General features: G+C 36.8%; 3 protein-coding genes across 3 annotated transcripts; all 3 read left to right on the top strand.

Moving 5' to 3' along the window:
• The first annotated feature begins 19,961 nt into the window (after nucleotides 1–19,961).
• Nucleotides 19,962–21,267, top strand: LOC143542108 (uncharacterized). Its single transcript, XM_077034768.1, has 2 exons — nucleotides 19,962–20,143; nucleotides 20,280–21,267. Exons 1-2 carry the CDS (start codon nucleotides 19,962–19,964, stop codon nucleotides 21,265–21,267), a joined length of 1,170 nt encoding a protein of 389 aa, XP_076890883.1.
• A 137-nt stretch (nucleotides 21,268–21,404) lies between these two features.
• Nucleotides 21,405–40,927, top strand: LOC143542109 (uncharacterized). The gene is made up of 7 exons (XM_077034770.1): nucleotides 21,405–21,503; nucleotides 22,168–22,567; nucleotides 22,660–23,354; nucleotides 23,626–24,138; nucleotides 40,501–40,632; nucleotides 40,728–40,880; nucleotides 40,922–40,927. Exons 1-7 carry the CDS (start codon nucleotides 21,405–21,407, stop codon nucleotides 40,925–40,927), a joined length of 1,998 nt encoding a protein of 665 aa, XP_076890885.1.
• A 20,020-nt stretch (nucleotides 40,928–60,947) lies between these two features.
• Nucleotides 60,948–64,785, top strand: LOC143542101 (uncharacterized). Its single transcript, XM_077034765.1, has 5 exons — nucleotides 60,948–61,258; nucleotides 61,377–61,481; nucleotides 61,553–61,826; nucleotides 64,234–64,344; nucleotides 64,428–64,785. Exons 1-5 carry the CDS (start codon nucleotides 60,971–60,973, stop codon nucleotides 64,508–64,510), a joined length of 861 nt encoding a protein of 286 aa, XP_076890880.1. The 5' UTR covers nucleotides 60,948–60,970; the 3' UTR covers nucleotides 64,511–64,785.
• The last annotated feature ends 7,304 nt before the right edge of the window (nucleotides 64,786–72,089 follow it).

Genomic DNA, 72,089 nt, shown 5'->3' on the forward strand with positions numbered 1-72,089 from the left:
CTTACGAACACGAGTTGGTCTTGTTGCTTTGGTTCGTCACGACGATCTAGCACCAACTAACGTTTACTCTCTCTCGGATCCTGCTCGTTTATGGTGTGTGTGTTTTTGAATGTGTAGAGATTTGAATGGAAAGAGATGAGGTTTAGGGTTTTATGGTGGTTTAGGGGATATTTATATCCCTTAAAGCCCATGGACCTAAGGCCCATTCCCATCTCAATTAATCTAACACTAGCCCGACTCATACCAACTCCTACTCTATTATTTATTCCCCGAACCCGAGTCAACTTTCCCTCTATTATTAAGTAATATAATTAATATCATTTTGGAAAATTCGGGATGTTACTCCAAGATCCCTTGTATAACCCGTATACATCACTTGATCATGCAAGAATCGGTTTTTATCTTTGAAACCTCATTTTCTTGCAAATAAACTCAAGAAACGAAGATGGAAACGTGATTAACTCGATTCTTTACCTTGTTTTCTTGCTACAAAAGCTCGGTTTTGGATCATGATCTTGTGAAGAGGAAAGGGAGAACATGGAATTGCTTGTAAAAAAGAAAAATATAATGAAATGGGGTGAGGGGGTTGCGACCGGAAGTAGTGAGGGGGTGGGGTGGGACCCACCTCTTCATTCTTGGCCACTCATTTGGATATCGGATATCCGGATAATGTTTTGGATAATCTGGTTCAGTTCGTTTTTCGGTTAAATGTTAAATTTGGCTTAAAACGAGGTTAAAACGGTCGTTTTTCGGCTTAAAAACGAAATATATATAAAACCGATTTAAAAACTTAAACCATGACATTTGTTAACTTAAAACATCATAGTATTAATAATTGTGCATCTTTTTCGGCTTGATCGATCGTCTCTTGCTCGGTTTGGTAATAAAGGTTTCGTTTAACGTACCGACGTACCATTAAATCGAAATCCTTATTCTATGCTTTAATTCACTTATCCCGAAGCTTTAATACTTTGTAAACATCGCTAAATATTATATATTTCGTCTATAATTGAACCCTCGATTCATTCGGGTTTCAATAACTATCGATCGATTGATCGCATATTCAATACAGTGAATTATGTATTCACGTACAATCAATACAATGAACCATGTATTCGCGTACAATTACCATGGTAACTCATGTACCCGACATTACATATGACGTAACTAACGTCTACCGGTTAGGGTATACCTGGTTTAGTCGGAATCGTTACAAAACCCCAGGCAACGGCGGTGGAGTCACTTGCAGCTTGGTAATCACTCTTTTGTATCTGTAGTTTGCCTATTTATATTCATCATTTGCTATTTCAAATGTTTGAGATTTTGATAACTGTCACATTGTGTAATAATTTTCAGCTGATAATCTATTGATTATGGTGAATTTTTATAAAAGTTTAAAATTGATTATGCAGATGAGAGGTGGTGTAGAATTGTCACTGGAACTCTCTGAAGCGTTAAGACAATGTTCTTGGGTTGGTGTGTAATTTAACAAAAGAACATAATCCTTAAACAAAATAAACTGACATTTTGTTTAATTCCGCAACATTTGAATTGTAACGAACTAACTGCTTGCTAAGAATGCTCATGATAACTCCATTAACAAATCCAATGCTAATGCAGGACCGCTTTTTGAGGCTTCTGATTGGTACAGTATAGGTAGTTTACCAATTCTACGCCTTAAGCCGAAATGGTAACCATAAAAATGGGCTGCACTTTTTGTGCTGGTCTGTTGTGACTTTTTACAAATTGAACTACAATCTATGCTATGCTGATATGTTGCAACTTTGAAAGAATTTGATGGGCTGTCTTGGGTTGGCAACTGATATTGCTTGGTTGTCGATATGAAAGAAACACTTCCTCATTACAAATATATTGGTGTTCGGTTATAGTTGTGATGATGTATCGCTCATAGGCGTGGCAACTTATGTTGCAGCCATGGCGCGGAGCTGAACCTGTTGTGATTCTGCCTCTTTAGATCCGGTTATGGCTATGATGGTCTTTGGTGTAGCAATGTATGTTGCCTTCGTGATACCAACCTGAGCCTCGAGTTGGCTTAATATTTACTTTTTAATAGCGAACTACCGCTTTTAATATTGATGATACCATGGCAAGGTAAATGGTAGTTGCTCTACATGTTTCTACAAAGAGAAGTGCGTGCTAAATAGTTTCAACTAAAATTTTATGACATGTTACTACTGAAACTATGAAAAATACACACATCTGCAAATGGGTTTTGTGGCATATTTGTTTGTGGTTTATTCATCTTTATCCGGAAGTTTTAGAATTTCAATCAATTATCGGAACCTTCGATTTGTTAATCTATTTTCCAAAGGCCTACATTTATCTAATGGCGAGCCCGGTCAGCAATGATTTCACAGCCATGCCCCTAACATGTCTTTAAAAGATAAACGAAAGTATAATCTAAAAAACAAATTCAAAGCGGTTCAAGCCCTTCTCCATATCGGTGAAGCCATCGCCCATGAGGTTAGTTTTTCATACTTCATTTTTATAATAGTTCGTTTGGAGTAAATAACCTTTTGCTCATAAATATAAATACATTAAACGAAAGCTCGGATGACGAATAACCATACTAATGATGCCCATAATCGTTAGTAATTTTTGGCGATTAAACTGAGCATTTTCGGTACACGTACCTCACCTATTTTTGGTTGGCTGGAAGTATTGGTGTACATTATTTTTGGCGCATTTTTCATGCCTTCTTTTGAAAATGTTTTAGACTTATTATTCTTAGTTAAGGATTAGCAGTTTTCGCTTACCCATTTTTGATAATGTTTATGCTAACTGCCCCTCTGCTAACTCTGTTTCTTGAAATAATTACTTACGTGTTTCATTATTGCTTCTGACTAATATTTAAGTGATTAGCTTTAATAGAGTGTTTATTTTTCTATTTAATTGATATCATATTGTTTTTTGATTCCTAAAGTGCTTTCACTATCAAATTGTGCACCCAATTGTTTTTGTTTGATCTATTTTGAGTTTATTTCGTATTGCTTTAGCCTGATTGGTTTTAGTTATGTGTCGGGGACTCGGGTAAAAACGGGTTCGGTCAGACTTGGTTTAGTCAAACGGGTTCGAGTGAAAATGAGTTCAGGTCAAAATGGGCCACTTTTAAAATATTAATTTAGATAATGTCAGGACATGCCACTTCAATTTTTTTAAATAAGTGTTTCTACACTTTGTTTCTAGCTTCATACACACACACTTACTTCACGGTCCGTAGCTCGAAAACGTTACCAATTAAAATCTTTTAGCATTTTTGGGCTGATAAAGGCGATGGCGATGAACAAAATTGGCTTAATCTGAGCCTCTAAAGCTGTCTCGATATGTGGTTTTTACATGTATACGTTTTGAGGTTTATTGGTGTTCATTGAATTTTTAATTTTTTTGAAATCCATATCTGGATTATCATATAGTTTACCCTTTTGGTTTGATGTTAACAGTTCGTGTAAGATACTACTCTTTGGAGGTAATTGCTGCGGCTTCATTTGCCAAGGTAAATTCTGATTCTTTTCATATTATGTTCTAATACAGAGCTTTTTCTAAGTGAATGATCGTCCTTAAAATTTTACCCATTCAGATTTTCTTATCTTACTTTTCTTGGTTATATGTCCAATATATATTAATCAGGAAGATGCAATCCATCTGACAAACTATTGGAACTTCGTCCTATGACAATTATATGGATCAATTCAAGGTTTGTGTTCAAAATGTGGAGTCACATGATCTCCCACAGCAACGTTCAGTTCTAAATAAAAACCCAGGGAAGCAAAATGGCACTCTTAAAAAGGCTAGATAAAATTGTGGGTAACCATCATAGTTTTCCCTGAAGTGATATTTCTTTTGTTTACTTATGTTGGTTGAATGGATGGAATGTTAACTAACTTTAAGCTTTTTATTAAGTTGCTACTACCGAAATTATATTCCATTTTATTGACCTTTTAGCCTTCTTTTTTTCAGAAAATAAAGAATATGGCTCAAAAGCCAGTCCTTGAAGACTTACAAAAGATCAAAACATTCGTTTCTTTACTTTTCCCATGTTTTTTTTTCATTTTTTGAGTGATCAGTAAAGCAAAATTTGGAAGTCGAGCATGTGGATAACGGGCCAAACGTGTTAAGTGTCATTTTACTACTTATAAAACTGATAGTAACCGGATTCGAGATCGGCGGTCTCTCAAGATATGACCCTTTGAGCGGGTTAGACTCCAAAGAAATAAGATAAAGAATTAGACATTTGTCTTCATAATTTTCTACTTGCTTTCATTAATAATCAAGGCCTTTTTATAGGCAACAAATAAACGAATTAAAGAAACTAACTAGAGGTTATCACCACTAAGCCACTACCTAAAAGAACATGCCTAAAACAAAGTAAATAATGCCATAAAGATTGATGCATTAGCTAGCCCACAACTCCATATTGTGCACGCATGGTGGACGAAGTGGTTGGGCACGTATCAAAAACTGTCTCGGGTTGACTTTCAAATAGTTATGTTTCGGATAGTTATTTCTATGACCCGGCGACCTGTTTTATTTTGAGCTCCTTTACTTTTATTTTTTACACATCTGTGGGTTGTGAAGTAATTGATAGCAAACTCAATTCCAATTTTGACTAACTAATGTCAACTACAATTCTTAGAAAAGTGCATTGCTTGACATATAGAGAGAGTCTTTTTTTTAAATATAGCTTAGATATTTGACCATTTACTTTTGTGTTTTGGTGCAGAGTAGAATCAAGTTACCAACTAACTCTCATGCAATCAGTTCTAGAGGCCGGTTCGTCATTGTCGGGGTGTATTTGCGCCATTCTTATGTTCTTTGTGAGCTGTTTTTATTTTTAACCATTCAGTTTATTATTTTGAACATATTATTCGTGATTAAAAACTTATTATCATTTTGGCTTTGTGTCTATACGAATGTACGATGTGTTAAGAGTGAGACAAGTAGATGTCCGGTTTAACATTCATGTTGTTACGCACAGGTCTTAAGTACCATTTCGTATTTAAATCTGGCCTCAACGGTTTTATGGCGCCTCCCCACCCCCGCAACGCGGAGGGTCGTAATACTAGTTTTTAGTTAAAATTGACACCCATTAATGTTTGGGCTAAACGTGTAACTCACTCATACATTTTTAAACTAAGTTTATAAATTTTAAGTTCCCAAAGGCCGAACATACAATATAATCAAGCCATACGTTAGCTCTCAGCTTAAATATACCACATCTATTTCAATATACTGCATGTAGTGCGATACAATGAGCTTGAAAATCAAGGGGTGCAGATAGAGGTGCACAAAAAACCCGAACCCGAAATAAATACCCGGAACCGGTTTTTCTAATACCCGGGTTTTTAATACCCGAACCCGAACTCGACCTACCCGTAGGGTACGGATAGGGTATGCATTTTGGCACTAAAACCCGAACCCGAACCGGACCCGATTTGTACCCGGTAATCCCCGAAAATCCGATTTGTACCCGGTAATACCTGAACCCGGAACCGAGGTTTTCCAATACCCAAAACCGGGTATTTCAAATATCCGATGTATACCCGAAAAATACCTTAAAAATACCCGAATAATACCCCTAAAAAGGTAAACTTTTAAAAAATCCAATCTATATAAAAAAATACCGGAAAAAAACCCGAAAAACCCGTAAATAGAGTTTTTTCAATACCCGATAATAAGGTATTCAAATACCCGGTTTTAGAATACCCGGTTCTATACCCGACCCGAACCCGATGCATGGGGTATGATTTTTAGAGACAATACCCGACCTGAACCCTACCCGATTATTACCAATACCCGGTCATACCCGTACCCGATCATACCCGAACCCGGTTCTATACCTGAACCTGGGTATTTAGAAAACCCGATTTGTGCACCTCTAGTTGTAGATGAGACCCTAATTTATACAGTGGTTTTGAAAACATGGGCTTATAATTGTTGGGCCATGAGATAGCAATTGGTCCACCTATAAAGGCTATAAATGCATGAAATGAATGAGCGGTTTAATTTAGGAGTGAAAAGTGAAACACATAATTGAGCTCTTGAAGAATAAAACCACTTGTCTTGAGAGTGGAATAGAATAGGTTAATTGACAAAACTAAAGTACAACCCGAAATGAGATGAGCTTGGTATAGTAACCGTATCTGTATCCGATTGTACTCGTATCAAAAATTTATAAAAACGTGTATCAATACCGTACCAAATTTTTCGGTATGGTACGGGTATAGGTATTGGTATGGATCTTTCGGTACACTACCCAGTTTATACCATTTTGCTTTTTTATTTCAAAATTTTTGACGATCTTGAAACCGATACCGGTACTAATAACAAACAACATGAATTAGTCTAGTACCGGTAAGAGTACAAGTACGTGAAAAGTACCAAATTAGTAAAAGTACTAAATTGGTCGCCAATTTAATGATTAGATAGTATTGAAGAATCTTAATCTGGTAGCCGACGTTAAGTTATATGTTTGTTTATTCAACTCTTGTATGTTATATCATTTAATACTGAAGAAACTATGATACTTGTTCAATAATAATATAGTTGGAGAATTTATTTTATATATTAAATATGAAAAATCCCAATTAAACATCTACATATTCCAAGAATGTACGAAATACCAAACGTACATGTACTGTACCTGTGAAAAAATGAGTACCGATACCTGTACCGAATAGACTAAATTGGTATGGGTACGTGCATTTGGGACAAAATGCTCACCCCAAAGACAATTTATTCACGGTGTAAATGAACCAAACCATAATAAAGGAGCTCAATTCAGAGCCTGAAAACAAATTTGTTTGATACTCAAGCCCGAACTGTATTTTTCAAGCTTGAGCCTAAACAAAAGTGCTGTTTATTTACATTATTGTATTAATATATAAAATATATACGTATATACACCTTAATAATAACAATGGTTATATATAAAATTATGATAAAATTAGTTAATTATGTATATTATGTCATATATAAAAATTATGATTATAAATATATTTAAAAACAATTATAAATATGAATACTAAAATTAATAAACAACAAATGAGAAGAGCTTCAAGCTGGAAAAAGTACATATGAGTCGTGTTTGAGCTTTATACACAGATCCCAAAATACACTCCCGCACTTGTAAGTAAAATGATCCAAGCATAAGTAAATCACGCATTCATGATGATTTCTTAGCTTTTCTTTTAGTTAAATTTAATCATAACTGAAGAGTATGCATCTTTAGAGAAGGCGGGGCACCCAACTTGTATGGAGCGAGCTTGACGGGTTGCCCTAACAGACTCCCCGTTGTACCTCTTCAAAATAGTATTTCTAGAGTTCGTAACCTACCGGTGGTTGCTCACTTATCTTTATTAATTTAATTGGTTTATAATTAACTGAAAAATAATTATATTTGTAATTAAATGTTCATTTTAATTTTAGAGTTAAGTGCATTTGCACCCATGTGGTCAACACCCAAATACAATTTGAGAGCCTTTAATGGAATTTTTGCACGGTATTGTTTTATAATTAACTGATTAATAATTGTATTTGTTATTTGTAATTAAATGTTCATTCTAATTTTAGAGTTAAGTGCAATTTGCACCCTTGTGGTCAACACCCAAATACAGTTTGAGATCCTTTAGTGGCCTTTTTGCACGGTATTGTTTTATAATTAACAGAAAAATAATTGTATTTGTAATTAAATGTTCATTTTAATTGAGTTAAGTGCAATTTGCACCCCTGTGGTCAACATCCGAATACAGTTTGAGCGCCTTTAGTGGCATTTTTGCACGATGAGCACATAAAGTCTACATTCCCTCTCAATATGAACCGAGTCATTAAGTCAGACGCTGGTTTACTATTAAAAAGAGACGGCCAAGAACAAATTCATCTTTTCACACATAAACATAATATAGTAATAATACACAAACAAAGTCTCATTACCTTCATTATTAGCTTCATGTTTTAATCAAATAACACCCTACCCCTTATGGCTAGGGTCGTTGGTCTAAGGTATGAACCGCTGGGGGGGGGGGGTTCGAACACCCCCAGCCATTTTGTTTTTGGAAGTAGTTTATTTATTGTTAATTATTCATATTAAAACCATTAAATAATATTATAAAGTTAGTAATTAATCAATATTTTGCAAAACTGACATACTAACTGATCCCTTTTCCGAACCTTGGTTAAGCCATATATATATATATAATAAAATTTTTAATAAGATTTTAATTAAAAATACATAATGTTATCTCGTTAATTAATATATTAAAATATAGTATAAGTCAAGTATTTTTTAAAAGATTTTATTTTATATAAATTATTTATTAATTATTTTTTACACTATTTAATTTAAAAGAAATCTTTATTAATAATGAAAATATATATAAATAAATTAAAGATATTTTAGTTTAAAATATATATTTTAAAACAATCTCTTTATCTATTCTATCCAAAATTTATAAATATTTATTTATTTAGGTATTTTATAAATACAAGTTTATATAATTAAAAATATGTTATTTATTATAAACTCGATAAATTAAAGTAATAATTCAAAACAATAAAGTAATAATAAATCTATGTAATATTTAACTTTTTCATGAACATACTCGATCATCAAATCCCGAATCTCTATTTAGTTTTAGATTCGTTGTTGAATTCATATTTAGTTTCCATAATTATTGTAACTAGGATTTCTCGTTGGTAATTCCGGAAGAGCTTGATATACATGCTTTTCTTAACGAATCATTATATTTTGCCTAATTGCTAAGGTGAGTATTTCTGTCACACCCCAATCTAAGGCAGAAATGCCGGGTCATGAGCTGATTACTCACAGCACTCAAGGTACTATTATGCAATATTTAAAAGTGACAATATCTATTTAATTCGATTAAATGATTCAAATAATTCAAGTACAAAGTACAAAATCCATAATCATACAACAATACAATATATATCACAAATGATCTTGATTAAAAGTTTTCTAACTTAAATTCTTCACTAAGTCTTCACCAAATCTTGCAACTAGTTCAAACAATAACCTGCATATGCATATAAAATAGAAAGGTTTGTCAACAACACATGTTGAGTGAGTAAAACACCAGTTTAAGACACAACAATAATAATATATAATAGATAAAGAAAGATGCAAACTTGTGGTTTAGTTTAAGTGGGATGTAAAATAAATAAATAAAAGAAAGGACTTCAGGAATTGGGCTTTCACATTTTGTTTTAGGCCCACGACGTGAATGATAACGGCCAGTACGAGGATAATTGATTATTCGAAAAACAAGACGACATAAGTAAGTCAAAAAGAAAAAGAAACACGCATACGGCATCAGGAAGTCACACCATATTCATTCACCCTTCCATCCATGTTCATCGCCTACCAAACAACGAGTGAATACCGAATCATCACGATTCACGCCTAGTCTACTCGAGTCACGCCCATGATGTAGAGTTTATATTTTTTCAGTTTTCTCATGCGTTTATGAACGAATGATTTTGTAACTATCTTTGATTAATCTATAAGTATTGATGTTTAGTATTGCGGTGCACTCAGTCGATTTAGGTTTATTTCGATGAGACGATTTGTTTTCCAGTTGCTATGATAATTGCTTATAGGGTTGTTTTGGCTAGTTTGAATATGATGAAGCATACAATTACCCTTAGTTGAGTCACACTGATAGAGACTATTTGATAACCAGTGCCATGTATTAGTGATTGTTGATGCGTAAAGTTTTCCTAGTTAGTCAATCTGATTTGATCACTGATGATTATATGTTAAATTAACATGAGATTTTCGTTTAATTACTTGCTTGAACCCTGAGTGTGATTTGTCTTTATTAATTGTTTGAAAGTTGTTTAATTGCTTGCATAATATTAAAACCATAACTATTTTCTAGTGTGATAAGCACTTTTGACGTTCACTTCATAATATTCGAAATTGGTTGCATGTTACACTGACCACATACTCCTCATAGTTCGAAACCCTACTTACAGTAGCTTGCTTAGGTGATTAGGACTTGATTCTAATTGTTTTATTTTACTAGATAGCAATAGTCCAGCATCAAACAACATCATCTATCCTATGACCACCTTTGGATCTTTAGGTACACTTGCTATGTGATACTCTTCAATTTCAGGTTAACTCCGTTAACCCGAACTCTGTTAATTCAAACTTAAGTTCACACGAACTATGTCATTTCAGTTAACGCGTTCCTCATTGCATTTAATTAAGGTTTAAATTAAATGTGTCAATTATTACACAAGTAGTCATTGGGAGTTTTACCAAACCGCACACGAGTCGACTCAAACCGTTGGTGAACAAACAATAATTAATCTGAACAAGTATTTGGCATAAATACGTATTATGATGCAATAATATATGTTTATATGTGACTACGTGCTTGCATGTGTAACAAGTGTGCCACATGTTATTTTGGTGATTACGTACAACTCCGACTAATGATTAATACCATTTAACAAAAGGAGAAGTACTTTATGAATTAGTATTAGAGGGACTGTTAGCATTATATCATGGATGAAATAAACGAAATTATTCTAGAATTAAGTTAACTAGAAGATTAGGGTGTACATTGTAACATGTTAATATTTAAACAACTTATTTTCCCCACCCTAATCCCACCCCACCCCTTTCCACAGCTGCCCACCCCCTCCCTTCTCCATTCACGGCCGCACACACACACACACAAGTTGTTTCAAGTGAGATTGAAGGATACAAGGTGCTAATTAGGTAATTAACATCCTCTATGGCCTTTCTATTGATTCAATTGCATCATTTAACCATGTTAATCAAAACCCTAAATCTCAAAATTGATGAATGGTGATGAGTTAGGGTATATTTGTGCACTTGTTGATGAATACAAGTGAATTGATTACTAGTTATGTTGTAATTGATTGTTAATTGCATGTTTGTTCGAAATTGAAATTTTATGTAAACCCTAGATATGCATGAAAAGTGAAATTGAAGAGCATGTTTGATTTATTATGTGTCTAGTAGGGTTTATTCATGGATTGTGGTAGGAAAACTTGTTTAGTATTGAATTTAGATGAAAACAACATGCTGATTGGACTGAAAATCCGTCTATATTTGACTGTAAGTTGGTGTTAATGACATAATTTGAAGTGGTTATTAATTCCCTGATGTAGTATGTCGAGTCTACTTTCTAGGGAATCCAAGTTTGTAATTTTTGGACACGTGGAAGTCACTTTTTATGAATTAGTTGTGCAGTTCTGATTCGGGAAGCCTTTTTATATATTGATTTGTTAATAACATATCTCACAAACGACAAGACCAATTGAATTGATTCCACCTCTGGAAGTTAATAAATTGAATTTGGAATCTAACCCAATTGGCCTTGCATTAACTGGATTAACCATGTAATGGGAATAGTCAATAACTTTTTGTTGCGCCTGATAATGACTGCTGTGTACCTACTGTGTTGATTTAATTCTTGTGATAAAACCGTACATGCTAAAAATATAATAAAAATATTTCCCGAAACCTAAATCACGTGTGCTTCTGTGATAAAAGTTTGGTGATTTATCTGCATGTTATAAATAGTGAAATAGAGTCTTCTCGGCGTGCTAAATTCTGCCTCGGAAACTTAGCTGCTGAATCCTTGTTGGAATGTGAAAAAGTTGATTGTTTGATCAATGTTTGAGTTGTGTTTGACATATATCCCCTTGTAATTGATTATATACCAACGTGTTGTTGAGTCGCACTTGTTTCACAAATGTAACACGAACACACCTCATGCATAACTTTTATTTGTCGAGTCTAGAGACTCACTCATGGTTCAAAACACTTAGAAATCTCATTTTGGTTTTAGAGCACTAGTGAGGATTTCCTTTACGCACATTTTTTCTTGGACTTCAGTAACTTCGCAAACAGTGAGTTTCACGGCCTTTTTTACCTTTTAACGTTTTATTAGGGGGAGATAACATACTCCAAACACTATAGATTTTGTTTATTATGTATATATCACTTGTAAGACTAAGTGGCAACAAACCAACTAAGTCATTCAGAAACAATCGAACCGGTTAATATTGGATAATAGCGGGTCAGTGTTGAATAGTACTACTGGGTTTGACTAACCCCACCCGACTCTAAACTCGACTGTAGGTCAAGTGGGTGTAATCTTGGCTAGCACATTACCATGGTCGTGGTTGACATGGTGGCAAGGCAAACGTATAATCAGTCAGCTTCGGTGTCGAACACTTAGTAATACATGCTTGATAGGTTAACTACCTATTAAAATATATTTGAATAACTCAATCTGGTAACGCTAAAACGCAACGATGATTTTATTTAAACCTGTGAACTCACCAACCTTGTGTTGACACTTTTAGTATGTTTATCTCAGGTAGCCAAGGCGGGCGCGCAGTTTAGGACACACATGCATAATTCTCATATGTTTTAGATTTCTTTTAAAGTTTATCATACCAACTGTTGCTTTAAGTCGTTCTATGTTAACGCAACAATTTACATTACTGTTTACGCTTCCACATTTATTTCAGACTTGTATGTTTTGTTTGTTTTTAAACTTTAGTAATAATGTTTGATATAACTAATGACTACGATCCTGTTAGTTCACACTCTCTAACGGTAAAATTCCGTTAGTGGATTTTGAGGGTGTGACATGCTACCCAAACACATCAGCCACATGATCAGATAAACCTGGTCCACGCTCCTCCCTTTGCGTGTTTCTAGGTTATTCGGCAAATTCCGAGGTTATCAATGTCTTGAAATAAAAACCGGTAAAACTATTTTTTCTCGACATGTCGTTTTTGAGGAAACTAAATTCCCGTTTAGTAATTCGCCGTCAAATACCCAACATGATAACTCGTTTCTAGACCTAGATGAACCTTCCTCTCTAGTTTTCCAATCAACCCAACCCAGAAACCACTCCCAACCCACTACAACACCCACACCTAGCCCACAATCCTCTGCAATCCATTTTGGCCCAAATTCTTCCTTCCCTTTGCAACCTATCCACCAGACCACTTCACCTTCTCCAAGCCCCACACCATCCGCCACCTACCAGTCCAACACCAGTCCACCTAATCATCAATTAACCCCACAACCTAGGCCCACCAGTTCTTCCCAAAACACTGTTCCTATGCACACAGTACACACTGCCAGACCAGCCTCTTACCACGTCTAACCTGCCCCCTCCCCTATGCACCTTCATAACCACCACCTGGTCACCCCATGACTACTCGTCTATGCGTCGGTATCACAAAACTAAAACTACCACTTAACTTCCACACACAATCCATATCACCTTTACCCAAACCACATCATACCGCTCTAAACGATCCAAACTGGAAATCTGCCATGAACGATGAGTATAATGCTTTGTTGACTAATAAAACTCGGGAGTTAGTATCACGACCACATGATGCACATATTATTCGTTGTATATGGCTTTTTTCCATAAGTATAATGCTACATGTCAACTACAATGCTACAAAGCACGTCTTGTGGTAAACGAAAAATATCAACAGGTTGGCATTGTTTGTGATGAAACATTCAACCGCGTTGTTAAACTTACCACCATTCCCACAATACTAAGCCTCACCCCGTTCTTGGCCAATCCACCAATTGGATTTCAAAAACACTTTCTTACTCGGTGATCTTAAAAAAAAAACAGTATCCATGTTCCAACCACAGGGATTTGATGATGATACTCATCCGGAACACGTGTGCCAACTATGAAAATTCTTAAACGGTTTGAAGCACTCCCCTCGCACATGGTTTCAACGGTTCACATCTTATCTCATTACATGCAGATTAAAAGTGTTATCTCAAATTTATCCTTGCTCATTTATAAATAGGAGATCATATGGCTTATCTCCTACTTTATGTTGATGACATTATTTTAACCGTCACATAAGTCATTACTTCAAATTATCAGTGCCTCACTCTCCAAGGAATATGCCATGTCGGATCTTGGCACTCTTCACAATTTTCTGGGCATTAATGTTCAATATCATTTGGTGGTCAATTTTTATCTCAAGAAACATATACTGAGGACATCCTCACACGTGCAGACATGTCTAACTACAAACTTGTTGCCACTCCCGTTGACATGTCACATAAATTGGGGTGCCTCATCCGGAATACCCTTATGACGGCTCCTTTATCGATCTTAAGCTGGTGCCCTTCAATGCCTCACCTTCACCCGACCTGACATTGCATACGTCGTTCAACATATACGTCTTTTTATGCACGCACCACAGGAACCTCACTTTCAATTTCTAAATGGGTTCTACGCTACATTCAAGGCACCGCATCACATGATTTACATATCACCCCGTCAACATCCACACTCCTCACAACTTATTCTTATGGAGACTGGGGTAGATTTCCCGATTCACGACAATCAACGTCTGGTTATTGCATTTTGATGGGCACAAATCTGGTCTCTTGGCTCTCTAAACAGCAACCTACTGTTTCGAGATCGAGTGTTGAAGCCGAATACCGCAAGGTCGCTAATACAATTGCCGAAATTAGTTGGTTACGTAATCTACTACTTGAGCTATATGTCCCCACTCGTCATGCAACTATTGTTTACTGTGATAACCTCTCGGCTGTTTATTTGTCATAAAACCCCGTACAACATCAACGTACTAAACATGTCAAATTTGACATGCACTTCGTTCGGGACAAAGTTCATGTTTTTCGTGTTTTACATGTGCCAGCAGATTACCAATACGGCGACATTTTCACTAAAGGGTTGCCTCGCTCCTTATTTAACAAGTTCGAATCTAACATTTGTGTTCGCTCTTCTACCGCTAAGACTGAGGGGGTTTCTTAGCCAAGCATATTTGTTATATATAGTTTGTATTATTATATTAATTTTGATTGATTGCCTTCCTTGTATATTTCCTAATTTCTTCTAATAACCATGTATATGTAGACCCATTGAGAGAATGAGAATCAAGGATTGTTTGACAATCTTTACTCTCGTGCTAAGGTTTGAATCTTGTTCTTCATTCACGTAGGCAAGAGCCTATATGTTATTGTGAATATTTATATAGACAAGGCCAAAAGTAATTAAAAACAATTTATTATTAAATATTTTATTACTGGATATAAATATTTTATGTTACTTAGAATAAAAGAAAATGCAGAATTCAAATTTAGGTAACCCAGAGTCCCAGACCAGACTTGTTCAAAAAGGAATATTAAAAAGAGCACTTTGTTCAGTTAATGGGTGGAACTCACATAAGTAGATGGAACCAGCTCAACCAAGGTGGACGGGAAGACTATAACTCTATTCATGTTTGGTGAACGATCAAAGAATATAACACTAATAATATCTAAGGGATTTGGCACATATAGATATAAGATAATAAAATATGTTGGTTGGGAGGAATTGGAGTAGTTTGCAACCAACAAAAATACAATGTACAATATTTAAGACGATGTGTAGTTATAACTAAGCACATTCGGACATTTTGTATCAGGTGGCGCCTGGTCAGCTATTGAGCAATTTGCAAAAAGTAGGTGTAGTGAGAAAATGCTCTCAAAACGTCTCTCTCCTCCCCCCTCTCTCACAAAAGCCTCAAAATTCGAGTTGGCCTAGTGTTATCTACATAACTCTCCAACCCAAAACTTGACCATAACTTAGGAGGGGGCGGTGTGGGCCGTGTGCCCCCAGCGTTTCAGCCCATAACGTCGTCTTCAAGCCACCACTACGAATGGTCTAATATTAAGTTGTCATATCCAGGGTCGTGTTTGGCAGCGGCGGAGGATAGTATAGCCCCCCCCCCCCCTTTTTCGGCAAGTAGTGTAATTTTACCCAGTTTTGTCCATGAATTTTTATACGTAGTGTATATTTACCCATTTTTGTCCAAAATTTTTTAGCCTCACGTTTTCGTTTAAGCTTCGCCACTGTATTTAGTAAAGTTTTGGTAAAAGTTAATCGGACAAATAACACTGTAAGAACCAAGATGGAGGTGGACATGTTCTTTTTTATTTTATGAAAACTTTTACTAATTGTTTTTAGCATATTTATAAACTTATTTGCATGTGTCAAGTAAATTAATATGAATGAGATATGAAAGCAACATAATTAAATAAATGATATATATTGGTTAGAGTAGATGATAACAAATAGACACCCACTCTTTGACATTTCACCAAGAGTTGTGCTTCAGTAGTGTTCTATCTAAACAATAGAGATCATAAATATACAATTTTATAATTGATAAGGTAGTGATCAACTCATCACTGCTCAGTGCTCACAAAGATACACAGACTGTGATGCATGGTAGCGTGAAAAGAACACCGTGTGCCTGAGGCATGGTCCATGGTAGTGTGAAGAACTCCATAGTAGTCAAAACCATTTCGAAAGGCTATATAGCCATTTAACGACTTAGTCTGTAAAATAAAAATAAGTAAATAGTTTTTCTTTATAAATAAACTTCAAACACCAATTTTTAATACATTTTCAACTAGAGATGAGCAAAGTCGGTATTATACCGATTGGTACCGAAATCGGTACGGAATCGGTACCAAAGTTTTGAGTTTTTGATACCGATATGGTAACGCTATTTCACGAATTTTACCTTAAATACCGCTACTGAATCAAACCGAACATTTAAAAATTATGATTTTTGGAAACGGGATTTCGGCACCGGTACTAGTGTGATACCGATCTGATACCTATTTTCAACATTCCAACCACTTAAACAATTCTAACCTTTATTCGTGGTAGAAAATAGGGAATCTTCACACTCAAGATCTCTATGCATAACACCAAATTTTGTCAATCTTCAACATTACCAACAATCGTTTTATATAATTTTAACTCGCCACCTTTTGAACAACTGATCATACACCTCGTCTAGGCTGACCCATTGTATATATATATATCAAATATAATTTTTGAATATAACCAAATTATGATTTTCATTCAGTGGTAAGAAGCCCACTTTGTTACCCATATGGATTCAAGTTCGAAAAGTTAAAACTTGTCATTTATTTAGCCTCACATTTTATCTGTCACGGTTAATTTCTTTATCCCACCCTTTATGGAAGTCCAATATAATTAGATAGCGTTTAGTATACATGAATGAAGAGCGGAATGGAATGAAGAAAAGTGTGTTTGGTTGATTAAAAGAATGCAATAACTCATTACCTAGTCAATTCCATTCCCTCTAAAACACTCAAAATTCATACCATCCATAACCCATGTTTTTTCATTCCATCCCCCTTTTCAACCTACATCACTTCCACCACCACCATCAACACCCACCACCAAAACCAGCCGCCGCCAACACCACCAACCACCACCATCGCCGTCGCCGTTACCGCAACCACCACCCACCGCCACAACTATCGGCATCAATGCCAGCCGCCCACCACCGCCACCCGCCTGTCGCCATCATCAACCATCACCCCCGCCACTCACCACCACCCGCCGTTACCAACCATCGGCGTCAGTGCCAGCCGCCCACCACCGCCACCTGCCCGCAACCACCATCAACCATCGCCCCCGCCACTCACCACCACCACCACCCGCCGCCCACTACCCACCGTCACCGCTGCCCACCACCAACACTGCCACCTCCACCACTGCCGCCACCACCCACCCCCAACACCACCACCCGCCACCGCCAACCACCATCACCCCCCCAATGCCACTACCACCGCCACCTGCCCGCAACCACCATCAACCATCGCCCCCGCCACTCACCACCACCACCACCACCCGCCGCCCACTACCCACCGTCATCGCTGCCCACCACCAACACTGCCACCTCCACCACTGCCGCCACCACCCAACCCCAACACCACCACCCGCCACCGCCAGCCACCATCATCCCCCCAATGCTACCACCACCACCTACCTCCCACCACCGCCACTCACTACCATTCTAATTTATTTTTTTCTTTTTTTCCTACATATACCACAAAGTAATGATTCATTTCATTCCTACGTGGTAAACAAACATCTCATTGGAATGGTAATAGCCCATTCCATTCATTTGTTCATTCCATTACCACGTTTATTTCATTCTGTTAATCATTTCATTACCTCATATCAAACAGATGATAATAATTTTTTTTAAAGCTGACTAATATATAATTTGAAAAAAATACTCAAATAGTATATGTACATATGATGTAAATTAATTTATACATCACTATGTGAATATCGACTTTTAGCCACACATGTGGTCTGGGCGATTTGTCACACTTCGGCTTAAATGTGTGGCTAAAAGGTCTTTGACCATGTTTGAAAACCTTCCAGAATGTTTTGGCCACACATGTTATTCTTCATGTGATCATTCTATACCTACTCAGGTACTTTTCGCCACACTTTGAAAAAAACTATGACAAAATCTAGCCACATTATAAAAACGTGTGGCGAAATGTGACCTACAGTCATAGTTTGTTTGATCTTTGATACATGTGACCAAAAACACATGCATTAGCCACAAACCGTGACATTTAACTAGCCACATGTTTTAATAGTGTGGCCAAATGTGACGAACGGCTACTGTATTAATAAGAGATGTGTCTAAAAGGTAAAAGATATTGCCACTTATATTACATTGTGTGGCCTAATGTCACATTTGTTAGCCACATTTTTAATAATGTGGCGAAATATGACGAACAACCAATGTATTTAGTAATGTGGCTAAAACGCTTAAAATATATGGCCACTTATACGAGGTTGTGTGACCAAAGAGTAGTTTAGTTTTATATGGCTAAAACGCTTTATTTTTCCCAAGTACCATCACCTTCACCTCCTCCCAATTACAAACCTAATCTATAAACATCGATTGAAGATCATTACTCTTCTTCATCACTTTCATTCTTGCTCCAAACTTCATCAACCATCCCGCGATCAAATCTAACGGGGGTTTTCAACATGATTAATTAGAACCCTAGAGATGTCAAAAAATGTTAGGGTTTGAGTTTTGTTCAGATCAGTTGGTTGACAGATTCGTTCTCGTTTATTGATTGGTCTGTAACTTGATGTTAAACAACGATTATGTAACATCCCAAATTTCAAGATTTTTATAAATATGGATTTTAAACCAAAGAGGGGTCAAAGAGGAAATAAAACAAAAGGGTGAGTGATGTATATTTTTGGATGTTCTGGATGTGTGTGTGGACAGAAGAAGAAAACAAGCAAGAAGAAGAGAACGAGCAAGAAGGAGAACAGATGACTTCATTTCTCAAATCGAGCATTAGAAAATACATAATCACTGTCTAGTAGATCGATTATTGGGTAAGTGTTTCTAACCCTAAAGTTGGGGCTTTGTTATCTACACTTCATGCATGATGATGTAGTATGTGTTTTATGTGATTATTGATAAACTGATAGTGATAATATTGATTATGTGATCTATTACTAGTTATAATTGTTGATTCTATCATAGTAGTGTCAAACTGTGTTCAAGAGTATACCATATTTGATGAACACAGTTGATAAATTAGAGATCTTTTATGGACGTGGTTATATGATTATAATCCGTACACATAAGTTGATTGTTGTAATGCATCAAACATAAGAGGTCATTGTTAAAATGTGTGAGCCAATAGGCATTTCAGATCGTGCATAGAGATTTAAAGTAATGATTTCAAATGAATGCACACAAGGTGTTTGTGAAAATGTCTCAACCAACTTGTTAAGATGTGAAATTCATATTACTGTTGTCAATAAAGTTCGTATAAAATCATAGAAAAATCGGGTGAATGTGTATTATACATGCTTGAAAACCTCTTTTGATGTACTAGGTTTCATCTTTGAACACGATAAGCTAATTCAGAATTAAAACTGATCAAAACAGTAGATTAAAATGATGACAACATGCTGTTTGAAGTTAAATTATGTTGCTGTCCTATTCTTTGAATAATCATATAAAACATTAGACGTTACAACTCGATGTTTTCTTTTACTTCAATGCGAGGTAAAATCGATACAGCCATTAATCGAGGAAAAGGTCCATGTGTATTCAGGTTGAGTGGTCAGAATTATCATTCGATTGGAAGCCTTCAACCTGAACCGGGATGCAAAGCCAAATTCTCACAGTTGTACATATATGACACCGACAACGAGCTAACAAACCGACAAAAAATATTTGGGTATGTAATCACACTTACAAGTATACAAAAAAAATTTCTTTGTTTTAGTACCACCACACTTTCTTATCCATGCGATATTACATTTTTGAGAATTTGGGCATATATTCATATTTATGTGTTTCATGTTGTTTTTCAGTGACTCGAAGAATATGTCAACTAAGGCTGCAAAAGCAATGGATCTTCAGATTATTCAACGTTTGAAAGAAATGTTAGATTCACAAAATGTTTTAGTTAAGACGTATAGAAAGGCAAGAGATTCTTTGCAAGAGAACCCTCATATTGATTTAAAACTACGTCTTATTGCAAATCGACAAAAGGATGGAAGAACTTACAACCTACCAACAACATCTGAAGTTGCAGCTTTAATCGTAGGAGACATTTCTGACTCCCTTCAGCCTCTTGATATTCTTGTAACTACCATGGGCGGTAAAATAATACCTATAAGTGAGCTACATCCTTCATATGCCCCTCTTCAATATCCAATCATATTTATTAACGGTGAAGATGGCTATCGAGTTGACATATATCATAGAGGTGTTAACGAGGGTGATGACAGCAAACGCCCTTTTACTACAATGAGGGAATGGTTCGCCTTTAGGATTCAAGATAGGCTCAATCATTTCTTAATTCTTTTAAACTCAAGGAGGTTGTTACAACAGTTTTTAGTTGACGCTTATACGATGATTGAAAGCGAAAGGCTTTTTTTTATACGTAGTCAACAGACAAAACTAAGATCATCAACGTACGAGAACCTCATGAATCTAAGAGACCAGGGAACATCCAGTGTTTCAAAAGTGGGACGCACCGTCATATTACCTTCGTCGTTTACAGGAGGTGATCGATATATGATTCAAAACTACCTGGATGCTATGACACTGTGCAAATGGTTTAGATACCCTGATTTTTTTATAACAGTAACGTGCAAACCAAAGTGGCCCGAGATGACAAGATTTCTTAAAGACACCACTCTTAACTCAGAGGATAGGCCCGACATCTTGTGCAGATTGTTTAAAATCAAGCTTGACGCCATGTTAAAAGACCTGAAGGATAAGGCGGTCCTTGGAAAAGTACAAGCAGGTATGAATCATTTACATATGTTTCTTTCATCGTATTTTTTAATATAAGATAGATTACCGTTTTTATAAAAAATATATAACTGAAACCCGTTAATGTTTTTACTTATAAAAAAACTTTTCATGCAGTTGTTTATACAATTGAATTTCAAAAGCGTGGTTTGCCTCATGCTCATATGTGCTTATTTATGCATGCCGATCATAAGCTTCCCGATGTAGAACATGTTGACCCTTTTATTTCTGCGGAGATTCCTGATAAGAATGAGGACCCTGAATTACATTACCTTGTGAGTGAATTGATGATTCACGGTCCATGTGGTGCCCATAATCCGACCTGCTCGTGCATGTTTGACAACAAATGTTCAAAAAATTTCCCAAAGAATTTTCGCGATGCAACATCTGTCGATTCACAAGGTTATCCCCAGTATAGAAGACACGATTCAGGTCACTTTGTTCAAAAAGGAGACATTCAATTAGATAAAAGAAGTGTGGTTCCCTACAACAAGTACCTATTAAAACGATATCAAGCACACATTAATGTTGAATGATGCAATCAGGCGTCATCTATAAAGTATTTGTTTAAATACATCACCAAAGGACTGATCGAGCTACTGTTTTTTTTCAAAAAACGACACACAAGCAAACGTGGAACAACCAGAGGTCGATGAGATCAAACAATTTTATGATTGTCGTTATTTATCTGCTTCTGAGGCAGCTTGGCGTATTTTCGGCTATGATGTCCATTACAAGATGCCTTCTGTTACCCGCCTACCTTTCCATCTTCCTGGACAACAAAATGTAGTTTATGGTGCGGATGATGATCTTGATAATGTCTTGGAAAAAGTTGAGAGCGTCTCCTCTTCCATGTTTACTGGTTGGATGAAGTGCAACGAAAAGTATGCTAGCGCGCGAAAATTGACTTACGTTGAATTACCTACTGAATTTGTTTAGCATGCTCAACCCCGTCGTTGGGAACGAAGAAAATCGGGGTTTTCCATAGGAAGAATTCATGCCATGTCTCCTGCAGCTGGGGAAGCGTACTTCTTACGAATTCTTTTGAACAGAGTTAAAGGTCCACAATCGTTCGAAGACATCCATACCGTTAACGGTCGTCTTCAACCTTCGTTTAGAGACGTCTACTACTCTCTTGGATTGTTAGAAGATGATCAAGAATACATTGAGGCAATTGAAGAGGCAAGCCATTCATCATTGGGTCACGGAGTACGCACGTTGTTCGCTACAATGTTGTCAACTGACAGCCTTTCTAGACCAGAGCATGTCTGGATAAATACTTGGAAATGGCTTTCTGATGACATTCTTTACAACCAACGACGTCTTTTAAAGTCATCAGGTATTAATATTATGAAGTTAGTTTTACAATCTTTATATCTATATATATAGTCATTAATATTTGGAAATTAATTTATTATTCTATTTTAACAGAGTTATCGCTAACCGAATATCAAATCAAGAACCTCACTTTATTTGAGATTGAAAAAATCTTGCTGCGCAACAACTCAAGCTTAGGAAAATATCAAACCATGCCTTTCCCCGATGCCGAGTATATATCTATTGCATCTAATAGTTTGATTCAAGAAGAGTTGGCATACGATCAAAACTTGCAAAAATTAGAGTTCCAAACTCTATTTAATTCAATTACTAATGAGCAAAAAAATGTTTTTGATCGTATAATGATGGTTGTTCAACAGAATAAAGGGGGTGTGTTCTTCGTATATGGGTATGGTGGAACAGGTAAAACGTACTTATGGAAGACCTTATCAACTGCCATAAGATCAAAAGGCGAAATCGTCCTAACTGTTGCTTCAAGTGGAATTGCTTCGTTATTGTTAACCGGAGGTCGCACAACACATTCCAGGTTTCATATTCCGATAAATCTTAATGAGGATTCTACCTGCTACATGGATCCAGGTACATATGAGGCGCAATTATTAGAAAAAACCAAATTAATAATTTGGGACGAAGCTCCAATGCACCACAAACATGGCTTTCAAGCTCTTGACAGGTCTTTAAAAGATGTTTTATCTTCTAATTTGCTATTTGGAGGAAAAGTTGTTGTCTTTGGAGGAGACTTTCGACAAATTCTACCTGTAGTTCAAAAGGGCACTAGACAAGACATCGTAAACGCCTCTCTATGTTCTTCTTACATTTGGAGTGAATGCAATGTCTTGAAATTAACAAAAAAACCTAAGGTTAACTATGGGTACGCCGTCATCTGATGTTGAGGAAACCAGATTACTTGCTAAATGGATTTTAGATATAGGTGAAGGTAATATTGGCTGTCCTAATGATGGTGTCGCAACGATAGATATACCTGACGATCTACTTATAAAAGCTTCAGTTGATCCTATATCAAAACTTTTTAACTTTGTATATCCTGATATTCTACAGAATTACGAGAACCAACATTACTTTCAGGATAGAGCAATACTTGCAGCAACAAACGAACTTGTTGATGAGATTAATGATAGTTTGCTCAAGTTTTTTCCAGGTGATGAAGTCGAGTACTTAAGTTCAGATACCATATGCAGTTTAGAATATATCAATGACACTGTTGATACAGCTTTATACTCTCCAGAACTGCTTAATGGTCTAAGAATATCCGGACTACCAAACCACAAACTGGGGCTAAAAGTTGGTGTTCCTGTTATGCTCCTTAGAAATCTTAACCAGAAAGAAAGCTTATGTAACGGTACTCGACTACGGATTATATCTTTAGGTACTCGTGTAGTTGAAGCCAAAATTATTTCGGGAACTAACATTGGTCATACAGTTTTGATTCATAGATCGCCACTGACTCCATCAGACAACAAAATAGCCTACAAGTTTCAAAGACGACAATTTCCCCTTGCAGTATGTTTCACGATGACGATAAACAAAAGCCAAGGTCAATCGTTATCAAGGGTAGGTTTGTACTTAAAAGAACCCGTGTTCTCACATGGACAACTATACGTCGCAGTGTCAAGAGTTACAAGCAGGAGTGGGCTAAAGATTCTGATTCTTGAAAAACAAGGTAATCTGACCAATACAACAACAAATGTTGTGTACAAGGAAATTTTTTCTTATTTATAAAATACTTGTGTAATGTTTTTTTTTGTAATTCTTGAAATTTTAATGTAATTTGTAATTAGATTAACAATAGATGACAAATGTGTTCTTGATTGTATTTTGCTTAATGTTTAAATATTTAAATTTTCATTTATTGCCCGTGTAACACACGGGTCTCAAACTAGTAATCAAATAAAATAGTATAAAAATCCGAGAAAGATGTATTTTATATTCTTGAAAGCTCCTTGAGTCTACTACGTCTTATATGTGAACATGAAAAGCTGTTTCGAATGAAATATTGTTCAAAACAGTTAGTTTCTAGAGCAATACAACAGATTCAGCATACTGTTTTGACAGAAATAGGTTGCTGACCTGTTTAGCTAAAAATCACACATAATAAACTGTAGCTCCGATAAAGGTGAACTTTATATGCTTGTAAACCTCTGTGAGTTTACTACATTTTACTTTTGAGCATATTAAGTTAGTTCTGACTTTTAACTGGTCAAAAGTTGAGGTGTAGGTGCTGACAAAAGGTGCAGTACTGAAAATAGTTTTTTTTTTCATAATAATAAATGGTGTGCGCACTTGTTTAAAAGAGATTATGACATAACTTCTTTAATGTAAATTAATGCCATAATGTATGAAGTTGCTAAGTAGAGCCTAGTCGTATATGTACCGAGTTAATCGTTAAAACGGGGGAAGTGGATAAATGACTTGAAAATGTTTAACTGATAACTTGATGAACACATTGATAATTCTTGGCTTGTTAATTATTCGGTATGAATGAGAGTGGTATGAAAATATAAAGAATACTAATGCCGAGTGTCCACATTATGTATTCTAACTTGTTGAAAGTTAACTTTAACAAGCTAGGTATGTTGAAGCTTGGAAGCCAATGAGTCAAATGGACGAAGTGTAATCAAGCTCCTACGAACAAATGTAAGTTTATCTTACATCTATTTTAAGAAGTTACAAGTCTTATTAGTATGTTTTGATTTATTATGAATATCAAATGGATACGGGCCGCCTTGACCCATTAATTGCAAGTTGATTCTTTTGACTATACTTAGTGCGTACTGGTTGTTTTAACTCGTTATAGTTTGAAGTTTACCCTACCAAATGTCGAAGTGGGAATTACTTGTGTCTAGAATATAAATAGTACTAGCATTGTGTAGTACGGTTTGATTTGGATTTCGGACCAACTTGTTGATTATAATAATAATATAGTAACTAGATGAAGATTTGACTCGTTGGTGAGTATTAAATTAGTAGCATGATTTAATTAGAGAAATGATTCGTTAAGTTGTTTAGACGGGTTGTAAATAATATGTTGAAAAGTTGTAACCGTTTCTAAAGTTGAATTTTAGTTGAGACGTGAAATAGCATTAAGATTAATTTAAATGGGTTGTAATTATGTTGATGGGTTATAATCATGCTGATTAGAAACAGGTACGCGAAGCTTATGATCAATCGGGCGAGTTAAGATACATAATAAATTGAATCTTTGGAGTTGCATAACGGTAGCCGGCATAGACTACGCTGGACCTGGTTTGGCTTAATATTTTGACTAATGTTACTCCGGTTTTAATATCTTATTTATATATAATATTTAAATATTGACAATAACTAATATTTGGTATTGGATTGCTTTAGGCGAAGCCCACAAATGGAAGCGAAAATGTAACACCCCGTGACCGCAGCGGAAACGTAAACGGGATGCGACAGACACCTCTGATATCAACCACATTGTTTATAAAGAAAACCGAATGCATTAATATACTTCAAAATTACATTATCTCATCTTTCATTACCGTCTAGGTGATACACACATCATACAAAACGGTTCATAATTCTATCTGTTATAATGTATCCTAGCGTCCAGCACGCAAACCTTACACACATCAAGCACTTAGCATGTAATCAATCACTTTATCTTAGTTGCACCTGAAAAGCATGTGAGAAAACGGGTCAACTACGAATAGTTGGTGAGTTTCACTAATTTAAATACACCATAACAAATCATTATGGTAATCATAAATAAGCGATGTAATTATACTGAGCCCACAAGTGAAAAACACTATTAACCCCGAAACATATCAAATAACCCCTGGGGACACTGTTAACCCAGAACACTTCCAATAACCTCTGGGAACTCTGTTACCCCAGAAACACATTTAATAACCTCTGGGGACACTGTTAACCCAGAACACTTCCAATAACCTCTGGGAACTCTGTTACCCCAGAAACACATTTAATAACCTCTGGGGACACTGTTAACCCAGAACACTTCCAATAACCTCTGGGAACTCTGTTACCCCAGAAACACATTTAATAACCTCTGGGGACACTGTTAACCCAGAACACTGTTTCGGGCCTTACAATATTAACACTCAAACAATTACCATTTTAATACATTACCGTACGATTCCCGTACAATAAACATTATATAAATACATTCATTTCTATACGTTCAGCATGTACTTAATCATTTTGATAGAAACATGCTTTCCGCCCCGGGAAAATATTTAAAACATTTCAGTAAAAAGGGGCTCGTGAAAACTCACCTTAGCACATGCAAGCAGGTAACAACAATCATTATCAATTAACACGTCCAATCTGTAATATGATCCCTACGATCGTTATTATACAATTATTGTTTATATAAACTTTAACCTTATCAATCGGTACATCTGGGGACACTGTTAACCCAGTACTGTACCTGTTCTGGGGGCAATGTTAACCCAGAAATACTTCTCCGGACTCAGATTGTGATGTCGTTTAGAGTTCCATGGTCACAATTTCTATTAATCGTTTTCTCGTTTTGCGTGCCTAGCACGAATATCCGTTTTATGTTTCAAAAATGAGTTTGGTCACACACGACCCGAAAATAGTGGTTGTCTGATAATTTAATTTAAAATGTGAAATTATAGCTCGGTTTAGACGTCCCGATTGGCCGCGGGACCCGTTTCCGTCTTTGGCGTACCGGAAACTGTTAAATCGGTTAAAAATACCCAAATCATCCGACTTATTTTCGGATGATTCATTTTTACTTGTTTAACTCATTTATATGAAAATAGTCCATTTTTAAGGTTTTTACACCCCAGTCAGCTCGCTTAAGCGAACTTCACCGGTTTACGCGTTTTAACTTTAAAAGTTTGATAATTAGCACGATTAATTATCCGTTTACTCTCGGATCTTGAAATTTTGCACAAACCACTTTTTAACAGTGGGGAATTTTATAAAAATATTTCCAGAATTAATTCTTGTATTAAAAATTTATTTATATATTTATAAACACCATTTAAACACTAAATATGTCGTAAATACCAAACGATCTTAGAAAAATCCCAAATTTTTCCTGGATGTCCCCTGCCATCCACATAGTTCCCTGTAATTTTTCCAGAACCAAAATATTTTTTTATATGCCCTTTTTACCAAAACCGAGCTAGAAATCCCTAGAACTCGTTTAACCGAAAAGCCTACTTAGACTTCTCCAACGGACCTCAAATTTTGTGTGTGACTTATACATGATATGAAAAGCTTATCTGAAATTTTCCAGAATTTTTCATGATATTTAACTATTTTTCACTATTTTTGGCCAAAACCGAGCATTAAATTCACCAAATATTCATCCTTTATCCAAAAATTACCAAAAATTCACAGAACTCATATTTTCATGTGTTTAACACCTCTGTCAAATTTCATGACCTAACTCTAAACGACCAACAATCTATCCAAAAACACATACACCGACATAAACCGAATATACCTTTCGTTTTCCGCCACTAAAAGCTACAAACTCGTCTTTCCGCCTTATCTACTGTTGGAATTACGTATACCCGAGACACATACTTATACTAATGTGGCTAACTGTGTTTGATCCAAGTCGGGTCATACCCAATAACAAGCTAGACGACACCAAATGTATTCTTTTAATGATTTGATCATTTAAATGAATACCGAACACTACGTGTTTAGAAAATTGGTTTTCTAAACAAACACACTTGAGGATTTAAATAAATTATCTGGATAATTTGTTTATATAAATTAATTATTTAATTGGTTAAATAATTATATATATGTATGTACATTTTATAAAAATGAGTTTTATAAAATGAATGGAGATGTTTTAAATGGTTAAAACAAAATACAAAACAAAAAAAAAAAAAAAAAAAAAAAAAAAATGAAAACAAAACAAAAACCGGCCACCCATGTGGGGGTGGTGGTTTTACCCAATCAAAAACAAGATGCTCTTTGTAACTTGTCATGGGTTCCTTTTAATCCTCCATTCACCATACATGCATGTGAGTCTTGTTCTTTTGTTAATTTCAAGTGTGTAAAGAATTCAAAATATCTCTCTCTTCCTCTCCAAAACTCACGGCCACTTTGGCCAAAGAAAGGGGGTGTTTTGTGAGCTTGATTCAAGTGTTCTAATCCTAGCAACAAGTTGGTGTTGTTGTTTAAAAGCTTGGGGTATCAAAAGCTTGAGGGTTTCTCCTTTGCAACCTTGCCATTTGAAGACATTATCTTCTTCATCCACCTACATCTTCTCATAAGGTATAAGAAGGTACAATTTACTTTTGTGAGCATCTTGTTCTTGTAATATTGATCCTTGTTCTTTGGGTTTTAGTTTTAACATAATGGTATGTTCATAACAAGTTTTAAAATCTAAGCTTCCGTTGCGTTTTCATGTTAAAATGGTTAACTTGAAACTTTGATAACCTTGTATAAAACCCAACAATGGTATCAGAGCCGGTTACAAGGACTTATGCTCCTTACATGTTCCTAAATTTCGGGTTTTTTCATGGGTGAAAAAGGGGTCCGAAAATTTGGTGGATTTTACCCCTCATGGTTTTGTAAGATCTTGACATGCATGGAAAGATCTTAGGAAACCATTATTAACATTTGGATGTTGAATATAAAAAAAAAAAAAAAAAAAAAAAAAAAAAAAAAAAATTGGCCGTAGCCTTTTGGGGGGGGGGGGGGGGGGCCGATTCTTTTTTGGGGGTATTTGGGCATTGGTTGCTTAGGTTGCATGCTTAGAACATTTGGTATGTTTGATTGTGTCATAACCGAAACCTAGACCTTGGATGTGTTGATTGTTGTTTGTGTATGTTGATTATGTTTATTATTCAATATGGTTGTAATAATTCATAATCTTAGGCTTGTGTAATTTATTTATTCATAAATTGGTATGTAATAAATAGATTAGTTGCATTTTCCTTTTTTTTAGAAAAATATGTATTAGGATACATTTTGTAAAAATTGAAGATGCAAGAATTGGTGGATTTGGGCCTTGGACCGAAATTTTGGGCTTGTTGGGCCTCACCGGCCCATCATGGGATTCAAGCCCATTAGGCCCATAAATTTCACTCTTGGGCCCAAGAAGACTTTTGGAAGTTTGGAGCCCATTAACAAGCCCAACAAGAACACAACAACTTGGAGAGGATACTTGAAGCATTTGGATGCAAGGTCAAGTGGGAGTCAACATTCCATCCTTGTGTCATGTTTTGTCCCTTAGGTGTGACTTATGACCTATACTTGTTTCGGCTAACAAGTATGGTCAAATTTAGCGGTTTTCGGTTATGACTATATTTTGCATGTGTATGCTTGGTTGTTTGTTTTACTTAATGTAATGTGTGGTTGATAGATATTAGGATATCCAAACCGTCACATAGGAACGACAACAAGCATAAAACGGGTTCTAATATATATTTGGTAATATCGCGTCAATTAGTTTAATTAAATGGGTTTATTAAAACTAAGCGATCACTCACCTATAATAAAATTGGTTTTATTATAACTAGAACCTTGAAAATTGGTTTTCAAAATCGCCATATTTCTAAATGCATGTTAGGATATGGCATAATGTTTTTCAACTAGAATATTTGAAAATTTAAAATCCCTTTTTCATAATTACCAAAGAAACAAGTCTAACACCATCCTTTTGTATGACACTTAACGTATTAGGAAACTTTTAATGGGATAAAGGTCACCTAACCATTTTGAGCAAACTAATATACTTAGGGTAATATTAACATATTTGTGGGATAAAGGTCACCTAACCACTTGTATGTTAATCTTACATGTTTATACAAGTAGGACGACTTGAATTGGAAACCATGTGATAAAGGTCACCTAAGCATGGGATCCAATGGTGTTGATGGGATAAACATGCCAACACGAAATAAGGATTTCGAATGGTCCCATACCTCTAGAAGTTGCAAAGGGTTGCAATTGTCAAGGTTGACTACCTTGTTAAATCAAATAACGGGATAAAGGTCACCTAACCGAAATTTGATTTATCGTTGGATTCTAGAATTTAATTATTATTTTAAAATCTGGAATAAAAGGGTATTAATAATTAAATTAATTATAATACTAAATAGAACTTTGTTAAATTTTGTAGATGGCCGCTAACAATGCAAACACCTCTACCCATAACACCCGTAACCTATCCTTAAGAACCATCCTTGAAAAGGATCGTCTAAACCATAATAACTTTATGGATTGGTATCGCAACTTGAGAATAGTTCTCAAGCAAGAAGAGATATCATATGTCTTAGACGATCCCATTCCCGACGAGCCTGACGTGGAAAATGAGGAGGCTTATAACGATTGGGTCAAGTACACCAAAGATTCGGTGCAAGCCTCTTGCCTCATGTTAGGGACTATGATTCCCGAAATCCAAAAGGATTTCGAGCATCATGGGGCATACGACATGATAACTCAATTGAAGGAAATGTTCCTTCAACAAGCTAGAGCGGAACGTTTCGAAACGGTTCGAGCGTTTCATGCATGTCGTATGGAGGAAACCCAAAGCGTCTCATCTTATGTCCTAAAGATGAAAAGCTACATCGAAAAGCTTCGTAGGTTGAATTGTCCCGTATCTAATGAGTTGGCTACGGATTTGATCCTCAACTCTTTGACCAAAAGGTTTGAAACCTTTGTCATGAATTATAACATGAATGGATGGGACAAAAGCATTGGTGAGCTTCACGCAATGCTAAGAACGGCCGAAGCGGGAATGGGTAAAAAGGTTTTACCCGTTCTAACAATCAATGAAGGAAAAAGGGGACATAACTCCAACCCCAAAGCAAGTGTTGCTAAGGGCAAGGGCCACGTCCAAGGAAAGGGAAAGAGGAAAGCCATCACGCCCACCAAACCGAAGGAAAAGAAGCAAAAGGTTGCGGCGCAAGATCCATGCTTTGAGTGTGGAGAGATAGGTCATTGGAAAAGGAATTGTCCGACCTATCTCAATGCGTTAAAAGATAAGAGGGATGCGGGGCATACCTCAGGTATTATCTTTACTATACATATTGAACTAAATGTTATTTCTTCAAATACATGGGTACTTGATACCGGATGTGGAACTCACATTTGCAATTTGTTGCAGGGGTTCAAAAGAAGTAAACAACTCAACAAAGGGGACATTAGTCTCTTTATGGGCAATGGAGCAAGAGTTGAAGTCCAAGCCCAAGGAGACTACTTGTTAAAGCTTCCAAGTGGTTTGGAAGTAATTTTGAAGAATGTTTTGTATGCTCCTAAGTTAAGGAGAAACATTATTTCCGTGTCCCTTTTAAAACAATGTGGCTTTGATCTTAAATTTATAGATTATGATATTCATGTTTTGATGAATGGCATGTTTTATTTTAAAGCTATACCCATGAATGGTATATATGAAATAGATCAAAGTGGTATGTCACATAGTAGTTCAATGTACAATGTCAGCACCAAGAAACTCAAGAAGGACTTGGGTGATTCCTATCTTTGGCATTGTCGCCTTGGACATATAAGCAAGAATCGCATGCAAACTCTTCGCAAGAGTGGTATTCTAGAAACAAATGAGTATGATTCATTTGATGTATGTGAATCTTGTTTACAAGGCAAAATGACAAAGCAACCCTTTAATAAAACTTTTGAAAGGTCAAAAGAATTATTGGGTATCATACATTCGGATGTATGTGGTCCTTTTAGACCAATGACTAGGAATGGTGAAAGATACTTCATTACCTTTATTGACGATTATAGTCGATATGGTTATGTGTACTTAATGAAACACAAAGATGAAGCTTTTGAAATGTTCAAAGACTTCAAAACTGAAGTAGAAAGACAACTCAAGACCACAATCAAAGTACTTCGTAGTGATAGAGGAGGTGAATACCTAAGTGGTGTTTTTCAAGATCATCTTAAGAGTTGTGGAATTATTTCACAACTTACTCCACCTGGAACACCACAACATAATGGTGTGTCTGAAAGGAGAAATCGTACCCTATTAGATATGGTTCGATCGATGATGGCTAGAAGCACTTTACCTCTATCATTTTGGGGCTATGCTTTACTTTCCGCTGTTCGCATATTGAATATGGCTCCAACCAAGAAAGTGGAGAAGACACCTTTTGAAGTATGGCATGGAAAGGCTCCATCGCTATCATTCTTAAGAGTTTGGGGTTGTGAAGCTTATGTAAAGCAATACACCCCAAACAAATTAGAAGTCCGATCCACTAAGTGTATCTTTATAGGTTATCCTAAAGATGATTTAGGATATTACTTTTACGATCCTAGTGAGCAAAATGTTATTATTGCTCGAAAGGGTAAGTTCTTGGAAACTAAGTTCCTTAAGGAAGGAACTAATAGTAGAACAGTGAAACTTGATGAGGATCAAGAACCACAAGATGATACACAATTGGTTGATACTAGCACTCAACAAGAGGTTGTTGAAAGTAATCAAGTGGTTGATCAAAACACACAAAACGTTCGCAGATCTGGTAGAGTTAGCAATCCACCTGAAAGATATGGATTTTTTGTAGAAGGTTGCTACGTGGTAGATTCGGATGAACCAACCACATACCGTGATGCAATGTCCAAGAATGATTGCGACAAGTGGCTTGAAGCTATGAACGTTGAGATGCAATCCATGTATGACAACCAAGTTTGGGAATTGGTTGAACCACCACTCAACTCCAAAGCTGTTGGAAGTAAGTGGGTTTTCAAAAGAAAAACTGATATGCATGGAAACTTGGATACTTATAAAGCAAGACTTGTAGCTAAGGGTTTCACTCAAACTCAAGGGGTTGATTATGATGAAACTTTTTCGCCTGTGGCAATGCTAAAGTCTATTAGGATATTATTTGCCATAGCTGCACATTATGATTATGAAATTTGGCAAATGGATGTCAAGACCGCTTTCTTAAATGGATATCTTGAGGAAGATGTCTATATGGTTCAGCCTGAAGGTTTTGTCGATCCAAAACATCCTAATAAAGTATGCAAGTTAAAGAAATCAATCTATGGATTGAAACAAGCATCTAGAACTTGGAATCATCGTTTTGATGAAGAAATCAAAAGTTTTGGGTTCATCAAAAACGCTGATGAGGCTTGTGTGTATAAGAAAGCTAGTGGGAGTATAATTACCTTCTTAGTATTGTATGTCGATGACATTCTACTATTTGGAAATGACATTCCAACCATGGAAAGCGTTAAGGCTTGGCTTGGAAGTAGATTTTCCATCAAGGATCTTGGTGAAGCTGCCTATATTTTGGGAATAAAGATCTATAGGGATAGGTCAAGGCGCTTGATAGGTTTGAACCAAAGTACATACATTGATAAGATCTTGAAAAGGTTCAAGATGGAAAACTCCAAGAAAGGTTTTGTACCTATTCAAAGAGGGACCATATTGAGTTCAGCTCAATGTCCAAGCTCAAAGGGTGAGCAAGAGATGATGAAACAAATCCCATATGCTTCTGCTATAGGATCCATCATGTATGCGATGATATGTACTAGACCGGATGTGTCATGCGCTTTGAGCATGACAAGCAGATACCAACAGAATCCAGGAAACAGTCATTGGATGGCTGTTAAGAACATATTGAAATACCTTAGGAGAACTAAGGATATGTTTCTGATATATGGATCTGGTGAGGAGGAACTCGCTATAAAAGGTTACACGGATGCGAGCTTCCAAACTGATCGAGATGATTCTCGATCACAATCTGGGTATGTGTTCACTCTTAATGGAGGAGCTGTCTCTTGGAAGAGCTCAAAACAGGAAGTGGTAGCATTGTCCACTACAGAATCAGAATACATCGCCGCTTCATTGGCAGCTCAGGAAGCTGCATGGTTGAAGAAATTCATTACTGATCTAGGGGTGGTCTCTTCCATTCAAGACCCCCTAGAAATCTTTTGTGACAACGAGGGTGCGATTGCACAAATCAAGGAACCTCGTTCGCACCAAAAGACAAGGCACATAGAGCGGAGATTCAACTACATAAGGGATGAAGTTGAAAAAGGAAAGATATGTATTCGCAAAGTTGGAACTGATCAAAATCTTGCGGATCCATTCACGAAGCTCCTAGAAAGACCGAAACATGAGCGTCATGCGAGTGGCTTAGGACTCCGATATTCTAGTAATTGGATTTGATCTATTTTGTATTTACGTTTAAAAGACTTTTGTAATTTAACTCTTTTATATGATTATGGAATCTTGAGTTAAATTCTAATTTTGCATGTTTAATCCATGAATAAGTTATCTTATTCTAAAAGTCCGTAGTCGATCACATTTGTGGGAACAAATATGAAGCAAGACTATTATGAACTAGGATTGGTGGATATTCATAAGGAATGAATATGGAGCATAGGTTTGCTGCCAAGGTTCATAGATATTTGTGGGATACGAATATTGGACTGACCCGCTCTCAATATTACTACATGGAGTCAATGGACCTGATCATTAGTAATTTTGAGTAAAGGAGAATTTCATATTATCCTTAGACCTGAGATGTATACTGGGTCTTGATTTTCACCAAGTATTACACTTTGACTCTGCCCTTCGCTATTCGTAAAAGATGGTACATAAGGATGAGCTCAGGTGGAGTATAAAGTGATAGTGAGAGGCGTATACAGTCAAGATGGAATTTGTTCCTCTTATGTGTTGAGAGTTTAGATGTCTAAGGCCTGATAAAGTTGAATTGTAAAGAGAATGATCGCCTATGTCTCTTAGATCCAACATGACATCTAGTAACAAAGGGATATAATGATAGATTCACCTAAACCATATCAAGTAAGGGACTTGAAGGGATGATGTTATTGAATGGCACTTCGTCAAACACATTAGGGGTGGTGAACTGTTGTTAGGCGGTATTCACCACTTGCATTAATTTTCTATGTATCTCGTGCAAGTGGGAGATTGTTGGAATTACGTATACCCGAGACACATACTTATACTAATGTGGCTAACTGTGTTTGATCCAAGTCGGGTCATACCCAATAACAAGCTAGACGACACCAAATGTATTCTTTTAATGATTTGATCATTTAAATGAATACCGAACACTACGTGTTTAGAAAATTGGTTTTCTAAACAAACACACTTGAGGATTTAAATAAATTATCTGGATAATTTGTTTATATAAATTAATTATTTAATTGGTTAAATAATTATATATATGTATGTACATTTTATAAAAATGAGTTTTATAAAATGAATGGAGATGTTTTAAATGGTTAAAACAAAATACAAAACAAAAAAAAAAAAAAAAAAAAAAATGAAAACAAAACAAAAACCGGCCACCCATGTGGGGGTGGTGGTTTTACCCAATCAAAAACAAGATGCTCTTTGTAACTTGTCATGGGTTCCTTTTAATCCTCCATTCACCATACATGCATGTGAGTCTTGTTCTTTTGTTAATTTCAAGTGTGTAAAGAATTCAAAATATCTCTCTCTTCCTCTCCAAAACTCACGGCCACTTTGGCCAAAGAAAGGGGGTGTTTTGTGAGCTTGATTCAAGTGTTCTAATCCTAGCAACAAGTTGGTGTTGTTGTTTAAAAGCTTGGGGTATCAAAAGCTTGAGGGTTTCTCCTTTGCAACCTTGCCATTTGAAGACATTATCTTCTTCATCCACCTACATCTTCTCATAAGGTATAAGAAGGTACAATTTACTTTTGTGAGCATCTTGTTCTTGTAATATTGATCCTTGTTCTTTGGGTTTTAGTTTTAACATAATGGTATGTTCATAACAAGTTTTAAAATCTAAGCTTCCGTTGCGTTTTCATGTTAAAATGGTTAACTTGAAACTTTGATAACCTTGTATAAAACCCAACATCTACCACTAAACACAGAGCCTACAAACAACATACCACAATACCAAGCAAGTTACACTCACGATCAAGCCATTTCTTTCATGGTTACAGTTATGATACTAAAAACAAAGATTTAACCGTAAAAATTCGTTTTTGATTCGTTTAACTCATTTCTTGGACCAAGATCCTTTGTATAACCCGTATACATCACTTGATCATGCAAGAATCGGTTTTTATCTTTGAAACCTCATTTTCTTGCAAACAAACTCAAGAAACGAAGATGAACACGTATATAACACGATTATTACCTCGGTTTTCTTGCTCAATTTCCGGATTTTTGGATATCAAAGTTGAGAGAGATGAAGGATTGTTGAATAGATGATGAGAAAAAAGAAAACAAAAGTGGGATGATGGACTTAAGTCCGATCGGAACCCATGTGGGGGTGGGGTGGGACCCACAAGTCCATTCTTGGCCACTCATTTGGATTGTGTAATCCGGATAATGTTGTGGATAATCTGGTTCAGTTCTTTTTCGGTTAAACGTTTAATTCCGCTCAAAACGAGGCCAACACGGTCGTTTTTCGGCTTAAAAATAAAATTTATATATAACCGATTTAAAAACTTAAATCATGACATTTATTAACTTAAAACATCATAGTATTAATAATTGTGCATCTTTTTCGGCTTGATCGAACGTCTCTTGCTCGGTTTGGTATTAAAGGTTTCGTTTAACGTACCGACGTACTATTAAATCGAAATCTTTTTTCTGTGCTTTAATCCACTTATTCTGAAGCTTTAATACTTCGTAACATCACTAAATAACATATATCTCGTCTATAATTGAACCCTCGATTCATTCGGGTTTCAATAACTATCGATCGTTTGATCGCATATTCAATACGGTGAGTTATATATTCACATACAATCAATACAACGAACCATGTATTCTCGTATAATTACCATGGTAACTCATGTACCCGACATTACATATGACGTAACTAACGTCTACCGGTTAGGGTATACCTGGTTTCGTCGGAATCGTTACAGAAAAGCCGAAGATCAAGTACTCGGATTTGGACACCAATACACATCAAAGTGCAAGTTTCTAATATTGATAATGAATTACGAATAAGTTTTAAAATATGTACTATCTTTGATTAAAAGACAAGTTCCTACGGATATTATACGTGTTAAGACTTTTGGTACTGTTGACATTACTTATTATCACCAACGATTTTTTTTAATTGAGTCGTTCCAACCCTGACCTGTTTCGACCCTGACTCTTTCCGACCCATAACCCATTTCGACCCAACCCAACCCATTTGCCACCCCTATGTTTAATGTATATTGACGGGTTAGGCGAGTTGTACCTCTTAAGACACAATTTAAAAAAATATTCAAAAATAATAATAAAAAAATCATAAGTCAAATTATAAATAAAAAACGGAAAAAGTAAAAAAAACAAAAACATTTCCTCCGTCCTTGTTAAAAAAAATCGTCCCGAAACCCGTTTTGACCTGTTCCGACCTTGACCCATTTTGACCCGGACCCGTTATGACCCGAACCTTTTGACCCTGATCCATTACGACCCGAACCATAACAGCCCCTTTTTTTTAATTGACCCGTTTCGACCCATAACCTGTTCAGACCCATAACCCGTTTCGACCCAACCCAACCCATTTGCCACCCCTATGTTTAATGTATATTAACGGGTTATGCGAGTTTTACCTCTTAAGACACAATTTAAAATTATATGCATAATGGGCCATTAGAGATTTCAAGGCCCAATATGATCCATTAGGACATGTATGTGTTGTTTTTGTGTATTATGGTCTAATATGACTCCCTATAACACGACATAACCCTTAAATATCTAATGTTACATATCACATGCCATAATAGACCACTAAGAGATTTGAAGCCCTAATATGACCCATTAGAATGACTATGACATGAAAAAGGCTATAATGGGCCACTAACACCAACAAGGCCCAATAAGACCTATGATGAAAGTATCATATGTTATCGGCCATTAACATCTAACTATGACTAATGACATCCCTATACAACCTTCTTAGAGCAACTATGATGTGATAAAGGCTATAATGGGCCACAAACACCAGTTAAGGTCCAATAAGGCCCATTGATGAAAGTAAGACATTTTGTTGGGCGTTAACCAAACTATGACTCACTAAACTCATATTCAACCCTTTTAGAGCAACTATGATATGATAGAGACTACAATGGGTCACTAACAACAATCAAGGCCCAAGACGACCCATTAATGCAAAGTATGACGACCAATTATGCCTATGGCTCACTACACTCATATACAACCCTCTTGTAGCAACGGGGACATGATAGATGCTATAATGGCCACTAGTACCATTCAAGGCCCATTGATGAATGTATGACATGTTTTGGGCGTTAACATCTAAGTATGACTAATGATAGTCATATACAAACTTCTTAAAGCAACTATGACGTAACCAAGGGACACTAATATCTAACTATGAGTCTATGACTAATGATAGCCAAATAAGGCCTATTGACGAAAGTATGGTGTGTTTCGGGCGTTAACACCGAACCATGACTAATGACACTCCTATACAACTCTTTTAGAGCAACTGTGACATGATAGATGTATAATGAGACACTAACACCGATCAAGAACTAGTATGACCGACTAATAAGCGTATGGTTTATTATTGGGCGTTAACACTGATTATACACTCTTATACAACTCTTTTATAGCAACTATAAATATCACTTGTATTTATTTTATATGTTTTTATATTAAAATACAATTTGTTATATTATTAAGGTTTAATTAGTTGTTATACACACACACACACACACTAACAACTCTTTATTTTAATTAAAAATAAAAATATTTAATTCTATTTATTTTCCTATTAATTTTACTTCCCTCAAAATTTCAAATTAAATTCACACCCTCTTTTCTTTAAAAAATTTTGAATTACCCTCTCATTCTTAAATCTAATTTCTAATTAACCTACTTTTTTTCTCTCTCTCTTCATGACTTCTTCTTCTTCTTCTTTTTCTTCTTCTTCTTCTTCTTCATCTCTCTACACCCACCATCTTCATCTTTAATTCTCTAACTCACTCAATTTTTAACCAAATCCTTTAATTCCGGGCTCTAATCTTATTATTTTTGCGAGAGGAATTCACGTATGGTGTCAGTTTCCATCAATTCTATCTCAATTTTTGCCGGATTCGTGTTGAGTGTGGAGAACCCTAAGAACCAAGTTTGGGGATTTTCAATTTTAAGTGTTATTTCTTGTAATTGAAGCTTAGTACATCTTCTTTCATCCCTAAAAAGGTATGTATTTCACTTGTAATTGAAGCTTAGTACATCTTCTTTCATTGCTGACAGATTCGTTGTTCTTTATTTATTGGTATGTAACTTTATGTTAAACGATGGTTATTGAACGATTGTTGGTTCTAGGATACAGTACTATGAGTCTAGTTTCCAGAAAGGTAAAGTTTGTAATTTTTGGACGAGTTTTGAATAGTTTTTATAATTTTACAAAAACACTGGTCAAAGCTGATTTGGGGAGTCATATTCTGGTCTGTCTTTCCGACACCATAACTCCCTAATGACAAAACCAAACGGGTTGGTTCTAGTTATGAAAAATTAGTATTATGAGCTTTGAAGACAACCCAATTGGTCTTGCACAATTTGGATTAATGAGTTGATAGAACCATTTAAAAAGTGTTTGTTGTGCAATCTGCTGAATTGTTGGTACATATCTTTAATGCTTGAATTATTGTAAGTTTTGTATGCATGAGAAAAATATAATAAAAATTGTTTGAGAAACCTAATTCAGATATTCTACTGTGGTAAATTTTTTTGAATTTATACTTCATCTTTTCATAGTGAATAAAATCAGTTTGTACATGTTATAATCTGTCTCGTGAACTAAGTGATCATAAGTTAAGTTGTATGATAAATGTTTGGTTGATTTGCCATGATATGATGTGTGAATACATGTTAGGACTTTTTAGTACAATTGTCTAATGTGATTGTGCGTGAAGGACGTTGTGCTATGCGTCGATTCAAGTTTTTATTTTTATATTTTCTCTATATATGTATCATATATTTTTCTCTCTTTATAGGGTTGGAACACAGAAAAATGGCTAAAGAAGTCCGCGAGCGGGAGAGATAACCGCACGAAAGAGGGTAATGATGGCAGTATATCTCAGCATACGGGCGGTTCAATAGGGTTTGATGAGCATCGTATCCGCTTGGTAAGCTAGTTTTATTTGTAAATTCAATCTTAAAAAATTAGGTCAAAAATTATAATTGTTTGTGCTTTAACGTTTATTACATTACTTATTATTAGGAAAAAGAACATGGTCGAAAAGTTAAGTGGATTGAAGTATTTTTAGATACCCACCTCAGCAAAGAAAGCAAGAAAAAGTATTGGGTGGGCGAGCTCAACATTAATAGCCTTGTTGGATTTGATTTTTGTACGGAAACGTCAGAACACGCATTTGTAAGTTATCTTTATCATTTTTCGTTTTGTTATATAATTAGGTATAACATATCAACCAGGGGCGAGCAAATGAAGTAGACCGTTTCATATTTCATATACATGTGGTAACATAAAAACTGCTAACACTATAATTTAATATACATGTGGTATACTCATAAACGGGTTGGTTCGGTTTATAACTAAAAATTTAAATGAAAATTATATACTGATTTTGTGGGTGTAATATATAAATGGGTTGGTTCGGGTTCAGGTCCATGAAACCAAACCGTTAGTAACGATTTGGTTTGGTTCGGTTTAAAAGTTATACGGTTTGGTTTTTGTTTACATAAATTAAAACCGTTACCAACGGTTTGGTTTATAGTTTGACGAAAAACCGCGAAAACCAGACCGTGAACACCCCTACTTGGCTTTGAGGTTTCGCCTTACATTAACCCTTTATTAGTTATGATGCTAATATTTTTAACAATTTTATATTCAAAAATTTAGAGCCGAAATGGAAAAAGAACTAGAAAATGAAAGGAAGTCAAGAAACGAGTTGGAAGAACGAGCAACGAATGGAACAAATGAAAAAAAACGTAAGAAAAATGAAGAAAGGAGGCAAAAACAATCTGATGAGCTTATGAGAAAGTTGAGGTCGGTAGTAATTAGTAGTAGTTTCAAATAGTTTGAATTTATAACTTATTAGTGAATGTTTGGTAATGTAAACCTGTTTTGAATTTATGTTGTTGGGTTTGTTAAATTTATGAAAAAACATGTTTTGAATTTATACTAATGTGTTTAGTTACATTTTTAGCCACATTGACAATAACCTCCAGTGTCTATATGATATGATTGGCCACACAATACATCACTATGTGTGACGAAAAGTTTGACATTAGTCACACTTTAAATTAGGAAAAGCATTATGTGTGACAAACGGTAAGACAATAGCCACACCACAAACTACAAAAGAGTGTTTGGCTGACAAGTTCACATTTTTAGCCACATTGACAATAAACTCCAGTGTCTATAAGATATGATTAGCTACACAGTACCTCACTATGTGTGACAAAAAGTTTGACAATAGCCATACTTTAAATTACGAATATCATTATGTGTGACAAACGGTAAGATAATGGCCACACCACAAACTACAAAAGAGTTTTTGACTCGCAAGTTCACATTTTTAGCCACATTAACAATAACCTCCAGTGTCTATATGATATGATTAGCCACACTTTAAATTAAGAAAAACATTATGTGTGACAAACGGTAAGACAATAGCCGCACTATAATCTACAAAGAAGTGTTTGAGTGGAAAGTAAACATATTTAGCCACTTTTAATGTAATATCCAGTGTCTATATCATATAATTAGCCACTCTATTATTAAATGTAAGTGTCCATTTCTTTGCTATATCCATACGGTATAGGTCACAATGCAAGCTTAACACAACCCTGTTGGCCACATTATTATAAAATTCATGTGGCTGAAATATTAATTCATGTGGCTCTATATGTGCAATGGTCACTCATAGTAAATAGTCATGTGACCATTTTCTGCCGTTTAGCCACACTTATTGGAGAGGCTTCTTGATGGCCAGCAACTAATGCCTGTACCCTTTAGCCACACTTATTACCACATAAGACCACTAAAAACTGTGTGTGGTCATATCATACCCACGGTGTCGCGACCTTTGGCCACATATGACCTGAACCAAATGTGTGTGGCTAAAGGCCTACGACCACACTTTTTTCGTGTGGCCGAAGGTCAATATCACGTAGTGCATATGAAGCATGCATATATAAGTTTATTAACTTTTAATTTTTGTTACAATTTTTCTTGTTCTATATGTCATCTATTTTCATAAATAAAAAATAAATAAACCATTTTAAATCAAAGTTCTTAATTCACAACATAACAAAACACACCAATGTAGCATTTATAGACAATACTATCAATGCGTAGGTAAGCAATTGACCTGCATTAAGGTGTATTAACATTGAACTAATCGAGTACGAACAAAAAGTAATAGAAGATGGCCTCGAATTTATACTTAGCTTTGGGTCCACCAAAGGTTGGCCGACCCATGACCTCGTCATCAACAAATAACCTTAGAAAGTAGATATTACATGGCTTGGATGCGACGAACCATACAAGAGTATGTACATAAAGCTATGTTTTGATGCGAAATGTCAAGGCAACCCTCGCATGCTTCCTTCTGTTTTGTAGTTTATTCAGTTCAAACCCTCGCAAACTCTTTGACGTAATGATTTGATGCAATACAGATATTAATGTGAGAGAGTGAGAGATTAATTAGGAATTGCTTCTCTCTCCCCCAAATATCCTTTCTCTCTTTTTTTTAACGGTCTAAGTGCAACTGGTTTTCGAGTGACTTTGAAAAGCTTATTATCCGTATACAATCTCCATCTTACCCAAGTTCAAATCTCCTTATAATGGTGATGCCTATATTTCAGACCATGCACACATGAGCCGGAGTCGAACTTGAGCACCACCCCGGATGGAAACATTTAAGGAAAACCCCATTTTCTATCTAATAAAGGGGGTGTTTGGTTGAGCTTTTCAAACTTACTTATTTACTTATTTGACTTTTGAAAAACAAAAACACTTTTGAAAAGCTCCATTTTGAAGCTTTTGGAAGGGCTTTGCCAAACACCTTTTGTTTTTCAAAAATAAAATAAGCAAATAAGTAAAATTTAAAAAGTCACCTAAACATCACCAAAATGTCTTTCAAAGTTCGTTATATACAATGAAGTCATTATTGTTTTGAACCATTAATCAAATAATCTTACGAGTATTGTGAGTTCTTTAAATACTCAAAATATATAAGAGTTCTGAAATGAATCAACAATGTTTTGTTACTTGTTATTTTTACGTTAATCTTTGTATAATTTAAAACCAACTAAATTCCTAAAATCACTTATTACCATTAATTTGTTAATTGATAATTATTAAATACTAATTTGAAGACAGGAAATAATTAAATAAATACTTGATTTGTTTTAAAGACTATTGTACAATAGTTGTCTCTTAACAATGTATGATAAACTTTTTGCTTTTCGAATTTAGCTTAATTATTATTTTCTTTCATCAGTTACCCATATAACACACATGTCTCAAACTAGTGTGTATATATAAAACAATATTTTAGATATACATGCACCAACAAAAATTATAATGCATGTAGAAATGTGTTTTTGTGTTGTAAGGTCACCCGTAGTGGGCGCCATCTTGGGGTGATTTTGGGCGAAATCCGGTGACAAACCCCCCTCCCCCCAGGGCGAATTGTGGGGCAATGGGGGGGGGGGGGCAACTTATTATCACCTTCTTACCTTTTCTTTTTATTATTATTATATTCTTGTGTGTGTGGTATACAACACCACTTCACCCAAAAACAAAACCTCACCCTTTATTGACTAGGCACCACACGGCGTAAAACGCCTCAATTTGTAACCCATCCACTCTACATAGCCTAATGTTGTTATTATTGTAGCTAAATTATGTTGTAAAACTAAATTTAATCATGGACTCATCATTGTTTAGTCATAATGGATAAACTTTATGCGTAGGGTCAATTAGATCACAATCATGAAAATTGTTGAGAAGTGATATTTTGGCTAAAAAAATGTTGGAAAATAGGTTTGGCAAATTTTAAGTTTGCTTTCTTGAAATCGTGAAATGGAAGCAAGGGACAAGCATAAACTATGGGTAGAGGTTGATGCTAAAAGTGCATGTTAAAGTGTCGTTGACACCGTCATGAGGTAGTGAGACTTTAGCTAGCCAACGGCCTAACAAGAATGTACTGCATAGTGTCCGATGTTAACAAGTTGGAAGACCAACACCAACTTCCCTTCCCATCTCTCTGTTATAGCCTTGTCGAAGACATGGATGGCACCCCATCTTGACGCCAGCGTGCTAGTTTTGGTGCCTCCTCAGGCTGAGATGGCATGCTTTTGGTGCCTCACTTCCTATTCACTAAGCACAACCTAAGGCCATTGATTCTAAATGTTCATATAAAAATAGAGCAAAAGGTGAGAATTTGGAGAACAAAAAAGTATGGTCTTTTGGAGAACAGAAAGTATGGTCTTTAAAAGTAAAATACGACTTTGACTAGCAAAAGATACAACCGCGAATCACAACATATACTTTATATTAAAAGCCCTAATGTTAATATCATTGATTAAAATCAAAACAACAAAAGTATGGTGTTTGTTACTTCAAGATGATATATTTGTAGTAGAGTTGGTATCCAAATAGGACACTAACAGCGGATCAAACAGTAAGTATACCTAAGTCGAGCATAAATTTTATGGGATGGATGGATTAAGGGTTGATTTTCGGTCTAAAAGCTTGAGAAGCCTCATTAAAAACTGTAATAGCGTGTTGAACGAAGGAATACTATGGACTCTAATGATGTTTGTGTTTTTTATGACTTCGAAAAGGAGATGGTTGATCATGTTACTACGGGTTGTTTGGTTGCGGCGGTGGTTTAGGAACACATTAGTCGATGGTGTAAAGTCCCCCAATTTATGGGTATTCGGTCAGGGACTTATTATTGCTTCACAAGTTTGTCAAGCTCGGAAAGGTCGGGAAAGATGTGTTTTATAGGATTATTAGAATGGCTTGTTGGAGAATATGGAGAGCAAGAAATGAAAAGGTTTTTGAAGGCAAAGAGGCCAAAATTGAAGAGATCATTAGGAATACTAAATCTCTTGGATTTCTTTGGCTCAAACATAGAACAAAATATAGAGCGATAGAACGGTCGAATAGGTGTAAATTTGTTATTATGTATATTTTTTGTCTTTTTTGTTAGTGCTGCTCTCCGGTTGTGGAAGTAGCGCTAGGCGTGGTGTTTCTTGTGTGGGTGTTCGTTTATTTATAAAATTCACAGTTTGAAAAAACTATATGTGCATTTATAGCCTTATAATTTTAATTAAAGATAGTAGAATATTCATTAAATTACGTTTTATTGGAAGTGAGTCTTCAATCCAATCAAATGTTGTGTTGTTGTTAAAGTCATCCCCTGGTGTCATACCCGGTCATAGAGGCCTAGACGTATTATAATTAGTATCAATTTTAAAGATATATCATAGTGTTTTTGTTGCAACAAAAATTTCTTTTAACAAAATATTTCTTTATATAAAAAGGGTTCAAATACCCTTGATAATATCAAACATTTATTTTATATAATTATGTTTTACAGGAAGTTTAACAAATTGAGCCCACAAATCCTTTTATATCTCCAATGAGTTGTCCCCCCGTTACTCTACTGCCCTTATCACTTACTATTGATTACCCGAAAATGTTTAAAATAATACTTCAGCTTTTAGCTGGTGAATAACATTAACAGATACAAAGTATTTTATGTTGGCAAGAATTTAAAACTCGTTCAATCGTAATTTGTATTAGTATATCTACACACTCAGTGGGACTGTTTCACCCAAGTATACAACCACATAGCACACTAGTCTTTTTACTCAGATTGACCGTTTTACGTATGCCTACAACTGAGTCTCTTTATTAGCATGTTACGGCCTTTCATCCGTAACACGTGTATAAACTTGGATCCAACTATACGTGCGTTATGGCCTAAATGTTATGTCGTTAGATTACCTTTACGCATCAAACGTTTTAAAACCCATTCAAACCATGTGTTTTAATTTGTAAATCATATGTAAAATGCTTAACGCCTTCGCGTTAGTTTTAGAGTCAATGTACTCACCTTTTTTTATTTATCAAAATGTCTTTACTGATTATGTTGTGCATGCTATCTCGAACCTGTAGTTACGAGAATATCTTTGGATGAATATCTAGATCAACTGATCTAACTTTAAACCTTTAGTCTAATTTGTAGCTTTAAACCTTGATAAAACATTTCTTGTGATATAAAAGTCATTCTTATTTATAAATGCTTACTTATTTATAAATATCTTTTATATAAAAAGTATTGTTTCTTCGTTTAGAAGAAAATTAATTAACAATAACCTTTGCATGTAGAACTTTATATTTCTTAATAATAAAGAAACATTTATTATTTTTTTCTAAACCTTTATATATAAAAAAACTTAAATATCTATAAGCTTTCCAAGGTTTAGGCTATACCATCGACTAGGATCTAAGCTATGAAGTAAAATATCTTAAATATAACTCCTACCTTAGACGTATAACACTTAAGGACGAACGAGGAGTACTTTGACTCTATGTAGGGTGTCAGGGTGTGAAACGTCGGAACTTCGGAGTGGCGTCGGGACTCCAACTCAATGTCACAAACTACGAGAAAGTGAAAGTGGTTTTGTTTTTTGGATGCCATAATGAGGAGCTCATGTTCACTATTTATAGCCATCCCCGGTCGGACCGCCACTCACCACCATGCGATATGTGTCGTTCTTGATGATGAGTCGTGCTATTTGGTGTTGACATGTGACATTATAATTGATTAGTCACTAGCCACATGTCACTCAGTGAGGAGACGTGTTGTTACATGTTGACATATGTCATTCCATGTTGCCACCACGTGACATGTGTCTTTTTCATGGTGATGTGTCATAGGTTATGTGTCGATTTCATATATCTTTAGCTAAATGACTAACTGGTCCCTCAACTTCTTAAATTGACAAAATTGATATGAACATTTTAGGGATGTTACACATGAATTCATCCAGTAATATTGTGTTATACAGTGCTAATTGGACACTGACTTTATACTCGTTGAAGCTCATTCAAACCACTGTTAAAGCCACATAAGTCTGTTGTGGTTTAGGCGAACGGGAGCTTCAACAAGTTTCTTTTTCTTTTTTGTTTTAAAGATGTAAAATAATAATATTACTTTACATTTTAATAACAACTTTTGATAAGCTGATCTTAATGCAAAACTTAAAATATGAAAATAAATGTGTTAAAACATTTGAATAGCTAAGGGATCATGTAAGATCCTGAAAATTTCGGGTCAAATTTGTCAAAACTTTGAAAGTTGAAGGACCAAAATATACTAAAAAAGAATTAGAAATCAACACCCCAAATACGTACAACGAAAACAAGCACGGAAAACGAAAAAAAAACATAAATTCAGAGCCAGTCGCGTTACGCGATGGATATAATGCAAGTCCTTCGCGATACGTGAAGGTCAAAGAAAATATCTAAATGTCGGGCGGTGTCACGCTACACGATAACCCAATCCATTTGGCCATTTTTCTGTGCGACATATCCGCTAGGTAACCAGGACACATGTCGATGACTCAACGACATGTGGCAAGGCTAAGACTGACGCTACAACCCTAGTGGGCGGCGACGAGCTACGCGACGACCGATCCAAACCTTTGTTGCGATACGCGACACATTAAAATGTTGATCGGCGGTTAAGGGAGGTGTTGCGGATCCCAAAATCTGCCTATAAAAGGGAGCTCGAGGTGATCTTTCTAATCCAAGCTCACTTCACAAACACAAACTTAGTATCGTAAAATGTGGCAATGAGCCACCTCCCGAAGTTCCAGCGGTTTGATCCCGAATAAACGACGTAACGTAGAAGTGTTGCTCATATAAACCTTCGGCGTTAACCTCCAAGTACCTATATTAAGGTAGGGCTTCCGCTTGTGTTATTTTATTATATGGCTCAGACCCTAGTTTGAGGTATAACCTAAACATTGAACAATTTTAAGCATACATAGCTTTTCATATACAAAAGTTATAGTCAAAAAAATGTTTCTTCATGACTAATAAACATAAAATTTTTCATGCAAGGATTATAGTTAAATTGACGTTTCTTCTTAAAAAGAAGCCTAAAATAAACATTTCTTCGTGAATATGAAACGTAACACATAATTGGCAAATAAACATGACGAATGTGGGTCTAAATGTTTTATTCAAACAAATGATTTATCAAGTTTAAAACTATACAAATTAGACCAAATAATTTAAGCTAGATCATTTGATTTAGATATTTATATAAGAGAATATCGTACTATAGGTCCGAGGTAACCTATCAAAGCAGACATCAGTTCAACTGATTATACGCAGAAAGGAGAATAACTTATCCCTTATCAAACGTTCGTACTCATATGGGATATATTAGTGTTTGTCTCAGAAGAGTCAAAACAGATTTACAGACATTAAAACCTTTAAACATATTCGACGACAAGTCGAAAGGTGAAAATGTTTAATTGTTTAACAAGCTGATTTTACTCTGAAAATACAGATAAGTTATTTGTCTTAGAGCAAAAAAGACAACGACACAGTCTATCTTTAAGAGACTGAACATAATTATTATTACTCTGAAAAGATAAATATCTTATTTGTCTTAAAGCTGAAAAGACAAATATATTATTTATACCTAAAGAGTCTGAAAACGTTTATAAAAATGTTATAACACAATATAGAAATAAAAGCACTGAGACTAATTGCACATGTGTATGAATCCATACATAACTGAAAAATTGCAGGCATGTTATGTGCCAGTCTCAAACCATATCTTCAAATGGGCGCATATCTCGAAGATAATGTTATATTGTGTGTGCATATTAGTGGTATACACTAGGGAAAAGCCGATGCCCTAATGAGCTGTACAGAAAACTATATTTGTCTTTTAACGAGAATTTCAGAAATTTTTTTGGAGTCAGACAACGATTCACCAGCATATCGATACTATATTTTGAAACTATTTTACAGGAAATCGGTGAGGTTAAACAAGCAAGAAATACATGACAGGTGATCATAGATATAGTCATTAGATGTCACCTGATAGCTCAGATGTTTGATATTATAAAACAATGCAAATTATATTTATCACAAGACATGCTTTTTAATATTGGTATTTAAATCCCGAGATTTTATGAAAATAATATTTTGTTAAAAAGTCTTCCGCTAAAAGAACACAATTCTAATATATTTACAAAACTGGTATCAGCAGTTAGTCACACGCCTAGACCCATGGATCCAGGTGTGACGGATCATTTATGTAATTTTCTATTTATGTGTTATATATAAACACATCATCATTAAGGGAAACACACACCTCTGTCTATTCCAGCATACCAACGCCACCTGTGTCGTTGTTACACTACCAATCAACGGCCACCGGGAAATAGAAATTTACACCGAAAAAATATAAAGGTATGCCAAAGAAGTTAGTCATTTTGAGCAAATGCACAAAATGTAACCCTCCAACGGTCATCTCCCTCAATCGCGGCCGTTAGCCCCCTCGGGCCTCCTCGCTCATGCCTCCGATAGCATCACCCTGTTGCGGTGTGCGCTAATGACGTGGCTCACGCCACCTTGCTCTTGCCCCTCGCTGTGGTCGACATGTAGTCTAACTCACAACCTAGCTCATCCCACTCGCGAACCATTTTTTTTATAAAAATAAATACAAATTTAAATAAAATAAGCTTATTTTCTTTTTAATTACTAAAAACAAAAATAAATAAAATTCAATACCATAAATAATATTATAAAATATAAAAATAAACAGGAAAAATAATAAATAATTATTTTTATTATATTATAAAATTCATAACGACTAATTTCTTTATTTTATCACGCTTTTCAAACTTATATTTTAGAAAACTTTTTGTTTGATATGTATTTGAAAATATTTGATTCAATAAAACTTTACTGTATTTGATAAAATAAATACCACTATCATTCATCTTCCATCTTATGCACACTTTTACTTTAACACAAAAACAAAAGAAAAAAACTCGAAAACCCTCGTCACAAACGCCATAACTCATTCTACTGACCTTATTTTGGCATATATTAATTTACGCCTAACTACCCAAAAGCTGATTGATTGTTCACCAAACCATGCATACAACTAGACCTCAGTTGTGCGATGTGAAGTATATCGAAAAGCGTAAAAATGTTACAAAATTTGGTTGATAGATTTCTTACTAAATTAAGTAATGGAAAAGTAAGGTTGTGCGGTGGTAAAGTTAATATAACGTACTATGTTTAATGTGTGTTTGAATCGTGTGACCGGTGCGATTGGTCCGAGGTGGGAGATAGACGATAAGTGTTGGTGTTAAACGTACACCAAATTGCCTAGCTAAATGTAGTACCATAAATGAAAGGAACTTTTGTAACAATTAACAAATCGTATCCACTACCTAGCTAAACAGAGAAACAACTACAACGAATATACACCGTCGCAACCGCCTAGCTAAACTGAGAAACAACTACAACGAAGGTACACTGCCGCAACCGCCTAGCTAAACGGAGAAACAACTACAACAAAGATACACCGGCGCTGCATAACACCTAGTTTATATGGTTTGTAAAGTAATGCACGGCATACTTTTAATATTAAGTGACAAAATTGGAACTTAAATAGGTCCCATCAGAGCCCAGTTGGACCCGCAAGACTCACCTTGAAAAGGGACGTCTGCGCAGAAACCAACTGGATCCGCAGGACCAACCATGCTCAGAGACGTGACGTCCTTACGCGCAGTACGCAAGCTGTTCCCGCAGGAAATGCCTCCCAATGGTGAAGGACTCTGCCTGTTCCCGCAGCTGCGGATACAAGCCATCAGGGAAGGCCACCCGCGCAGCAAGGCTACACGCACAAGGCACTTAGCTCTCAATCACTCAGTGTCACCTGAAGGAATGAGCAAAGCCGGGGACAATCCCGCACAAAGGCGGGAGGGGGAATACTCCCGCCCATAAGCCAGTCCGTACGATACGGGAAGATCTTCTGTACTGTACCTGACGAGGTATGGGCAAAAGATCTGACTAAAGATACGACAGCTTATTGACAACAGTATGGCGAGCAGCATGCTCCTATACTGTATGTCACTATTAGCCGCTGCCTACTCACCAACTCCTGTCATATCACGTGCTTAGCCGGCAGTTGGTGGAAAAGGAATAGTGCACAGTAGGCCTGGTCACTATCAGCCGCTGCCTACCCACCAACTACCAGCAGGGCACGTGCGTAGGCCACAGTTGGTAGAACAGGAATACTATTCAGCAGGCCACACCTCCTTGGAAACCTACCTTCGGCTATAAATACCACAAATGGTATGATCATCTCATCTTATCATATCTTATCACATTATCATCATATTATACCTGATATCTGCTCTAGCAATCTCTTAATATACTTTTATATTTAAAGAGCAATCTAGTCTGATTCTCACGCCGGAGGGTGGTCACAAGGAGGAACCCCACCCTTCTCAGTGACAAGCTCACGGTGTCTGTTTTGCAGGTTATCAGAAGAACCATCTTTGCCGGGTCTAACCCCTCGTGGGAAACATCTATCTAACCCCCAGGTTACCCGTAATCTGCCCGGGGTCCGGTTAGTGTTTCTTCATTGGCGCCATCCGTGCATAAAGCTAGAACATTTTTCTCCAGTTTTTCAAACTTCTGGAAAGATGGTTAAAGAAACTCCGGTAACCACAACCCCAGCTACTGGGGGGAATACCGGCTACACAGTTTTTACAAACACTACCCCGGTTACCCAAGCCGGGGCAAGTGAAGTAAATTTTACAAACACTACCCCAGTTACCCAAGCTGGGGCAAGTGCAGTAAATAATCGCTCACTGGGATTCACCGATACCCAGTTAGAGAAACGAACAAGGCTCCCCCACCAAACACTCGATGAAGTTAAGGCATGGGCGGAGGCACGTCAGAAGGAATTCCAAGCTGAGTTGGGCGAACGCTTGCGTTCCGTCCAACAGGCTGACGAACTCGAAGAATACTTGGACGATGACTCGGAGGAATCCGACTCCGACGCGAACCCTCGCCATAGGGCAAAAGGGAAGCGTAAGGAAACGGACTCCCAACCGAGAAGGCATTTTGGAGAAGCCTTCAAACCAAAAAACACAGGTGGAAGTCCACGTGACTTCTCCAAAACATTCAGACCAAACGTTGCAAATGCGGGAACGTCCAAATTTGCAAGGGACATTGCGGAAGCAATCGCCCCAAAAAGTGCCAAACAAATGTCCAGCATAGGCACATATGATGGTATATCTGACTCAGATGATCATTTGAACAGATTCATAGCGGGGGCAACCGTCAGTAGTTGGACGGAACCTACGTGGTGTTACATGTTCCAAATGACGCTTGTTGGGGCTGCTAGAGCGTGGTTCGATCCTCTACCGGTCAACCACATCTACGACTGGGCAGACTTCCAACAGAAGTTTAGCCAACACTTTAGCCAGCAAAGAAAGTTTACCGAGGAGCAATGGACAATCCTCAAATGCATTCGAGAGGAAGATGAATCTTTGCTAGACTTCATCACTCGCTTCAACTCGAAGAAGCTAAGTCTGGGTAACATTAGCGAAGATCTTGTTCGCGCTGCTTTTATTCAGGGCGCGAACGACCCAGAGCTCATCCGCACCTTAACGGGTAAAGATGGCATGCCATCCACATGGGATGCCATCATGACAGCAGCTAAACGCTTTGCGGAAACGGAGAAGCAACTGGGTAGAGATCTCCCCCAGAGCACAAACCTCTACACCCAGAAAACAAGGGAAGACAACGTCCTTACCGCCCGATTAAACAAAAAGCGGAAGCTAGGCATTTGGCAGTCAAGGGTAAACTTTGACACCTCATCCGGCTTGCAACATCAGTTAGGCGGAAGGGATAACGTACGGTCGAACCAGAACTCCAGATGGACGCCACTCACCAAAAGCGTCACCGAGATATTCGCCACTGAGGAGCTCCCATGGCCAAAGCCTCCAATAATCCGACATCGTCACAATGCTGATCGGAGCAAATACTGTGACTTTCACAGGACAAAAGGCCACAACACTGAAGAATGCATAGACGTAAAGGACATGGTCGAAGCATTTGTCAGAGATGGGACGCTCGCGCACCTCGTGGCGCAATGAACGCTGAGCAGGCTGATGCGTGTAGAACCCCAGCTGGGGAAAACACGAATAAAAATTCCAGCTTCAATGTGGAGACTACATGCTGCGTAAAGAACGAGATCCCGAACCAGGTGCGTGTCGGCTCGATGGCACTCCCATCCCAACAACATGGAAGGGAGCTCAATTACACAGTTTGCATGTAGATCAATTCCAAATTTGTAAAGAAAAGGCCAAGAGCCACTTCTAATGGAAATGATTCTCCTTAGAACATCGACGCTGATGATTTTACATTTATACTTTATGAACTATCAACACTGATGACGGTCTTCACCGCATACATAAGTGTGAAAGTCGTTGCATGGGGAAGGCGGCAAAACCCGCATAAACCCAAAAAATGACAAACCTTCACGCAGGTCAGTTGAAGGGGCAGTCATCCCACTAAATGAAAGTGCCGGTCTATCCGCATGAATCATGATAGAGGAAACTGAACACTAACCTATTGACAACCGCGCGTCGAACGGTTAACTTATTCAAGAAAATTTCTAACAAAAGGATGAGGAAAACTTACACGCAGGTCAGATATAGGTAAAGTTTAGCCATCCTACTAAGTGCAAGTGACGGTCCTACCCGCACAATCACGAAAGAGGAAGCAAAACTTCAACCAATTATCTACCACGTTCAAAGGTTAACTTATCCTAAACACTTAGAAATTTCAAAAAAGATGAGGAAAACCTACACGCAGGTCAGATGGTAAAGTTTAGCCATCCTACTAAGTGCAAGTGACGGTCCTACCCGCACAATCACGAAAGAGGAAGCAAAACTTCAACCAATAATCTACCACGTTCAAAGGTTAACTTATCCTAAACACTTAGAAATTTCAAAAAAGATGAGGAAAACCTACACGCAGGTCAGATGGTAAAGTTTAGCCATCCTACTAAGTGCAAGTGACGGTCCTACCCGCACAATCACGAAAGAGGAAGCAAAACTTCAACCAATAATCTACCACGTTCAAAGGTTAACTTATCCTAAACACTTAGAAATTTCAAAAAAGATGAGGAAAACCTACACGCAGGTCAGATGGTAAAGTTTAGCCATCCTACTAAGTGCAAGTGACGGTCCTACCCGCACAATCACGAAAGAGGAAGCAAAACTACAACCTATTATCTACCACGTTCAAAGGTTAACTTATTCTAAATACTTGGAAAATTGCTAATTTAAACTAAAGTATGCAAGTCATATAACGTTTATAAAGCAAGGAATCCAGAGAAAATAGCGGTCTTACCCGCACAAAGATTTATATTTCACAATGATTCATTACAAGAATGGCCGGGTAACTACCCGCCTACAAGAAAATAAATCTATACAAGCTAAATCTATCCTAGCAGTGGGAAGGGATCTTCAGGATCAGGCTTCAGGGCCACTTCCACTTGGACCAGCACCATCAGTAGAGCGTGGCAGTTCAAGGAAAGCTTTAAGGATAGCTAGCCCATCATCAGCAGCAGCAACTTCGTTTACCTTCTCCACCACCGGATGCGGGAAGGCGGCATACTGATTCACTGCTTGGTCGTATACAGCTTCAGTATCTACATTAAATAAAGAGAAGTTGGAAGGCGGGATGCCTTTCTCAACGAACCCTAGACCAAGCAGGAAACCGGCCTTTTCCCCATCCTCATGAGAAGCGTTGAGGGTTGCGCTCATAGCATCGTCATAAGACGTCTCAGTGAAGACTTGATGCACAACCTACAAAAGAAAATATAAGTGTCAAAACCTTTTCTATTTACAAAGAAAAGCGTGAAGACATGAAGCTAAACATACCTGAGACAACGCTTCTCGAAGAAGCCATTCCTTGGCAACCAGAGCTTCTTGGAGGGCAGCTTGAGCTTCGTTACGGGCGCGTTCGGCTTCACTCTTGTTGAGGTTGGCAAGCAACACATCTTTAGCCGCAGCCTCTTCGACGCCCTTTAGCTTACGCTCGGTATGGTCAAGCACCCCCCTCTGGTCCAGGATTTCTTGAAGCTTAGCGTCCTCCATCGCCAAGGCATCATGAGCCTGCTGGAGAGCCTCTAATTTGGCCTTAAGCTCCTCATTCTCCACGCGTAGAGGCTCAGCAACAGCTTCAGCCTTGGTGGCCCTCTCGGTTGCGTTCCTTGCAGTTTCCTTAGCCAGCCGAAGCTGTTCATTAACAGCTTGGGCAGCCTTGGAACGGGCCTCGAGCCGGGCCTGAACTTCAACCTCGAGGGCCTTGAAGGCCTTCTCCTTCTCCGCCATCGCGGCGGAGAGCCTCCTATTCTCCTCCCAGACAGCCCGCGCCTGAGCTACTTCCTGAAGGCGAGCTGCTTTTAACTTGTCGTTTTCACGACAAAGCAGCTCGACGCGCGGCTGCATCCGGGCCAGGAGAACCCGAAGCTCATTGCTTAGCCTACCCTCCTGGTAGCTAGCCATGGTTTCCCCCAACGCACCACTGGGACTCCAGAGGTGTGCGAAGGGTTGTTCCTCGGCGAATGTTCCATCTTGGAACATACACTTCATTGGAATCCGACACTGCAAAAAACAAAAAGCAGTTAGGAAAAGATGATAAAAAAATATGAAAAGGGCCAAAAGAACCCTACGCACCTGTAGGGTCAATTACAGGCCGATAACCGCCGAACCCATCACCTGAACCCAAGGGAAATCCATCCAAGAGGTCAGGCAGATGGGAAGGTGGCAGAGGTTGGCGATACGCCCCATGCATACCTGAAGGATCGGCCGTCGTTGCCGATGACGGAGGAGGCATGGTAAAGGCCGCCGCGGTCGCCGCTGCGGAATCCGCAGCAATAGTAACCGCCGGCTCGGTGAACGATGCCGTAAAAATGGCACTCACAGCCGGCGGTGACGTCATCTCAGCTGGAACAGTCGGCTCAAAGGAGTGAGCAACTGAACCAGCGGAAGCAGGCGCAGGCGCCTGGGTCGTCGCCTCAGGTAGGCTGACCAAGCCTACCGTCATTGGCGGAGAGGTACTCCTCTGCGCTCCACCCTGGAATGCGTCAACATCCACGCCTGCGTAAAGAAGATAAGTATTAATGATGGAAAACTATAAAGTTAAAAGATAAAGGAAGTTTGTACTTACGGGTTTTCTTGAGCCGAAAGGTACGGAGAGGCGGGGACGAACCCGATGGAGCCGGCCTCTTTGCGCCGCTCACCGTCGTCTTCTTGGGCTCTCCGGAGGTGACAGTCGCAGCCTCCGGAACGGTGGTCTTATCACCACCGGGATTCCCCGCCACCTCTTCGCTCTCGGTCTCCGAATCAGACCGAGGCATCGGATCGGCAGTGAAGGCCACCTTCTCCTTCCCCTTCCCGCCGGCAGCCTTCTTCTTCCGCACCAACGGAGGACCATCTGTGGATTCCTCATCAGAACATACGATTAGAGGAATTCCAGCAGAGGTTTCAACATTGAGGGGTCGAGGGTTGAATAACGCCTTACCTGGCCGCCTGGCGCTCAGGATCTCGTGGCCTAGCGGGTAGACCTCCACGAACCGATCCGCCGTTTGTTCTAGGATGGGCAACTCGTTCTCGTCTAGAGCGCGAGTACCCATCCGAGCGGGACCGTCAGCCTCCCGCGGGTTCAGGAGCGACTGCAAGTCGTTCTCCTCTGAAATAAACAGGAAAAAAGTTAGAAGAGATTCTAAATCAACAAAAAGAAACAGAGCATACCGTAAGGAACAGAGTTCGAACCGTATTCAAGGACGATTGGGATCTTTTGCGCATCCGCCTCCTTCCACACCCGGCTCATCCCCAGCATCACCATCCCGGACTCCGCAAACCGGTAAACCGGAGATTGGACTCGGGATATCTTCGAAAACCATTCCGCCTCCTCGTAGTTGGAGGCGTGAAGGCTGGGAAGTGCTTGCCCGTTCTTGAATTTCATGGCAAGTGGGATGGCGCGAGCGGAGATGTAGAAGAACTCCCGCTTCCACGAGCGAAGACTGCGCTCGGTTGCGCAGATTTTCAAACCCTTAATCCGGGTTATCAATGTATACCACCCCTGGATGCACCTCCAAGTGTAGAAGGTCATCAGGCGGTCAACATAGGGCTCAATGCCCAGAATCCGGCACACCCACTCGAAGTGCCGAATCTTGGCAATCGCCATCGGGTGCACCTCGGTCAGGTGCACACCGTGCCTCTCCAGGACACGGTAAACAAACTTTGTCAATGGGAACCTAAGATTCCCATACACAAAGAATGCAGCATATACCCCGATCTTGCCTCTGGGGGCATCGTACACCGTCTGATGGGGTTCAGGAAACTCAGGCTCGAGAGACTCGAGCATGAACTTCCTGACGACGTACTGGTACAGATCGACAGGCAGAGCACACTGGCACTCGCCAGCAGTACTCTTGTCATCGGCTGTAGATTCGAGATCACGAGACGACATCTTGCAAAAGAAAGAAGAAAACGATTTCAAGAGAATGCTCGGCTGAAAGATGAGTATTCGCCGGAAATCGTTCTGAATATGAAGAGAAGAGTGAAAGTATAAATTACAAAGAACCCTCTCCCCCTTTATATACTAATCGCAATTAATGCGATGCATTTAATGCGAAAGAGAGAGAAATCGAAGGTGCAATGAAACTATGACACGTGGCAAAAAACAAGCTGGCAACAGCTGTTGAAAGGACGCGTACCATTAATTTCGCGGCCACGCGCCCGAAAAATCGCGCCCACGCGCCTGAAAAAGCGTCTGGAATGACCAGGTACTGTCACGTCACCATAACTTCCTGCATGTCCTGACACAGTCAGAAGAAACCGTCGCACGACATTTCAGACGTTTGGACTGTTCTTATCCTTTCACCAACTCTTCGAATTTCAAAATTCAAAAAGATTCAAAAGTAAGCGGGAAAATACCCCTTACCTTGGCAACCAAGTAACCGTAAGACGGATGAGGGTACAGTGTTAAGGCAAAACCCTTCACATACCTAGCACCCGCAGGGAATTGAAGCCAAGAATAACTTGGCAACCAAGTAACCGTAAGACGGATGAGGGTACAGTGTTAAGGCAAAATCCTTCACATACCTAGCACCCGCAGGGAATTGAAGCCAAGAATAACTTGGCAACCAAGTAACCGTAAGACGGATGCGGGTACAGTGTTAAGGCAAAACCCTTCACATACCTAGCACCCGCAGGGAATTGAAGCCAAGAATAACTTGGCAACCAAGTAACCGTAAGACGGATGCGGGTACAGTGCTAAGGCAAAACCCTTCACATACCTAGCACCCGCAGGGAATTGAAGCCAAGAATACCTCGGCAACCAAGTAACTATAAGACGGGTGCGGGTACAGTGTTAAGGCAAAACCCTTCACATACCTACCATTCGCAGGGAATGGACGCCAGGAATACCTTGGAAGTAAAGTAACCGTAAGACGAGCGCGGGTACAGTGTTAAGGCAAAACCCTTCACATACCTAGCGCTCCGCAGGGAATTGAAACCAAGAAGGATCTTCTGGGCAATGCTTGCGGAAACGGAAATAACATCCCCGCATAGCGGGAACGTCGAGAACTACGTTGTTTGAAGCTCCAGGATGGAATTGGTGGTTTTAACATAATTGATCACTATGTTCAAAACTACCAAAACCTCATGGAGAATCCACACAAGTGGGACTCAACGCTCCTGACTTGCGAGGAGGTTACAGACCTACCCGCATCATACCCAAAGATCAAGCAGGAAACTCGGGAATTTCTGCAAGTGACAAGGACTTCCGCGGGAAGAATCCCCATGGAAAACCTTAAAAAACCCTTTTCAAAACCCTTTGCTTAAGTCCAAAAGTTCACCTCACTTTATTAAACACTCATGAGAAGAACATTGGACTGGGGGGACTTGAAGAGGTAGGTCCCAGCAGAGCCCAGTTGGACCCGCAAGACTCACCTTGAAAAGGGACGTCTGCGCAGAAACCAACTGGATCCGCAGGACCAACCATGCTCAGAGACGTGACGTCCTTACGCGCAGTACGCAAGCTGTTCCCGCAGGAAATGCCTCCCAATGGTGAAGGACTCTGCCTGTTCCCGCAGCTGCGGATACAAGCCATCAGGGAAGGCCACCCGCGCAGCAAGGCTACACGCACAAGGCACTTAGCTCTCAATCACTCAGTGTCACCTGAAGGAATGAGCAAAGCCGGGGACAATCCCGCACAAAGGCGGGAGGGGGAATACTCCCGCCCATAAGCCAGTCCGTACGATACGGGAAGATCTTCTGTACTGTACCTGACGAGGTATGGGCAAAAGATCTGACTAAAGATACGACAGCTTATTGACAACAGTATGGCGAGCAGCATGCTCCTATACTGTATGTCACTATTAGCCGCTGCCTACTCACCAACTCCTGTCATACCACGTGCATAGCCGGCAGTTGGTGGAAAAAGAATAGTGCACAGTAGGCCTGGTCACTATCAGCCGCTGCCTACCCACCAACTACCAGCAGGACACGTGCGTAGGCCACAGTTGGTAGAACAGGAATACTATTCAGCAGGCCACACCTCCTTGGAAACCTACCTTCGGCTATAAATACCACAAATGGTATGATCATCTCATCTTATCATATCACATTATCATCATATTATACCTGATATCTGCTCTAGCAATCTCTTAATATACTTTTATATTTAAAGAGCAATCTAGTCTGATTCTCACGCCGGAGGGTGGTCACAAGGAGGAACCCCCCCCCCCCCTTCTTAGTGACAAGCTCACGGTGTCTGTTTTGCAGGTTATCAGAAGAACCATCTTTGCCGGGTCTAACCCCTCGTGGGAAACATCTATCTAACCCTCAGGTTACCCGTAATCTGCCCGGGGTCCGGTTAGTGTTTCTTCAGTTTATGTATCTCACAACTATAGTCGACGTCTATACCTTAAAAGAGAAAAGGACAACTTTCTTCATTTTCTTTTTTCAAATTATATAACTGATATTTGAATAATCGAAATCAATAGAAGAATCAAACTAGTAAATGATTATACGTTATACTTTCTATTATTTTGCTTGTAGCCATGAAATACTCACTTACCCAAAATACAAAGAATACTAATTAAGTGATAAATATCGGTTTGTGTTTGTCCACAGCCAACAAATGGCAGTTGAGTCTCGTGGCGGGTCTGTTGATCTTTGTCCACACTCGAGTACAACTCTTTATCCACAACGTACCACGTTCCACCCTTATTTCACCCCCTTTTCGCCTACTGACCCACCCACCACCATCACATATACACACACTTTTTTATTATTATTATTATTATTTTGCTTCACACACACTGAATCCTCAATCTCACCATCACCATGTCAATTGATTTCAAGGATGATGAAACGTTGATTCCAGTTAATCAGGATTCTGGCTCGGAATCGGCGTTTATCGGCTCGTGGAGTTCATCTTCGTCGTCTTCGTTCTTAACTCCGTCGTTTGGATCGGAACTTGATTCGTACGAAGCGGATCTAGATGACTCCGGCGGTGGTGACGGTGACGAGTTCATTGCTGAGTTAACTCGGCGAATGGCGGATTACATGCTTGACGAGAACGACGACGACGACGGCGTTTTCATTGAAAATCAGTCTTCCAAGCAGTTCCAGGTTTTTCGGAAACCCTAGGTTTACGTATATATACTACTGTTTATTAATTGAAAATTTGAAGTTATATAATAATATTAATATATACTGTTATACTTACTCGCTGTGATTTTCGTATCAGGAACCGACTCGCCGGAGTTACGCCGATACGGTGAAGAAATCGATCGCCGGAGTTCAACCAGAGCAAAGTGTTACAAAAAACGAACAATCACAACCTCCAATTCAAGTACGAGTTACCGAATTATAGAATTTAATTCATAAATTTGATGATTGAATTGAGCTATGTTTGTTGTGTAGATGTATAAGGTGGAGAATCAGCCGCGAGTTGGAGGACGAGTGAGGAAGGGAAAGATGAGTGAGTCGACTCAGCAGGTGTATAGTAACAGAAGAGGTTATAATTATAGAGGTGTTGGTAATGGCGGCGGAAAGGGTATGTTTCATCATCAGGGGGTTGGGTCGGGTATGAGGGCTATATTTCTCGGGTCGGGTTCTCGGAACGTGATGAGTGGGACCGGTGTTTTCTTGCCTCGCTCATCCACAGACGCAACCGATCATAGCCGCAAAAAGTCAGGTACGTCATTTCGGATTACTTTTTTTGTTTTATATTTTTTACTACTTATCACCTTGTAATAAACTAAGGGTCATTAATATGTTATCTACCCTCCTAATAATTATTAAGTCTGGCTTTCTTATTTCTTAACCATTCATATCTAAGGTTACGTCATCTATTTCCATTATAATTATTTTGAAAATCATTATCTTTTTTATTTAAATTTAATATTTTTTATAGCTTTATTATTACTTTTTCTTTTTTTTTCGCTCACAACCAGTTTCAACAAATATTAAAATATTATATATTATGAACGGTGTTTTTCCAAGTTTACTTATAAACAGTAACATTTTTTGTCTCCTCCTCACTTCACAAGAAGTCCGTTTGCGTTTGTCCGTTTAATAAACGAACCGAACATGGACAAAAAAGTTTCGGTCGATAAGCTTAATGGACGAACACGGACAAAGGCCAAGTTCGTTCAATAGTGTCCGCGAACGCCCGGTAACGTCCGTTTCATTACGTCCGGTAATGTCCGTTCGGTAACGTCCGTAAGGATAGGTTTGTGTATGTTCGTTTTTCGTTAATGAAAGTATTAGTGTTCATTAGTGTCCATTAATGTTTATATGTTTGTTTGTCCATTAATGTTCATTAGTGTCCATTAATGTTCATGTTTTTGTTTGTCAATTAGAGTCTATTAGTGTCCGTTTGTCCATTAGTGTCCGTTAACGTCCGTTTACAATATTAACGGACGGACATGGACGGACACGGACAAACTTAAATTCTTAATGGACGGACACGAACATAAATTTTTGTTCGGTAGAGTGTTCGTGAACCGTCCGTTTGTCCGTCAAAAGCTTAACGGACGGACACGAACAAGGTCTCGTCCGTGTCCGTCCGGTCCGTGTACACCCCTATGCGTAACAGCTAATAACCATAATTTTACCTATTCAAGCTAATCATTTTATTATTTAGTTTAATTGTTAATTAAGTAAAAGTCTTAGTTAATCATAAACTAATAACAAAACGCATCTTAAATATATAATATCTAAAGTTTTGAAGGTTTAGATATTTATTAAAAAAGCCTTCATTATTTTTGATGTCATAGTACTATAATTGTCTAGCAAAAAGGAATATTATCAAATACAACTGTTTTTTAATACATTTATGGCCTTTCATTTAAATTTGCATTAGGATAGATAGGAGTAGAGTTATTATAATTTATACATTGTATTCCCTAAAATGAATGAATATTGTATTTTTAAATAATTTGAATGAATATATTCGATATTAATTTGTCTGGTTCAGTAGATATGATATTCTACGAGTTATTTAACTTAATCATACACATATATATATATATATATATATATATATAAATTGTGTATATGTTTCTCGAATTTGTTTGTTGACTTCAATTTTAATTCGATTGATATAAAAATCATTCATTTTCATTACGTGTGAAAAACAAAGTAAATTTTGGAGACAAGTTGATAAACTTAATTGATGGTTGAAAAAATGAGATTTTTTTTTTAATTTAACATCAACCTTGATAAATAGAATAACAATTTAGGGTGAAATGGATGTCCTTCTGATTCCATGTGCGGCTAGGATTCTAACCATTGACTTTTTTATTCTATATGTATATTCTGAAATATTCAAGATTCATTATTTGGCTCAAGATTCTTTTCTTGTTTCCTTTGTTGCCACCCCATATGGTGGGACACCCACACTCTTTTAACTCTTTTCGTGTCGTCATTATTCGTTTTATTTATTTCTTTATTTGACATTTTATTTTGATATTTTTGGGTTTAACACAAGTCAAAAAGTTGTTGAGAAATTTGAACTAATATCTTTCAGGTTTGTTGAGCATTGAAAATTTTTAAAATTTTCTACATGATTTACCTAACTAAAACTTTTAAATTGTATAGTATTTTAACATATTAATTGACATAGAGTCAATTTATTTTATAGGAAAATAAATTTGAATAAACAAGAAGTTAATTTTACACATGTAATGTGCAAATTTGTAACACAATATAATATACTATTAGTGTTTTTCTATTAGTAGGAGTCACTAAACAATCAAATTCGACTTTACGTGTTTTGAAAAGCTAAAAAGCTATTAAGGAAATAATCCAATGATCAAAGTGCTTTCAAATCTTCCGATAGATAGAAGTGATGATTTAGAAATACGATTAATGTGTGTGTTAGCTAGCTATTCTGAAAATATCAATTTAGTCAGATGATTATGTCACTTGTTTGTACTTTGAATAAGAACAAATGGCTTGTTTTATATTGGGAAAGAAAACAAAAGAGAGTGTTAATATGTCATAGATGGTTAGTGTTATTTGGTTGTGTTGTCAAAATCGTATTTAGGCAAATATGTAAATTTATATGTTACTTATAAAAACATGCCAAACAATTGTAGGTTGTTCAACTGTACTTGTTCCGACCAGAGTATTACAAGCATTAGAACAACACTTCAACAACATTGAGTCCCTTTCGCAGTCGAATAACGTAGCAACTCAGACTCATCATGGTAGATGATTATTATTATTATTATTTAAACTACCAAAATATATTAATAATAATATTAATATTAAGTCGATGTTTATGCTACAGTTAACAAGGAGAAGATGCAAACAGAAGAGTCGGTATCAGTGGACCATCAAGATTCAAAACTCCCTCAAGATTGGATTTATTGATGATAATAATAATCATCATAATGAATGGATTGGTATTCTAATAAAGTGAAGGCTATTGTGGAAAAATAAAATAATAACAATGATAATAATGGTATTGTAAAGGAAAGTGTCGGTCGCTTTGATTCAAGGGGTCACCATATTGTAAATTGTTCTCATGGTGGTCTACTTGTGAAATAAATAACGTGACAATGTTGTATGTGATATCAAGATGGGCTGAAAATAACTCACCTTTAGAAATGAATGAAAAAATAAAAAATATATGTGTTTGTTTGTCTCATACAATTATATGCTGCTGTCTCATCTCATTATACAGTTTTAACCATATATTTTAACTAAACAATATTATTTTCAAAATTTACTTCTAACTTGGTATCTTCATCTCTATATTCTTTTATTATTTCATTTTCTTTCTTACATTCTTTAGATACAAACTATAATGCTTGTGGTAAAAGCTAAAACAAACCTTTTATACTTTAGAGGTGTAAATAGTAAGTCATTATATATAGAGATTTAGTATTCATGAATCTTAAAACTTTTTAGATGGAAATGGAATTAGAGATTCAGATGATGGAGAACACAAATAGATAAAAAGTCTAAATTTTAGAGATGCAAATGGTTATATAGAGATTTCACTACGAATTACATTCGTATTAGAGCATTTATCTCAACTCTATAATTAATGAGAAAAAAAAACAATTTTCTTTAATTTTTGTTTGGTTTTAAAAACCATCTGTACCTCTTATCTTACTCAAAAAACAGAAAAACTTAATTTATTATTTTTCTTCATCTTTTATACTCAAAACAAAAATTTAGAGGTTTATTTGTGAACCTCGAAACATAAAGGTATACTTTTCTCTTCTCTAAATTTTTCTGTGTCATACATAATCCAATGTAGTTGTGTTTTGTATGTTTTCACTATATTATGTCGAAAGTAGATATATAGAGACTCTAATGTGGATGTTCGTTCACAATCCATCCATTAAGCTCTCCCTCATGTTTAAAATATAAAATTTTCATTTGAAAACGCCCTCAATCCCTTTCACCATTTCACTTTTTTAACCTAAACTATAAAAAGTTGCTACATTAACTTTTAATATATGAAAAGCCACTGTTCATTCTCCATCAAATTTATGTTAGTGTATGAATACGAGAACAAAAAAATAAAGTAAACGTTTGTGACTAAGATCAAGATAAAACAGAGAACAATGTGTGAGGATATTTTGTAAAACGAGACACATTCTGAAAAGTTTGTTTGAGAAGTTTGACTTTTAAATAAATAATATAGGGTATAATAGAGGGGAAGGGGCACATGCAAGGGTAAGCTTTATGGGTTCCAACCCACAAAGCAAACCCACCCGACCCATGTGGGTAGATTGCCAAATTGTAATTTATGGCAAACCTTTGCCATGAAGAATATATGAATGTTGGAAAACATAAATGTGTGTTAATTATTATTATTACATATAAATGTTCTAGGGTATTTGTGGGTAGGTGTCGCCAGTAATATTGTGATTTATAGGTAAAAGAGGGTATAAATGAGATGGCAGTGCGTGATTGACCGGTGCATGGGTAATACCCATGAGTGCTCTAACACTCATTGAAAAGGGATTAGAATGCTCTAACACTCATTGAAAAATCTTATTCATTCTCTCTCTTTAAAATTACGAGAAATCTCTTAAAGCATTCACATTCAATATATCAAAAAATGTGAATGAAGTATTATAATGTAAAGAGTTGTTTAGGATGTTGTGAGTGAAGGGGAGAGATATACATTGATTTTTCTATGTATTTAAAAAGTTATTGTTCACACCTTATATATTTTTTAATATATTCTGAAAGTGGTTGTGAGTGAATGAAGGATAAATGATCATGATAAATGTATAAAAAATATTATTTAAAAAGAAGAGAGAAAACATAGTGATTTTTAGTGTAATTTTAGATTAAAAGATAGAGAGTTGAATATGAATGCTCTTGTATTTTATATTTGGATGTCATTTTCTTAATAAGAAATTCACTATTCACGTTGTAAAGATTTAAAGCCCCATCTCTAAATTTTAAAGATTTAACTATTAGAGTATTCTCATTCCATCCATTAAAACACCCCCTATCTTTAAATTTTAAAAAAAATCTTTCAATTCCTCACTTCATCCAATCCCCTATTCATATACCTTATCTCTAATTTATAAAAATATGCTACAGTAACTCTTTATTTATAAAAAGCTACTGTATCCCTCCCTATCTCAATTCCTGGACTTTCACCCGCCAATTTCATCATCTCCCGCCCATCTTCCTTTCCCTCTTTACTCTGAAGTAGGTTAATCTACTTTCTCCTTTTTTGCTTCTTTCCCTATGAAACAAATCGGTGGCAAAACCTAAATCAAAGAAATCTTTGTTCATCGACAAAAGTTACAGCAGGTACTCTCTCCATCTCTCAGTTTCAATATGTTTATTGTAGGATTAAAACTATTAGTATGATTTGGAGGTGTTCTTGCAAATATGCCGGCATGATAAGAGATGTTAATTAGGGTTTGTAGATGTTCTAGTTCCATGTTCTTGGATAGTAATTTGGGTTTATTGGTGTTTGTTGATGGATTGTAATTTGGTTCATGATTAGGGTTTAGGGTTTGTAGATGCTTAGAGTTGTATACAAATATGTTCATAGAGGATAAACATGGTGGTTTCTTTTATCATCATATTTTTAACATGTTTCAGTTTTGTGTGGATTTCTTTAATTTATTTGGTCCATGTTGTTGTTTTCAGAGTATGCACATTGTTTTCTTTTCTTGGTTTAATACATTTGAAGTTACAAATAGCACTAATAGTGGAATTACCCACATAGGATGAAAGTTTTGTAGAACATGAAACAATTAGGGTAATTAAATTGTGTTCATTTATATAATTAGTATGTGTTATAAATATTGGTCAACTAATGAAACTATTGTGACTATTATAATAGATAAGAGAACACATTCATTTATTGTTTTATGTTATGTGTTTGGATTGATATGAGAGTAAAAAAAAGCAAGGTTGATTATATATACATGCATGCATATGATCAATAAAATGCCGTATTTCTTTATCAATCATAATATAATGATCTTTGTATCATATTTTAGTTTTGAGCATGGATTCACAAGATCAAGGTTTATCCTACACCAACCTTCTTTGTGGGAATTCTATTGTGAGTCTTGACGACTCTCCACCCTTACCCACAAATCCAAACAGTGTTAAGAAATCAAAAAGGTGAGTGAACTTCACCGCTAAAGAAGACGAGCTAGTCGTTGCTGCATGGCTTAATCATAGCCTTGATTCCATTCAAGGAACGGATCAGAAATACTCTCAATTGTGGGAAAATATCTATTTGTACTTCGAGCAACATAAAGAAACCACAAACGAAAGGTCAATCAAGTCTTTATCAAATCGATGGTCTAGCATTCAAAAGGCCACTAATACTTTTTGTTCGTGCCTAGATCAAGTTGAACGATTAAATATAAGTGGCATAACCGATCATGATAAGGTAAAATTCCACACTCTAATTTGTTTTGTGAGTATTTTATAATGTTGGGTTAATCTTGACGGGTCGGGGTCAAAGTTGGGTCATGAAATTAAATTAAGTTTGCTTTTAATGGGTAAGTTAAGTGTCAATAAAGCAAAGTGAGTCCGAACCAACATAAAAATACTTATTTTGTTTATCTAACATGTATTTTATTTGTTTAAATGCAAGTTTGAAAAGGCAAAGTTTATGTACCATAAACAAGAAGAATGCAACTTCGCGTTTGAGCATTGTTGGAACCTATTAAAGGACCAACCTAAGTGGATTTTACGAGACGCGAAGGGCGAGTCAAAGAAAAAGAGGATGACGGTCCCATCCCAGACCCCAACCACAACCTCATCCGAGGCTGGAAATGCAATTGAAAATGAAGTTATCGAATTGGATCGACCACTGGGTAGGAAAGCTGCAAAACGATCACGAAAAGTTGAAGGTGAGCAAACCGAGGAAATCAAACAACTCAGAAAGATGAAGTATACACTTTTAGAGGAGTCACATGCTCAAGAGAAAGAGTTTTATCGCCTTCAGGCCGAGAAGATGGCGTATGATAGACTTGCTGAAGAAGAAAGGATGAGATTGAAGGCAGAAACATTGAGAATTGAAGCTGAGAAAGCAAAGCTTGCAAAGAATGATCCGATCAACGGATTATGATGTTGGATGTGAGTGCTATGACAGAACTCCAGCGACTATATTTTGAAGAACTTCAAAGGGAAATCATAATAAAACGCAGTCGTGCTTGAGATAATCGCTTTAAAGGCCGAACACTGGTGCATATATATTGGTGCTACAAGGAAATCTAATTCCCCTTTTTGGTGTTACATGGAAATCTTACTGCAGAAGTTCAGATATTTTGTGGTATTGTCTAAACTCTTACTTTTATAGTTTTTGGGTTCCATGGAATTCAGTTTGTAGCCTTCTCTAGCCTTGTGGATGTTGGTCTTATTTTGTTTTTAATTAAAGGTTGTTGAAATGTTACTTTGTTTGAAATTAATGTGATTTAAGATGCAATTTAATGTGCTTTGTTTGGGTGTGTGGTTGCTTCAAATTAATGTGCTTTAAGCTGCATTTTTGTTATGCTTCTCTATGTAGTGTACTTTTTTTTTACAATTTAAAGGGATATTAGTATCATTATGCAGCTCTTGTTATTCTATATGTTCATGTGATGTTTTCTTTTGTATTGCATCTCCTCCTACTGCATTGGTGTTTGGATTGCTGCTGTGATTTGTTTGCATTGCAGCATAATAGATGTGATTTGTTCTTGTGATTTCTTTGTTTGAATTGCATCAATTGTTAATGTGATTTGCAGCAGTTAATGTGTTTGAATTGCAGCAATTAATGTGATTTGCAACAATGAAACAAATCTGTCTTCAATCGCGCAACTTAGGAGAGCTTTATTTAGTTAATTTTTTTCCTCTGTATTCTTCCATGGTTTTGATTCTCATTTATGCTTCTATTGAATTTGTAATTCGCTTTTAATATTATTATTTATAGTGATTCTTGATAACTTGATTTACAAGCAGTAATAAAGTCATGTTTGGATAAATTTAGGTTGCACAAAAACTCAAAGATTGATGAGATAATAGCAATTAAGTAGCAACTAGGGATGAGCGTTTTTGGTACTGGTACTGAATTCGGTACCGAATCGATATCAAGTTTTGAGTTTTCGGTAACCGGTACCGAACCAAACATATCGGTACCGTTACCGGTACCAACTATTTCCGAATTTCGGGATCTGGATTTTCGGGATCGGTACCGGTCAGTACCGATACCATCCCGAGCTCATCCCTAGTAGCAACAATAAGAATAGCAGCTTGAAGTGATATATATTATTGTTTATCCTGCTGTCGGATTGTGTACAAGCATGTGGACAAGAATTTATAGGACAAAAGCCATCTGAATATATTTTTGAAGTTATGTTTTAAAATTGGATGGGGATTGTTATAGTTTGCTTACTGTTGTTTTATTTTAGTTGGCCTGTTAGTTCTAGTTTTTCTTTTTGGTGGCATGATGATAACACAATATTTAATATACAAAAGATAACGATCACCATGGTTAAAGCATTTACTAGCCCATGTGGACTTAGACACACAGGAATGTGCAGCTCACATACTTGGAATTGCGTCTTGTGGGCTTTCTTTGCCTGCTGCAATGATATGTTCTCTTGGATATATCACTGCAAACTGTTTGTTAAGAACTCCTACTGTAATTTTGGTATTTTATTTACCTAAGGGTAATTTTGGTATTTTATTTACCCTCACTAGTGGTAGCAGGTTATAGATTTTTAGAAGGCTAATACGAGTCATTCATAATTACAAGTGCAGTTTAGTGAAGCTTCTTTTCGCGTTACAATGTATAATTGTTTCGGGTTGCAATGTAGTGCAGTTTAGTGAAGCTTATTTTCACGTTTCACTGAAGAGTCGTAATTTGGTATGCTATATAGTTGGATTGAAAATTGATATTAATATAGGTCAAGTTTGCTGCGAATTTGCAGACGGGTCAAAGTCAACAAAATAAATGGAACTCAGTCAAAGTTTCGTTCAGACAAATGCTTTTTTAGATGAAGTTAATTGGGACCTACACATAAATTAAACGCATATCGATATAATGTTTGGTTTAGTATATTGTATGAGTTCGACCGGAGTTTAGGCTCGCTTAATGTTTGTGATTTTTCTAAAAGTTATTAGAATTTTGTAGATGAAAAATATAATAAGACAAAATAGTAAGTAGTTAAAATTGTAAATGAATAGAAAGAGAAAAAATAATAAAAAAAATATATAGAGGTAGATATAGAGGATAGGATGTGAGGTGTTTTCTAAAATGAAAGGTAAATTTTAAAAAGTAGTGATTTTTTGTTAAATTATAGGGATAAAGATGATGGAGGGGATAAGAATGCTCTTAGAGATGGTTCTACTAGGGACGCCCCTATACGCATCGTATAATATTATACGGGGCGTACATGGAGTGTCAAGAGTGTCCATAGAGAACCCCATTAGAGATTCATTATTCATAAGTACAAAATTTAAAAACTGTACTTTAAGAATTTGGTTTGTATCTCAAGTATATAAAAAATATAAGGGTCTGTTTGGTATGAAGAATGGAATAAGTGGAGGAATGAAATGAACAATGGAATGAAATGGATCATTACCATTTAATTGTCTTGTTTGGTTTCCATATGAGAATGAAATGATTCATCACTTTATTAATATTAATAATAATAAATAATAATAATAATACAAATATTAATAATAACTAGTTTTTGGACTTATGCATTGTGGTGATATTACCGAACCAAACAAAAATAATCGTAAAAACGTGATTCACGTATGCACGTTATGAAATGTTTTTAATTCATCAAATTTAAATTAATAATAATAATGTTGATAATATAATAATATTACATTGTATTATACAAATTAATAATATTAAAGATACAACGGTAATAATAATAATAATAATAATAATAATAATAATAATAATAATTGTTGTTGTTGTTGTTGTTGTTGTTGTTGACATTTTCGTTCCTTGAAGGAACGAAAAAAAAAAAACACCTTTTACCAAGGAATGAAAATGCTTAGAAAAGGAAAGAATTTCATTCCTTAGGAATGATCAATTCCATTACTTCATGACAACCAAACATACTTAATTTCATTCCCTTGAAATGATCTATTCAATTCTATCTTCCATTTCTTCATACCAAACACTACCTAAGAACATTCTCATTCCATCCATCATCTTCTCCTCAATCTTTAAATTTTAAAAAACTATGTTAAAAACTAACTCCATCCTATCCACCATTGGTTTACCCCAACCCTAAATTATAAAAATTGATACACCAACTTTTTATATATAAAAAGTTACTAATTCACCATTCTTTAAATTTTTATGAGTGTATAAAATCGAGATATATAATAAAATAATTGTTTGTGAGTAAGATAAGGATAAAAGTGGTGGATGGGTTGTGGGAAATTTTTTAAAATGAGTATTAAATTTTAAAAAGTATGAATTTTAGTTAACTTATAGGGTAAAAAA

The sequence above is a fragment of the Bidens hawaiensis genome, unplaced genomic scaffold (assembly GCF_021521415.1).
Source record: "Bidens hawaiensis isolate Kalapana, Puna unplaced genomic scaffold, B.hawaiensis_p1.1 tig00012782_1, whole genome shotgun sequence".
In the NCBI taxonomy this organism is placed as follows: domain Eukaryota; kingdom Viridiplantae; phylum Streptophyta; class Magnoliopsida; order Asterales; family Asteraceae; genus Bidens; species Bidens hawaiensis.

What these genes read in the sequence shown, in the direction of transcription:
- LOC143542108 (XM_077034768.1), top strand. Translation starts at nt 19,962, where the DNA reads ATGCGAGGTAAAATCGATACAGCCATTAATCGAGGAAAAGGTCCATGT. An exon ending in AACCGACAAAAAATATTTGG is followed by an intron (nt 20,144 to 20,279) that starts GTATGTAATCAC and finishes GTTGTTTTTCAG; the next exon opens with TGACTCGAAGAATATGTCAA.
- LOC143542109 (XM_077034770.1), top strand. Translation starts at nt 21,405, where the DNA reads ATGCATGCCGATCATAAGCTTCCCGATGTAGAACATGTTGACCCTTTT. An exon ending in AAGGTCAATCGTTATCAAGG is followed by an intron (nt 24,139 to 40,500) that starts GTAGGTTTGTAC and finishes CTCTCTTTATAG; the next exon opens with GGTTGGAACACAGAAAAATG. An exon ending in ATGAGCATCGTATCCGCTTG is followed by an intron (nt 40,633 to 40,727) that starts GTAAGCTAGTTT and finishes ACTTATTATTAG; the next exon opens with GAAAAAGAACATGGTCGAAA.
- LOC143542101 (XM_077034765.1), top strand. Translation starts at nt 60,971, where the DNA reads ATGTCAATTGATTTCAAGGATGATGAAACGTTGATTCCAGTTAATCAG. An exon ending in TCATAGCCGCAAAAAGTCAG is followed by an intron (nt 61,827 to 64,233) that starts GTACGTCATTTC and finishes AAACAATTGTAG; the next exon opens with GTTGTTCAACTGTACTTGTT. An exon ending in AGCAACTCAGACTCATCATG is followed by an intron (nt 64,345 to 64,427) that starts GTAGATGATTAT and finishes TTTATGCTACAG; the next exon opens with TTAACAAGGAGAAGATGCAA.